The 72,089-nt window shown below is 38.8% G+C and overlaps 2 protein-coding genes across 2 annotated transcripts; both read right to left on the bottom strand.

Moving 5' to 3' along the window:
- Positions 1–42,633: 42,633 nt before the first annotated feature.
- LOC145639006 (sugar transporter ERD6-like 6) lies at positions 42,634–49,422 on the bottom strand. Its single transcript, XM_081690106.1, has 18 exons — positions 48,922–49,422; positions 48,727–48,789; positions 48,536–48,625; positions 48,385–48,444; positions 48,203–48,268; positions 48,060–48,125; positions 47,878–47,953; positions 47,015–47,079; positions 46,836–46,928; positions 46,663–46,743; positions 46,497–46,581; positions 45,858–45,904; positions 45,702–45,764; positions 45,548–45,607; positions 45,383–45,448; positions 45,230–45,289; positions 43,106–43,220; positions 42,634–42,977 (listed from the first exon to the last, which is right to left on the bottom strand). Exons 1-18 carry the CDS (start codon positions 49,120–49,122, stop codon positions 42,865–42,867), a joined length of 1,470 nt encoding a protein of 489 aa, XP_081546232.1. The 5' UTR covers positions 49,123–49,422; the 3' UTR covers positions 42,634–42,864.
- Positions 49,423–56,663: 7,241 nt separating this feature from the next.
- Positions 56,664–57,152, bottom strand: LOC145640188 (uncharacterized). The gene has a single exon (XM_081691491.1). It carries the CDS (start codon positions 57,150–57,152, stop codon positions 56,664–56,666), a length of 489 nt encoding a protein of 162 aa, XP_081547617.1.
- Positions 57,153–72,089: the final 14,937 nt, after the last annotated feature.

The following is a 72,089-nucleotide window of genomic DNA, read 5'->3' as shown; positions in this document are numbered from 1 at the left end:
ATGACTTCTTATGCTAAGCTGGGTATAGATCTTCACCTATTGCTGAAAGAATTCAAAGACATTTTTTGCCTTTGAAGTAGAAGAGACGTCAGACGTCAGCCCGGATCTCGTTGTCCACAAACTCGCCGTTGATCCAAAAAAGAAGCCCATCCGGCAAAAGAAAAGAAATTACGGTAAGGAAAGAAGCCAGGCGGCAGCTGCCGAAGTAAAAAAGCTGCTGGATGCTGGGTTCATTCGGCCATGTAATTTCCCCGACTGGGTGGCGAATGTTGTGGTTGTAAAGAAGCTAAATGGTACCTGGCGTATGTGTGTTGATTACACAAACCTCAACAAGGCATGCCCAAAAGACAACAATCCGCTCCCAAAGATCGATAGTTTGGTCGACTGTACAGCCGGGCATGCCTTCGTCAAGAGAAGACGACCTTCGTCACTGATCAGGGGTTATTCTGTTATATTGTGATGTCGTTTGGCTTGAAGAATGCGATGGCTACATTCCAACGGATGATTAATACAGTCTTCATTAATCAAATTGGGAGGAATGTGGAGGTGTACATTGATGACATGATAGTCAAATCCAAGCAACAGACAAGTCACCTTGCTGACTCCGAGAAACCTTCACCACCCTCAGGCGGCATAAGGTTATGTTAAATCCCAAGAAATGCACCTTTGGTCTTGAGTCTGGGAAGTTTCTCGGATTCCTGATTGATCAAAGGGGGATAGAGGTTAACCTTTAGAAGATACAGACGGTTATTGACATGAAGTCACCCCGCACTATTAAGGAAGTACAGAGACTAACCGGTTGCCTGACAGCGTTGGGGAGGTTCCTCAGCCGGTCAGGTGATGATAAATGCCTTTACTTCTTCCAAGCAATCAGGAAGAAGACTAGATTTAAATAGGGGGATGATGATGAGGCGACCTTTCAAAAGCTAAAAGAACACTTGCACTCTTTGCCAAGTCTTGTTAGCCCTCTGCCCAAAGAGACGTTATACATGTACCTAGTCGTCTCAGACAATGCTCTCAGTGTTGTTCTCCTTGCTGAGAGAGACGGCATCTAGCTCCCGGTCTATTTCATTAGCCATGTACTGAAAAATGCTAAACTCTGGTACCCCATGGTTGAAATTTTTTTGCCTTGATTTATTTACTGGCACATCCGGTTGTAATTTTCACCGATTTACCCCTCAAGGGGACAATGTCTACCTTGGAGTCATCTAGCAGAATGCTTAAATGAGCTATTGAAATGCAAAGTCTTGAAATCAATTTTGAACCCAGAAAGGCAGTGAAAGGTCAGGCGTTTGCCGACTTCATTGTTGAAATGACATGTCGGGTTCCCCCGGATAACATTAATCAGGTTTGGAAAGTGTATGTAGACGGGAGCTCGACAAAGAACGACTATGGTGCAGGAATTATATATGAGTCCCCTGAGAGGGAAAAATTTGAATATGCACTGCAGTTTAAGTTTCAGGCCTCGAATAATGAGGCGGAATACGAAGCCCTGCTAGCCGGAATCCGCATGTGTAAGGCGGCAGGGAAAATAAAAATTGACGACTATTCTGATTCGCAGTTGGTCATAAGCCAGTATCAGGGAAAATATGAGGCAACTCATCCGGCTATGATCAAATATCTTCAGGCAGCCAAAGAGGAGGCTAGGGCACTTGAAGAATTTCGTTTGAGTCAAGTACCTAAGTCAGATAATAACTAGGCGCATGCATTGCCCAAACTGGCATCTTTCGCCTGCTGTGATACTCCTTGGTCAGTCTTTTGGGAAGTTCTGGAAAAAAGAAGTAAATATGAAGAACCCATCGAAATCCTGGACCAAAGCTCTACCTGGATGGATGGCATCCGGACATATTTAACAAACGACACGCTCCCTGATTCATCTAGAGGCAGCCGTCATGAAGAAACAAGCAGAAAACTTCGAGATGAGATATGAAGAGCTCTTCAAGGCGGGTTTTCTTAATTAAGCCTTTATTGAAGTGTGTTACCCCAGAAAAGGGGAAAGAAGTTCTCGAAGAATTGCATGCGGGATACTGCGCCACCCATATAGGCGGCAGGTCCCTAGCCGTTAGAACCAGGCGGCTTTACTTTTGGCCTACTCTTGAGGCAGATGCCAAAGAGTTGGTGAAGAAATGTGACAAATGCCAGAGGTTTTGCAAGATTATTAACCGCCCAGCTATTGATCTGTTGCCATTCCCGTTTGCTAAGTGGGGCATGGACATCTTAGGTCCTTATACTCCTGCACCAAGAGGAAAGCATTATATTCTAGTGGTTGTTGATTACTTTACCAAGTGGGTGGAGGCGGAGGCGGTCAAGAACATCAAGACAAAGGATGTCATCTCTTTCATTTGGTAGAACATCATCACCCAGTTTGGGTTACCTATGTCTATGGCGTTTGATAATGGCCCTCGGTTTGAAACGCCTCTTCTTAATACTTGGTTGGGAGATCAAGGGATCTCACATTGTTTTTCATCAGTCGGACGGCCCCAAGCAAACGGCCAAGTTGAAGCCTTTAACAAACTCATCTCAGACGGCATCCAAAAGAAAATTGAAAGAGTCGGTGGCTTATGGGCAGAAGAATTGATTCATGTCCTATGGGCCATCCGAAAAACCACCAAAGGGGCAACCGGTGAAACCCCATTTCTCATGGTATACGATGCTGGAGCCATCTAGCCTATCGAACGTTACGAGCTGAATCTTAGAGTCATGCTTTACGATGAAGAGGCAAATTGGGAGGCCATGCGGCTGGCATTGGACTCCCTCCCAGAATGTAGGGGTAATGCTTCCCTGTGTCATGAGATATACCGTCTGAGAATGACGAGAGCCTACAACAAGAAAGTACACAAGCGCCCTTTAAAAGTTGGCAACTTTGTGTTACAAAAAATGGAGGCAATCGGTAGGGCAAATGAGCTTGGAAAGCTAACCCCTCATTGGGATGGCCCCTACCGGATCTATGATGAAGTTAGGGATGGCACCAACCACCTGGAAACCCTAGACGAAAGACGCCTGCCTAGAACTTGGAATGTAGGTGACTTAAAAAAGTACTACTTCAGAGAATTGTAAATTTTTTGTAAACAAAAAGTTTATTAATGAGAAGTCAGGCTTTGTTTTTAATTGTGTTATTTTTATAATTACTATTTCGTCTGGGCAATGCTCAAACGGAATATTTGCTTAACCAACTAAGTTCGAAACATAGTGGCTAACTTAACGTCCAAATAACATGCGGCCAATGGCATGATTAACAAAGTAGGCACAAAAACGCTTAGTAGTTATACAATCGGTCTCGTACAAGACCAAAGGCCAATGGCCGGATGGTTGCTTATCTTACAAAGTCGCCTGTCCCAATATGGACAACGACGTTCGGCGACACCCCTTTGGGTGCAATCGTCGCAAAGAATAGACTAGTTTTCAGCTCTATGTATCTATGTAGACGGTAAAGATTGAATGACCAAATTGGTCGACTCATAGCTGTCTAACCAAAATAGTCTACAAAACGATTAAGTTTTAGAAATATCGGATGCCTTAAGGCATCAGTCGGTTCTCGACCGAGGTTCTGACTTAGATTATTTATTCCTAAATTGCACAGACTTTCCCAATTGGGGCAAAAGAGTTTAGTGTAATGGCTATGCAACAATCCCAAACGGAAATTTACCGCCTAGGCATGAGGCTGGGAGCACCCATTTTAATAGCCGGTTGTGCACTTAGTGTAAAGCAATCACCATTGTGATTAATTGGCCTAAAAACATCTCATACTTCTCAAAGTATCAAATGTTTTCAAGCCAATCAATCAATTTGAAATGAAACTAACCATAGAGCCGTCCAGGGGCAAGAACAGCCGAATTACAATATGTCGCATGCTTTTTATAAGTTAGGCAAAATATCAAAGAATTGCAGTATACACGGAAAATTCAATTCAAAAAATTCAAACACAAATGCAAACATGTATAAAAACTGACTGAATCAGAATACCTTATTCATCAAATTAAAAATGGCACAAAGGCCAGAATAATTAATAACCGTAATCACATCCGGTGAAGAAACAAAAGAAGAAATTGTTAACCCAACTCCTTCGTTAGTAAAAGTATAGCATACTCGGCTAACAAGCCGGAAAATAAAATAAATGGCATACTGCAGCAAAATTTGGGGAGGCTGATTCAAGGGTGAGGAGGAGGCTGCTGACCCGGCTTGTTTTGAACGGTAGGCTGATTGAATTTGGGTTGGCTGTCTTGGTTTTGCTCGTCCTCTGACGTCAGCCGGATAGAGGAGCCCCCAGCCTATCTTCACGCGGGTTGCATTGTCCCGTTCATTCTCCTCCATCAGCCGGGTTTGCTCCTTGGCAATCTCATCCGCCTGCTGGTTCCGCAGGTTAACAATCTCCACCCCCAACCGGCCAACGTCTGCTCGGAACTTCGTGTTCTCTGTATCAGCGTCCTCTAATGCCTTGAGATCAGCTTTAGCATCTGATAGTTTTTGCTCAAGGTCATTAGCCTGGTTGTTGGCTTCATCGTTAGCAGCCGTCAGACTCCGGATCACCTCCTCCTGTTTTAACTCTACTGCTTTAATCTTTCATTCACACATATAATTAGCATATTCAACAAAGATGAGGTTTTTCAGTGGCCCTCCGTTTGGCGTCATTTACCTCTTCTTGTTTCCGCCTGAAAGGGCCCAGAGCCCATCCACCCTCAGCATAACCCAAAAAAGCGCAACCAGAATATGAAATAATTGGTAATAATAGAAGAAAAATATTAGAATCAAGTTGGAGAATAATTTACCTCAGCCAGTTGGCCCGTTATCCGGTCAAAGTCCACTACCTGCAGATCAGGTATGAAGTTCTTTTCAGACCGAGTGAGGATCCTCACCATCCGTTTCGAAAACCCATAAAGATCCGGCTCGTCGGATGTAAGATCTGCACCAAAAGAAGTACTTGGTGATAGGGATGCAGCGTAGTTGGCATTCATTCATTACTTGCTGTTGACTGAACCCCCCAAAGGGTCAACTTTGGTCTTGACTCGCATAAAGTCAAGCGGCCAAGGAAGTTCAATCTTGTTCTTACCTTGGGTTGAAGGATGGGGCTTTGAGGCATCACCCTCCCCAGTCGTTGTCGCACCGGCTGCAACATTAGGTGGTTGGCCTCCCTTCGATGCCGTAGAGGCATCCGACGCTTTCTTCCCAAAACATTCTAAGTTTTCACTCAAAACCTTCATGACATAAGGTGATTTGCCACCGGTCGTAGGACCATCCGAATTGGCAGTGGAAGTTGACTGGGAAGGATTCTTCCTTGCGCCCTTGGCAGCCGGAGATTTGTCAAACTCCTCTCCTTGTCTTTTGAAAAGCTTGGAGATGGAGCGTGGAACGCGTTTGCTAGCATCCTGCAAATAAAGAACTAAAAGTTATTAGCCGGAAAAAATACATGGAAGAAATTTAAAGGAAACAAGGCAGATCAGGCGTTCTTACCCCGCCTTTCTTGGTCTCTTTAGCCTCGACGGCTGCTCTCTTGGAGAGCGCGCTATCTTTGCGCAGTTGCGCAGCGGACTTTGCCGAGGTCTTCTCCGGATCAACCATCTTCAAGGTGTCGGATGCAAGGAGAAAATAAGGAGTTAGTAAAACTAATAAAAAGTTGAAGTACAAAAACAAAAAACAACAAAATTGCCGGATGCAAATTTGATCTACCCTTGGGAAACATGGTGCTTACCCACAAGCGGACAGGAATCTTTCATCCTTGAAAAAGTCCGGATGGGGATCCAGTTCTTAGGCACAATAATATGAGTCCCATCCCCCAAGGGCTCAGTTATTGTTTCGAAGAAACCCGGGTCCATTATTTTCTCCCGAGCTCTAGAAGATAGTGCCGAGAGAGAACATTTCCTGCCCAGAAGGGCCGGTTCCTTATTGTACCGACGCAGCGTCCGGTTGTGTCTCAAAGTAGGAAAGGAGACCAAATAAAACTTCTCCTTCCACCCAGACCATTTGGACACCTTGTCCAAAATCATTAGATATTGGGGCAAAGTGGTAAGAGTATACCATGCTCCATGACCGCCTAGGGTTTTGCTCAGATAGTGCATGTGAGTGAAGGCAGAAAAGATGGGGGCAATATTCAGGAGCTCGCAGGTGGCAATGTAACTCAGAATATTCACCCACGAATTTGGGGTGAGCTTCCAGACACCCTGATCATACCCCTTCAGGATTTTACTAATCCTAGTATGGAGGGGGAACGGGAGGCTGGCTTCACCGCCTCATAGCAGACAAAGTAGTTGTCTGCATTTTCAATGTTGTCCTCCCATGCCATGAATGCATCCCCAGACGAGACAATGATTTCCAACCCCTTTTCAAAGGAGTGTTTTTCTTTGAAGGCCTTGAAGCCACTCTTCAGTAGGGCTATGTCACTCGGAAGAATTCTAATCTTCTTTAGGTTAAGGTTAGCTGAAGCTTTAGTTGGCTGTTAATAGTCAGTCGCAAAATTATCTTTATTGGAGCCAGATGCCTCGGGTCCTGATCTTTCGGCGACATCATTGACGCTTGTCTCTTCCTCTGATCCATTATAGGAGGCGGCCTCGTCACCGTCTACCTCTCTCACGCTTGAGCTCCCAGAGGATGAGAGAGCCTCATTGTCAGAAGCACTTCTCTCCTCCAAATCCTCTTGTTCCCCATCCGGAACAACCTTGTCGGCGGGCACTTCCATAGCGCGCCGGCTTTTAGGCTTAGTAGCCATCTGTTTAACTCTAGTCATTATGTCCTGCACAAACACATAGAGGAAGGAATTCAGGGATGAGCACAGCAGATCTAACAATCCAGAAAAGGCACCTCCTATTCTAGATTAAGCCGTTCTGGGAGACTGGCTGAATGTCCTAGGCAGTGCCGAGTGTGTGGATTGAGAGCTCATTTTATTTTTAAAGACTATGTATACAACAGGAAAAAAAATTGTATACAACAGGAAATGAAGGAAAAGCTAAAAAATGGTACAGGCGGTTACCTTACTTTAGCTCTGAAAACTCTAAAAGCTGCTACTAACGGGTGACCCGGTGTTACAAAGTAAGCACTCGGAAATCTTGAGAATCTAATGCAGACGGGATCACAGAATCTCTCTCTAAGAATATCTCTTTCTCACTCTAGAAAGTCAAAGAAAAGGAAATAGTGAGAGAAGAGAGGGGGGTAAACTCCTATTTATAGAGGGGTAAAACAAGGGCATCCCCGTCTGTAGACATCTACTTTTGGCTATACCGACAGGAAGTGCAATGACGATAAATAAAACCATCTTCGTGTTGGATCGAAGTGAAGAATACTTATGGAGAACTGGTTAAGCCACAAAACACAAAATAGCCCAAATTAAAGAATAAAGCAAAAACAATGGTCCAATTAACTAAACCCGATCATAATTAGGCTTAAGCCCGTGCTTAAAACCCAATAATGACGGACTTAGGATTGCCTAGGTTAAATTTAAATGATGTTGCAGGAAAAGCCGCACGCATCTCAAACAGCCGCGCTGGGCACACCCAGCGCAACCTCCAGAGTTGCACTGTGGAAGATTCAGAATTATACAAAAAATATAAAATCGAATCTGACCATAAAACCGCGCACAAGACAATTAGTTGTGCTGCCCGTAGTAACGCAACCTAATGACTTGCGCTAGGGTGCCGTGCGCGACTCATCCTATTGCGCGCGACACCTGATGCGGCGGAATGCTCGTAACCCTAAACCTAATCATTCCCTATAAATAAGAGCTTAAACCGAGGCTTAAAGACACAGAAAAATATCCTAAAACTCTGGCGAAATACTAGTGAACTTGTGCTACCTAAACCCTCTTGTCCTAAACACTCACCCCTTTGATATTTTGTTATTACAGTGGAGGTTCCCTAACAAGAAGGAGTCCATAAGTGATCTAAACAAAGATCTATCAAAGAGAAGTGGTAAATTCTCGAGCACTTAGTTAAATCACATTTATTTTCTTATTTAAAAGAACCCTAATTCATTAATTAGTGTTGTTTGATCACCTTTAAAATAATTAAATAATCAATTCCACATATTATCTTGCGTTAAATAAAGATTAGAATTTAATTAAATAATTGTTGGTTGATCACTTAAGCCAAGGCGAATTTTGTTTATTTTCTTGTCCTTTTCGTGAAATTGATTAAATAAAGAATAACGACATTACGATGTAATTCCTACGTGAATTGGTATGTGTAAATAAAATCAACTAACATAGTTTTAGGTATCGCGTTGTATATATTGTTTTGTGAAGAAATTGTAAAAAAGGAAGAGCCCGTAGAGGCCGCACTAGGGCTAAGATAGTGATTCCCCTCTAAAAGGAACGTTATTTTAGTACCCTCGCTCCCGAACTCATTGCTGGTTTAAAGACAAATTTAGGTATGGGCAAACTTATGATTTGTGTTAATTATTCCATAAACTCCACATGGAAGAAAGGCATGAACGAGATTTATGAGTTTTCCTAAAACTCATTGGCGACTCCCTACTTGTTTCTTACAAAAAAGCGTAAGGATAGAATCAATTCTAATTCAAGGTCCCCCAAACAGTCAGGAATTCAAATCCTACTACACCCTAACAAGTGTAAAGTCCTAGACTTTTAAATGGCCATGGACATTTAAGATGAGGACCCCTTACGATGGGAACACCCTCCTTACAGTGGCGACTCCACTAGGGACTTAGATGTTACATGATTAGTTTGTAGATATGATCCAAGGTTTCTAACACTAGGTTGCCTATGGGTTGTAATGGGAATTAACTTGGATAATCTCTAGTTAGAGAGCGAGACTTGAACGCATAATATCTTCCTTTTGCACAAAAGTAAAAACCAAACAAGCAACATTGCATCATGCATAAGCATAGCACACTTAAACCATTGGGGATTGGCTCATTGGCTAGGGGTCGCCAACAATAGAATTCTATCACAAAATCAATAACAATCATCCCACCCATATCACCAACAAATGTTGGGAGGGCGATGCCATAAGTCAACACGTTGAGTGATTGATTTATGCGTCGTTTCTTACAATATGGTACCTTTGGACACCCAAGCCTTCTTTGACCTTAGAATGGCATTGTGTGAATCTTGACTTATGACATGCTTATGTGTTATGCGACAATATGTAACGTGTTAGGATAGTCTTCTTTTTTATTTTCTATTTGGTTTAGGTTCCCAATTACACAGTTGTCTCTTCGTGATTTAGAGTAATATTTAAAGGATAGCATAAAAAATCAAATAAAAAAAAGATGACAAAAAAAAAACGGTCAAATTAAAAAAAAAACCTACAAGCAGGTGGCGCGCGTAAATCATCCCCTCAGCGCAAGAGATTCCGTTGCGCGCGATAGCCGCGCGCAACTGAAACACTTGCGCGCGCCCACTAAACGAGTCAACATCGATTTCTAAAAAAAAAAATTAACTCGTCCGAACTATATCTTCATCGAAGAATTGTTAATGGTGATGTTATCCGTTTGAATATATTTTGCGTCTTTTCTTTTTTTTTCTCTCCCTTTTTAAACAAGCGTATCGATTTACTTATCCTTTCGTACTCCTTTTACGGCCGGTTTCCAAGCTTGGGGAAGAAGACTCCCGAGCACTCGCATTCTAAGTTTACCACCCAAAGATCAACCCCTTTCAAACCACTTTTCTTCGACAACTAATCCTAGTCAAATAACAATGCCAACCATCGAAGACTTCAACAAGAGATTCTTCGTTTGAGAGAGGAAACGGTTCAAGATTCCGAGGAGAGAAGAATTAAGAAAATGGAAAATGTTGAAACCTTAGCCTTGCAAGAAAATATGGAACAATTATCAATCAAAGAAAATTTGTTGGAGAAGCTAGTTCTTCATTCTACAATGGGGAACAAGTACTTTGACGCAGAAAAGTTTTCTCCTCCCGCAGGACTTGCTTTACCGGAAAAGTTCGTAGCTACGGACTTGCCAATATTTAAGGTGACCAATAATCCACAAAACCATTTAATGTGTTTTACTGGCACCATGGCATTAAAGGGAGTTGATCCTAAGCTTTATGCTTTGACTTTCCCTTTATCTCTAGACTTAACCGCGAGAGAGTGGTACTATGGGATAGATCCAAAATTCAAGGCAACGTGGGAAGATGTAGTTTCGGCTTGCGTTACCCAATATGAGAGTAACGTAGAGTTTAAGTCAACTTTACGTGAACTTGAGATGCTTAAGCAAGGCGACAATGAAGGTTTCCTCTCTTTCTATAGTAGATGACGAGAAAAGGCGGCCCACCTTGCCCAAAGGCCCACCTAAACTCGAGTTAGTACAAAAGTTCATTGACATCTCTCATGAAAAGTACAACAAACCTCTACGCTACCTTGGCTTATACACTTTTCAATTGGTCTATTCAGTGGCTACTAAGATTGAAGATGATCTTGCTAAAGAAAAAGAAAACAAGCCTCATCATCATCATCAACCTAAGAATAACTACAAGAAGGGGAATGATAATGAATCGTCCTTTATTGACGTATTTGCGACTACCACGCAATACAATAACACAAATCGATATGATAATCCTAAAAAGAGATGGACAAAAAAATAAAATGGGTTATTCTACATAGTAACCTTGTTTTTTTCACTTTTCAACGTTGTGCCCCAACATATATCACTTTCTACACTGTAACCCCAACATATTTTTTTGCTTCCACAAGGTAACCTTGCCGTTAAAAAGTTCCGTTAGTGGGCCGCACTCTCCATTATTAATATTTTTTTATCGATTTGTGTGTTGAAAAATACTCCGTCAAAGGTTTAAAGGGCTATTTTGGTCCATAGGGGTCCAAATTGAGCCCAAATTTGGCAAAAAAATAACGTAAATGCCTCGTTTTGTGTGTTAAAATGTGAACACGTAAATCGAGACATTTCTTAATAAGCAAAACGAGGCATTTACGTTATTTATTTTGCCAAATCTGAGCTCAATTTGGACCCATAAGGGCCAAAATAGCCCCTGAAACCTTTGACGGAGTATTTTTTAACGCGCAAATCGATAAAAAAAACTAATAATGGAGAGTGGGCCCCACTAACGGAATTTTTTAATAGCAGGATAACAGCAAGGTTACCGTATGGAAACAAAAAATATATTGGGGTTACAGTGTAGAAAGTGATATATGTTAGGGCACAACGTAGAAAAGTGAAAAAAAACAGGGTTACTATATAGAAAAACCCAAAGAAAATTTACTCCATTTCCTGTAAGCTATAAAGAATTGTTAGAAAAATTAAATGAATAAGGCTTACTTGCGCCAACAGGGCCGACGCCACCCACTCCACCTGAAAGAAGATTTCCTCCATGGGATGGTAATTTATCATAAAGGCATTGGACATGATACTGAACGTTGCTATGTCTTAAAGCACAAAATAAAAAGATTTAGTAGACGATGGGAGAATTCCCACGCCTAAACTTAACAATAATGCATCCCCCTTATGGGTGTTTCACATCGATGAGGACCATATGGAAAGTGATATGTTCAATCCTTTTGACTATATCACACCTATAGGAGAACCTCTATCCACAATACTCATAGGGGCAACTAATGAAGTATGTGGACTATGGGACGACGACTTTCATGACTTATATGTCTCTATGCATGCCGTCATCCCACCTCCATCTTGTTTGCAAAATGAAACAAATGGAGTGCTTGATTGGGATCATTTCTTGGGGAAGTCGCAAGATTTATCGAATCTCTCCTTGGATGAACAATGGCATCAAGCACAACTCATGGATCATCTTGAAAAGGAGGCACATCCAAAGCCTCTAGAATAAAGTTTGTTTGTTGTCCTACAACTAACCCAAACGAGATAGATTATTTAACTCGTTCTGGGCGAGTCTACCAAGCACAACCACCAAATGGATCTTCGACAACACAAAATCAAACTCAAGGTCAAGTACAAAATCTAATCCCACCTCCACTTGAGGTGGAAGATCCATTGGTCAAATAACTTAGCCAATCCAAGGCGAATGTTAGCATTTGGGAACTCCTAAGTACTTCTAAAGAACATAGGAATTCTCTCATGAACGCTCTAATGGATTAATCTGTAAGCACAGACACAACCCCTCAGGATCTCGTTAGCTTTCTTACTAGCGAGAAATCCGACAAATCAATCATTTTCACTAATGGTGATTTACCTTCAAAAGACACTACCCACAACAATGCATTATACTTAACCGTGGGTTGCAAGGGATACAATATCCCTCTAACTTTGGTAGACAATGGGTCAGCCGTAAACGTATGCCCATTGCGAACTGCAAAATAATAAGGCCTTAATTCATAAAAAGAGTTTCAATCAACAACACAAAGCATTAGGGCCTATGACAATTCGAGAAGATCGGTGTGTGGAATTGTTAAGCTACCAATTACCACAGGCCAATTCAAAAGATGGTTGAATTCCATGTTATGGACATAAAACCTACATTCAACCTTCTACTTGGACATCCTTGGATACATGAGCTTGGTGCAATACCATCCTCACTTCATCAAATGATTAAGTTGAACTATCAAGGGCTTCCTATGACTATACATGCTTCTCCACTCAAAATAGCAATAAATGACCAATCATTCTTAGAAATAAACCATGATAATGATGAAGAGGACATGTGGGGATTTTCTGCGGAGCCAATCTGCACAATTAAAATGGAAGAAGACTTTGAAGAACCATTCAAGCTTGATCCATATTCCACCCGGATAGTAAACAACATCTTACTCAAGAGTAGTTACTTTCCTAGGATGCCTTTGGGAATAGGAATGAAGAAATATCTCTTACTTCCTATTCCAAAGAAAAGCTTCACCTTTGGATTGGGATATGAACCAAAAAAAAGAAGAATTAGAGTCTCACGATGCGAAAAACAAAGCACGTAGGGACAATAATAAGAAAGGAATAATCACTTTACTCCCATCCTACCAACAAACCCTTAATGGACAATTCATTAGGGAGGGAGAAGATTACCCATGCTACGACTTTCAAGAACCCTTAGTTCTGGAAGGAATCAAGAAGCCTGGATTTTAAATATTTCATGATTGCTACTTCATGGATGACGATCTTAGTATCGTTAAATCAAAATACCCAACTCTAGGGTGCTATGATGGGAAAGCATTTAATTTGCTATTTAGACTAGAGCAAAATCATGTCGCTACAATGACCAATCAAAATGCCTTTCAAGATGAAGCTTTTGACCCAACCTCGTTGATCACCCCTTCAAATGAAACTTTTGAGCATGGATGGAGGAAATCTTTCAAATGGACCAATCACAAAGGCAATAAGCTAAAAATCGTCACAGGCCAAGGAAATATATTTAAAGAATCGGACGATGAATCTATTATAGACTCTAGGAAAGCTGAAAATCTAGGCCTTGTGGCAATTACTGAGTCATTATTTTCTAGTTCTAAGGACGAATATCCCAAAAAGGATTCTTCTCTTGATGTATTCTCTTTTGATTTTAATAATATGAGCTCTATTTCTGAGTATATGCCTTCTGTTGAATCTTTCGAATGATATAACAATCAATCTAATGAAAATGATAACATTAATAAATTGGTTAAATTAATTAATGAACGAGAACAAAAGAACCCTATCGTTGAAGAAACTGAAATAAAAGAGAAGTCAAAATTGGCTTAACTCTAAATCCGGAAGAGCGATCAACCCTCATATCGACGCTAAAAGAATTCAAAGACCTGTTTACTTGGTCATACAAGGACATGCCTGGAATAGATAGGGAAATTGCGGAACATACCATTCCCTTTAACCCTGCCTCTAAACTAGTTAAACAAAAACTTCGACAAATGAAACCTAATGTCGCATTAAATATAAAAGAAGTACAAAAACAGTAGGACGCAGGTTTTATTCGCGTATGAAATTACCCAGAATGGGTAGCGAACATCGTCCCAGTCCCTTAAAAGGATGGACGAGTTTGCATGTGTGTCCACTTTAGGGACCTTTAATAAAGCTAGCCCTAAAGACGATTTTTCTCTACCACATATTGATATATTGGTAGATAACACGGTGGAACATGCGATGTTATCCTATATGAATGGATACGCAGATTACAACCAAATTCTAATTGCAAAAGTAGACGAAGAAAAGACATGCTTTATTACCCCTTAGGGTACGTATTGCTACACAATCATGCCATTTGGTTTTAAAAATGCAGGAGCTACGTACCAAAGAATGGCTACGACTCTCTTACATGATATGATGCATAAAGAAATAGAAGTGTATGTGGATGATATGATCGTAAAGTCCAAAGATAGAATGGGAGATATAAAAGCTTTACGCAAATTTTTCATTTGCATAAAAGAATACAAAATGCGATTGAATCCACAAAAATGCGCCTTTGGGGTAACTTCTGGCAAGTTACTCGGATACGTAGTAAGCACACATGGCATCGAGATCGATCCCTCTAAAATAAAGGCAATTATTGACATGCCTCCCCCTCAAACAGAAAAAGAAATTAGGGGATTCCTTGGCAAACTACAATACATTAGTCGATTTATCAACAAATTGACTATGACTTGTGAGCCAATATTTAAAATATTGATAAAAGAGGCAAAACATGAAAGGGATGATCAATGCCAAAAGGCCTTTGAGAAAATCAAAGATAATCTCAAAAGTCCACCAATTTTAGCACCACCAGTACCCAAACTACCTCTTAGGCTATACATTACAGTTACAGACACTGCCACAGGCGCCATGTTAGCACAAGAGGTAGAAAAAGTCGGGCGTGCAATATATTACATAAGTAAAAAATTCATTCAATATGAAACAAAATATAGCACCTTGGAAAAGCCAAGCCTAGCATTAGTGTGGGCAACTAAAAAATTATGACATTATATGTTACCACACACTACTCATGTGATTTCTCAACAAAACCCGATAAAGTATTTGTTTGAACAACCACATATACAAGGAAGAATATCTAAGTGTTTGGTGATGTTGGCCGAATTTGAGTTAAAATATATTCCTGAAAAACCAATAAAAGGAAAAGTAATTTCTGACTTTCTGGCCCAACATCCAATTCAAACAAGGCGTGCAAAAACTACTCATCTTCCGAATGAAGAGATTCTCATGACACAAGATGACAAATGGGTAATGTACTTTGACGGTTCGTCCAATCAAAAAGGATTTGGCGTAGTAGTGTTACTCATAAGTTTAGAGGGAGCACATACTCCAATCTCTTTTAAACTAGACTTTGAGGTTACCAATAATGTCGTAGAATGTGAAGCGTGCATTATTGGATTAAAAGAAGTAGCTAGCATAGGTGTGCAAAAATTAGAGGTATATGGAGATTTCAGTTTGATTATAAATCATATACTAAAAAATGGAAAATAAAGAACTCCACAATGATATTATACCAAGCACACCTAGAGCAACTCATCGAGCATTTTGAACGTATTGATTTTAAATATCTCCCGAGGAATGACAATCAGCTTGCCGGTGCGCTAGCAAAATTAGCCTCAATGATCAACATTCCAGATCACTTAAATATGATGCCATTATGCGTTGATAAAAGAGAAGAACAAGTATATTGCAACGCTATAGAGGAAATAAATGACATCGAAGGAGACAGTCCCTGGTATGATCATATCCTCCAATATATTACCCATGGCACATATCCCGAAAATACTTCATCGAAAGACCAACGAGTCTTACGAACACTTGCGGCCCAATATGGTCTATTAAAATGATCAATTATGAAAAAAAGGACCTAATGGTCAAAGTTTATTGTGTATAGACCAACCTGAAGCCACACGCCTTATAGAAAATACTCACAAAGGTGTTTGTGGACCTCACATGAATGGTAAAATGCTTTCAAAAATAATTTCACAACAAGGGTACTATTGGTCCACTATGGAACATGATTGCGTACAATATGTTTAAAAATGTCAGAGTGCCAAATGTTCGCTAATTTAAAACACCTTCCACCATCCGAACTATACAATCTCACTTCCCCTTGGCCTTTTTCAACTTGGGGAATTGACATAATTGAAAAAATCTCTCCAACAGGAGCAGGAGGGGACGAGTACGTATTAGTAGCCATTGATTACTTCACAAAGTGGATTGAGGCTGCTTCTTACGTGAATATCACTTCTAAACATTTCGTAAAGTTTCTCGAACGAAAAATATTTTGTAGATATGGAGTTCCACATGAACTAATTAGTGATCAGGGATCTCAATTCAAATCTGAAGTCGAGACCCCCTTAACTCGTTATAAAGTAAAACATCATCACTCATCCCCATAAAGACCTCAAATGAATGGAGCTGTAGAGTTAGCAAATAAAAATATAACAATTATCTTTAAGAAAATGGCAGAAAATTATAAAGACTGGTCGAATATACTACACTTCGCATTATGTGGTTATAGAACGTCTATAAGAACATTAATAGGAGTAGCTCCATACTCCATAGTTTTTGGAATGAACGCAGTTCAACCAGTTAAACTGGAAATACCATCCCTACGCATCGTACTTGAAAGTAAGCTATCGGAAGCCGAATGGGTAAGAGTGAGGTATGAAGAGCTTTTATTCCTCGATGAACGACGATTAAGAGCTTTGCATCATGTACAAGTCTACCAAAGGCGCATTACGCGTCATTTCAATAAAAGAGTAAAACCCAGGAGGTTAGGGGTCCACCAACCGATCAAAGAGGGAAATTCAAACCTAATTGGATAGGTCCCTACCGCGTAATTGAAATCCTATCAGGAGGAGCCGTCAAATTAATAGATATCGGAGGAAATGAAATTCGCCAATTAATAAACATTGATAGACTTAGGAAATATTACATATGATATCCGGATAAACTCGTTCACTCATACAACCAATTTTAATTAGAATTCAATTGAAAGATTCTATGTGTTATGCATTTATAGAATAACATGGTAAAATTCATTACACTTAGGAGGGGGGGTAATTTAGAAATAATAAACCGTTCTAAGTGTTCAGACTTTTTTCAAACCTCACGAAAAAATCTTCACACATGGGGGGGGGGGGTAATAATATAAAATTAAAAAAAATTCAAGACATTCGTAGCACAGGTGTCGTGCGCAACAGGAATAGTTGTGCGTGGATGTCACGCGCAACAAATTTCGTTGCGCGCTCGACTTGATGACGAACTGCAAACCAGAATTTTTACGTTTGAACGAAGTTGCGACTTCTACTTGCGGCAAAAAGAGGGTGTTTCTTAAATATAATATATACTCGGAAAATAAAATTAAACTTTGATTTAATTCTTTTTAAACAAGGTTTTATTTATTTTTCATTTAATTTCTACCTAAGAAATTAATGAAAAATAAAAAAAAATTATAATAAAAAAAAAAACATTAGAACTACGCAAAGACCTCATTTCGTAATGCGAATACGTAGGCAATATATATGATTTGGTCATATAAAAATATAAAAATATAAAGCTCATTTTATTTCATTCAAATTTCAAATAAAAGAGAGACATTGTTGAACTAGATTGTAAATGAAAAAAAAATAGAAGTGATTACACTTTATTCAGTTTAAAACTAATAGCGAAACTGTGTAACACTCTAAGGTTTTACTATGTCCTCAATTTTCACGGACGATGGAGGAGTAGTTTCCATCGCAGTATTTCCAGAAACCTTAGAGCTTTCTCCTACGCTCTTCTTCTTAATCCATACATTGTTCTTCAATTTAGGAATTGGGGTCTTTTTCATCCCTTTTTCTTTTTTCCGAAGCTTTCATTAGAGTCTTTTTTTTAGTTTGTTGCGAAGGTTCCTTGATTATCACACCTTGTTGTGTGGGTTTGGAAGGAGCTTTCCTTTTTGTTTCCTTTGAACGCGCCTTAGGAGATGAGAAGTCTAATTTTCTTCTCACTCCTTTGTTTTGGCCACTAGGAGGATTAGTGGTGGCCGAATGCGTCAAAGGCTTAGGTGGATTGCGATCCATGGCGGCTTGATATTTAGATCGAGCCTTGTTTAATTCGCCCTTATCCGCCGCATTCATCCAAGCTTTGTCATGCCAGCGTAACTTCGTAACTTGCGCTGATAAACGCAAATAAAAAAATAAAAATAAAATAAAAAAAGTACGTGTAATAGGAGTGGACTTCCCGTGAAACCGTTTTCGTTATGGTCTCCTCTAAGGCGATTTAATCATAGAACGGTTTCCGCCAAAGCCAAAGGAGCGGGTGAATGACATCCCTCAATTTGCTCTACTATGGACACAAAGGAATAATCTCCATATTCTTTGCCTGTCCTAAGTAAACAATTAACAACAAGACAATAACATAAAGCACAAGCGTTGTTTAGTCATGTTATCACGAGGGGCGACAAAATATTCAATAAATTGAATCAAGTTCACTCCTTCTTCATTTCCAATATTGGTCATATCATTGTCGGACAAGCCGGAAAATCTTTGGAATATAGGTTTGGGATCCGACAAGGTAGGCAAATAAGTCACAGGGAGAGTATTTATTGGGAAGCCTAACAAGGCCTCGAACTCTCCGGGTAGGGGACAATTTCGTCCCCTTTAAACAAGAAAAGATGGTGGTTAGAGTCCCAATGGTTGACTGTGGCATGAAGAAAATAAAAATTAATCACTAGTTGCATATAATTCAATAGAGGGTCTAGGTGGTAAACTTTGAAAGCTTGTTTGTCCTCGGTTGAAAGGGAAGTGACCCGTTGCTTCAAACGCTGTTCAAAGGTCTTCACCATTGTTCAAAAAAAAAACCAAAAAAAGAGAGTGAGAATTTAGAGAGATTAATTCTTTTTAGTTTCTTATGATATTACTAAGCGAATGAATGCGAGATGATCAAAAGCCTACACGAAACACGTTTAAATAGACCCAAGAGAGGCAAATTTTCGGCAAATTTGGCTCAAAGGAAAGTTCACCAACAGGTGGCCCGCGCAACTCATGAGTTGCGCGTGACATTCGCGCAACCAATTCACATGCGCGCGACAGCTGCGCGCAACTCATTCAGTTGCGCACGTCTCCCCTGTAACAGCATGCGAATTAGATTTATTTCCGTATTTTGACTTACATAATGACGAAATCTTCACGAAATTTTAAGACAAATCATATGCTTGCCTTTTAACCCTTTGTGTCCTTTTTCTTTCCTACTTTCTTATTTTCTTTTTTTATTATTATTTTCTTATTTTCTCTTTTCTCTTTTTCTTCCTTTTTACTTTCTTTTCTCCTTCTTTTTTCGAGTTTTGGTTATTTTTTTCGAGGGGGGTAAGTCGGAAACCCTTTCCCTCCCTCGAAAATTTTTTGCTATTTTTTTTTAAAAAAAATAATAATAAATACGTACACATGGAAACAAAAATATTAATAATAATAATGACATATATATATATAAATGTGTCATATGTACAACAATGCAGAAAAAATATGTACATCTGTTTCCCAAAATAAATATTAATATGTGTACAAAAGGAATCATGGTGCTCGACGACTACTAGACGGTTGCGGCACATCCTGCAAAATCCAAAACGAAGACTAACACATGAAATGTAATAACTTCGTTGAAAAGAAAAAGAAATAAAACTTACCGCGATCATTCGATGATCACGGCATGACAAAGTCACGAGGGCTCTCCGTTAAGCAGCTCGGAAAGCACGTATAGTCCTCACCATGCCGTTCACGGTTTCCCGTGAAACGTGTTCCAATAATACAAGGACAGTTAGTAAACAAATATATATGAAACAAAAAAATAAATTGAAATGTTTAAGTACATATACATAAAAGACATATTGACTCAACCGTCTTAGGTACAAACGGTATCCCCTCATCATCCTCCGCTGCTAGAAGGATCTCACAAATTACTGATCCGATAGCATCGGTATACGTGATCTCCGCTGTAGGAGGCACCCAACCACCTAGCTCGACCCGCTAAAAAAAATATATGACAAAAAATGATAAAAGGATCAATGTTTCGAAAAATAAATAGAAACAAGGAAAAGAGAGAGTTAGAGTACTAACCGGAACAAAAGCTGGAAAAGGAGTCAGCCTGGATGCAATGAAGCCGGATAAGAAACCTCCGGCAGAACCAAATGCTCCGTTGGATAACCAAGGATCACCTGAGATCGATCCTCAGTAGACTGCAAGTCCAGACGTACCATCCAAGCGTCTGTCCTCTGGAGCACCGGGAGTCCCGGGTAGAGGGCCCGGAAACGGCAACGAACCATGCCAGACCGGATAACCTCAGGGACTCCGACAATCAAACTCCAAGGACGGAAATCGATCTAAAAACTACAATCACATGAAAATCACCAAAACAAAATAACAATAATATATAGTAAAAGATATACATGTTTTGTCAAAATACTCACCCATGCTCGAGTAGCCGAAAGAATCCTCTGGCGAAAGTCGCCGGCTGAAGTTGTTCGCCTATTCCTAATCACGGGCAGTCGATGGCCGATAGGAAAGCAAGCAGCCCCGAGCACCCTGGGGGCTAAAAAAGGTAGGTACGAGTATCCCCAAGCCTAAACAAAAAACGAAGAATAATAAGCTTAAAAGAAGAAAAAATAATAATAAAAGAAATTTGAAAATGTACATACCTCAAAGATACGACCATGCCATGTGAGGGAGATCCAAGGCACCTCATTAGCTGATGCGGAATCCATCATCTAGGTCGCCTTGCCCATAGCTGTAAGCATACGGGCATACGACACCTCCGCTAGTTCAGTTTACCTACCAGCCCCAAGTCACTGAGGCAAACAAGTAACCCGATAGCGAAATTCTCTTCCCGATCACACAAGATAGTGACGGAAAGAACGTGGGCAATGTATATCCATGCCAGCTGCTCAAGTGTACACTTATGGTCAACCTTTTTAGCCGACAACTCATCAACAAGAACTTAGTACGGACAAGACTGAGCATACACATGAAGGACCGCTATAAGACGGTCCCCCACGAGGTCACTCAGCCTCGCGTCTGACCCCACAACGACCCCTACAGCTGCGGGCTCACCTACAAAAGGAAAACCCATAATCATAGAGAATTTGTAAGGGGTAACCTTCATTTCCCCCCACGGAAAGTGAAAAGTGTTGGTGGAATCCCACCAAAACTTCAGCAATCCGCGGAGAAAAGTTGACGAAGCAGGCTGACTCGATAAATCCCGAAGAGCCTCCAGCGCACGGCTGATCCCCAAAAGCTCCACGATCCCCTAAAGCTCCACGATCCCCTTAACCACATCGGGTAAACTCTCAAAACGGGTCTTCAGGTAACTAGAGCCGTATAAACGCATGCTAGACTCACTCTAAGGAAAGGTCAAAGTAATACAAGAAAACGGTTATGGTTTGAGAAAAAAAAGATAAAGAAGAAAAAAAAGGAGAGAAAAAAAGGTGCAAGAAACTCACGATACCGCGCCACCCTCTGACTGAGACATGATGGTCTGGGTCCCACTTAAGGACCGAAGGGTCCCATTTGGGACCAGCCTCCCAAACCACATCCTCCTAGCGACGTCGATCAGCCGTGACATGTCGCTCCCGAACCTCCTCATGAGGACGGGTCACCCTCTTTCGACGGTGAACTGCCTCGTGAAGACCTCCCAGAACCTCCTTAGCATCGACATATGGAGGCGAGTCCATGCTATGATAGATGGAGTTTCTTTATTAGTTTATTTTTCCTAAACTAAACTAATATATCTGTTCTGGATCCATTTTGGCAGCATAACAGCTGCCGATAGGGCAAAACACAAAAATCGAATGCCACCCATACTTGGGGGCTACGATACCTGCAGTTAAACTCAGTAAATGGGGGCTTGTAACACCCACAAAAACCATCCTATACCAGTTTCGACTAAGCATTCAAGGGATTGTTTTTCAAAATCTCAAAGAATCAACTATTCCCAGGCGAATAATAATAGCATTAATACAACTATCGTTTACCAAAAAATCTTGAAGTTCGAATATGGCAAAAATAGGTTAAGTATGCACTTCGAACCAATTTTTTCGGATTCAAAATCAAAATATTAGTTATGGAAGTAAAACTAGTTCTAACACTACAATTACTGCATAATTGACAAGTATAACCAAAATGAGCAAACAAAATAATAGAAAATCAAACCAAATTGGAGTAGAATTGCAAAAAAACGCACTCAAACGAAGAAATGCTCATACAAGGTTCAACACTTAAAAAAAATTCATGAAATTTGTTGCAAAAGACTCCCTTAAACATAGCAGGACAACATAGAGAAAAAAATTTCAAGAATAATGGACTGAATCGAAAACCCCTAAATTCAAAATTTGGGGTTTAACGATTCAAAAATCGTTCAAATTCAGCAAGAAAAGAACAAGTTTTAGCAAAAAAACATACATTGGATTATGGCAAATATGAATTAAGGACAAAATTTGCATCCTTTAGCTTCAAAAATCGCAGGAAACCGAGCTCTTTAAAGAGAGAAAAAGGCGAAAATAGATGAAGGAAGGAGAGAGAAAGCGAAATGAAAATGAAAAATTGCATTTTGCGATTTTCTTATTGCTGAACTTAGTGTCGAGCGCAACTGAATTTGTTACACGTGACTGTAGGGAATAATTTCAAGCCTTTAAAATCCCACTAGCTTGAACCCCACTGTGATCATACACTAAAGTACGGTGGCGTCCAAAAGGGAAGAAGATAGAGCAAAAGAGTCGCCAACAAGTTTTTTTAGGAACTTGTAAACCGTTCACGAGGTGAAGGTTACACCCCTTAACGATCCAAGAGATCGTCAACTCCATAAGGTCATGAACCAAATAAGGGTCCGGGGATGAAGGTATAAATCCAACCTAAAAGAGATTGAACCTGCCCTAATAATAGGCCTCTACTTTATTCTGCTCGTATTCATGTGCGCTTTCTGATTAACATGCAATCAATAGGATTAACCCTAAACCTGTTTAATCTATGTTGGTTGAATTTAATGCACAAATAAAGCTATTATTGGCGATCACTTGAATTATAATCACAATAACCCTAACAAGATTATTAATTCTCTTATTAAGCATGGTTGCAAGTACCAATTCCCTTTAAACATGCAATAAAAGGTGATCAAGCAATAACAAATAAAATATCAAGCAACATAATAATAATCATGATAATAATAATAATCATCATAGATAAAATAATCATCATCAAAATAATAATAATAATAAATTATAACAATTATAATCATAATCATGTTTATGTTAATATTAGAGCATAATAAAAATAGCAAGATCCTAGGCATGATACTAACAAGATTAATAACAAACCCTAGCATGTCACTTAGCGAAAAAAATCAAATCTTTAGCCCTGACATGATACTAACATGAATAAATATTAGGAAGAGAATAAAAAGCAGCATAGCAATCATATTTAATATTAAAAATACCCTAGACATGATACTAGGAATATCATAATAACAATATAAACATGATATCTACATCATAATATCAATTAATCAATTAAAGCACTTACTTGAATGCCTCGTACCTCTTTCTAATAACAAAATACACACGTTAGTAACTTCAAGGAAAATAATAATCAAAATAATTAAATTAAATAATTGAAAAAGATATTTGGGACCAAACCTTCAGAAATTAAAACCTTTCACGTCTAGGGCGAAGGCAACTGCGAATATGGCTAGGTGTATCAAGATCTTGTGAATGCGGAATTTTGTATTAAAAGCAAGGAAGAAGAATGAAGAAAGTTGATGAAAGAAGAAGAGAATTGATGGTTCTTGATGAATCTTGATGAATGAAAACGGAGTTTTTGATACGATATTTATAGAGAAAATCATCCAAAAAAGATAATTTAACAAAACAACGTCTGAAGATCGAAAATCAACCTTAGCGCCAGCCCTGGCTAGTTGGCGCCAGCCCTGGTGGCTAGCGCCTGGCGCCAAGCCTGGTTCCAAGCGCCAAGGCCTGGGGTTGGACGCCAAAGTGGTTTTTAACGCGTTTTCAAAAATCTGATAAATTTCCCGTACTGGAAGATAAAATAATATAATTCCATCGAAAATGCTATTTGATCTTGATTAAAACTCTAAAGAGTCCTAATTGAATTAGGAATGATAAACAACCTTCTAGAATGTTCTAGAAGACTAAAACTATTCCTAATTGCATTAGGAATGATAAATTATATTAGGCCCTCCCCTAGATCATTAGGCCGTACTTAAAGCTCAAACCGGGCCCAGTTAAGTAATTTGGCCATAACTTCCTCAATATTCATCGGAATTGGGCTTATAAAGTTTTCAAAAATATGGAGAAGAGAAAAGAAATAAAACTTTCCGCAACACTAGATCTTTCCACACTTCGTTTCATTCGATTATGATTAGACGTGAAAGGCACTCATCACCGGGTTTGGTTTTGGGGAGACACAAATGGGTGTCTACAGAAGCCCCCACTTTGACTGAGTTTGGAGAAACCCGAGTTTCGAAAACGAAAGTCAAAGTAATGATAGGGACGGAGAATGATTCAGAACGTTCTACGATCCTTAATCAATCTTATAACGGTGATACCTGCAAAACTAACGTTAGTTAAACAGATAAAAGAGTTAAGAAACGCGTATCTTGCACCGTCGAGCACACGTCTCTGAAAGTAACCAATTTGTTGTTGTACTGTTGTTTTGATGACCTCCTACAAGCTAGAGAACGCCATCCCGCTTGAAAACTGCTACGCCTGTAACTGCTTCCAAATAGATGATCGCTTCGCCTAAAACTATCCTCCCCGTAATGATAATATTCTACGTCCAAGGGAACACTATCAAAGATTATTTCTCTTGAAACAATCCTCAGTTGTTTGTGACAACTCTCCATAATTCTGGGAACGCCACCTTGCTGTTTCGATGTTCACTCGTCTCTGAACAAAGAGCTTCTTTGAAATATGTTCACGCGTCTCTGAACGAAGAGCTTGATTGATATGCCCTCGCGCCTCTGAGCAAAGAGCTTGATAATAGGATGCCCACGCGTCACTGAGCAAAAGAGCTTGTAGGAAATGTCCACGCGTCTCTGAACAAAAGAGCTTGAAAATGATTGTCCACGCGTCTCTGAACAAAAGAGCTTGATTGATATGCCCACGCGTCTCTGGAGAAAAAGAGCTTGAAAATGATTGTCCACGCGTCTCCGAACAAAAGAGCTTCAATGAAATGCCGACGCGTCTCTGGAGAAGAAGAGCTTTTGACAGAAATGTTCACGCATCTCTAAACAATAGAGCTTCGGTGCTTGAATGTTTGTTGCGATAGTGTCTTGAAGAAAAAATTTCCGAAGACCAACGTATGTCGATCTCTAAAGCTCACCTAAACTTTATTCCGCTAAAACCGGTATGTTGGTGTCTCGTGATTAGGCGCTTTAAGCTAAGTGAGACGATCTTTCATCAGGTCGATCACTTATTGCAATTGTAATCAAACTGACTACTTAATCATGTAAATTTGCTTATAGGGGCTAACTTGCATACCAAGGAACCCAAAATTGCTGCATGAAGTCGAAATCACCTTTCTGGGAGGCTTCGAGCTCTGTTGTTGTTGAGATATTTCTGGCGCCAAGAATTGATTCTATCGCCGAACGCTGTGATAGGGTCCTCCCTTTTCTGCTGCACCTGTATTTATTTTGACTATAGAACTTTGCCAATTTCTTCAATTATCGTAGGGTTGACCTAAGGCTTAATTATCTTAGGGTTGACCTAAGGTTTAATGTTGCTTGACTCATCAACTTGACACGACTCAAGGTATAAACTTGACTCGATATGATTGACTGACTCGATGTTGAATCGACTCGAAGTAACATGACACGTGTGACTCATGACTCGTGTGTGCATTGTAATGTGATCGTGCGACTCGAAAATGCAAAAATCAAAAATTTTCCGACAATTTTGTGGAGGGTACCGACTTTCTCCCGGAAAAGAAAGACGTGAAAAAGAAAATCAAAAGTTTGAAGATGCATGTTGAATGAGCTTAGTCAAATGTTATTTGATACTATCTCTCAAGGTTCAAGGATTAATTCATCCTAGGCTATCTCAACTGTTGACTCAATAATGAAAGCATTTGGGTAACTTAGGCACGGAGGCTAAGCACTTCATACTTCGTGATGCAATGACAATTATGATTGATTTTGACGAAGCATGCTTCAGCGTTAAGATTTCATTACAAAAGGTTCCTAAGGGAAAGTATATTTGGTCATGTATGTGTGCAGTGTGTGATAGTGACACTAAAGTTAGGCCGCAAGAGCTAAGTGTGTGGGAAAATATATTATTAAAAAGAGTCAAATGGTGGCTCTTAGGCTAAGTAAGCTAATGATGCAGGGATCAACCCCCAAGTCTAGCTCTAAATGAAAAGGGATGAGCATAGGGAATTCCTTGATATGATTATGGTGTAAGTGTGTGAATGTGAATATGAATGCATGTTTATTACGGCCGCACCTCGTTGTGAGGTTGCCTATGTATCCGTTAGGAATCAGGCCGAACGTAGCTCTAGCCAAACCTCGCACAAGTGTGTATAGCTCAAAAAGGTCTTTTTAAGGGTTGTAACGTGGTTAGGCTAAAGGCTGAAGAAGAAAGGGATAAAGGCTCAAGACCCTAGATAAGCCCCCAAGGTGTGCAACCTCGCTTTTGAATCTTTATATTTTTATGCTTGAGTTTCTGCTCTTTTTTAGCTCTCTTTTATCTTTTGCTTTAGCATTTATTTTATTTTTTTAAGTGTGGGCAATCCCGATCATGTTGTCTATCACTCACTTGGCATTCATGTTTCTCAGGCACGGTACCGAGCACTCGATAAGAGACGCAATCTGAGACGTGTTCTTATCGAAGATATTTTCATATCAAAGACATTGGAACACTTACCCTTTTGTACACTTGTTTTCGTTTTTTTATTATTGCTTATTTTTTGCTATTGCTTTCTTTAGAATTTGCTCTAGCTTTCTTTAGAATTGCATAAGTTATATACCATCCCATCCCAAGGTTAGGTAGATGTAGGTTGAAAAAAGAAAGGTCTATCGTTAGACGAGGCTCAAAGTGGTTTATGAAGAAAGGATTGTATAATTAAAGGGCGAAAGGAGATATGATGTGGCTACAAGGGGTGCCTCAAATCATAGGTATACCTTGTGCTTAATTCGACATAGATTATTTTTTTTTTTTTTTAATGCAATGTAATGAAATGATCATATGCATGGAAATAAATGCTCATTTTTATTACAAGAAAAGGAAAAAAGACTACAAAACTAATCTAAAGAAAAAGAAAAGGTGCCTATGCTACACTTATTGAGGAAAGGAAAAAATGAAAAAGAAATAGAAAAAAGAGGTCATAAAATCTTGTCGTTGAAGCTCGCCTCTTGTCTTGTGTTGTTTCCTTTATCATCACTCGTTCTTTGTTTGTCAATCATATGACTCAAACTCGATTCAACACACATGGATGGAAGAAGTGAAGAAAGATGGAAGAATGTGAAGAAGATTTAGGTGGAGGGATGTAAAGAATTAGGAATAGAATGTACCCCCCAACTCAAATGACGGAAAGAAACCGACTCATGCATGAACCTAAGACATGGTCATGGTGATGTGTACTCAAAGTGTGTGCTAAGACTAGTGAGTGTAGGTGACATGTTAAGACTCGTGTCATGACCATGTGGCTAGACTATGTGACCAAGACTCGATTAATGACTTGACAAGGTGTTATTGACAGCAAAAATTAATTGAGTTAATTAGTTAAATGGTTAATTATACCCTAGGTGATGACTCGACAAATAATCCGAACTGTCGGCCAAGCGACAGAACTGGCGTCACAACATAGTGATTGGCGCCAGACTTTTTAGTAAATGTCTGGCGCTACACACCATACAGTGGCGCTACAGCTCAAACTTTGGCGCCAACATTGGAGCTTTGGTCTGGGACTGTTTTCGGTATTATTAGTCAACTGGGTATGCCTAAAGTTGTACTAGGTCAATTCCGATTAAAAAGAAACTTTATTGACTCAAATTAATTAATTACTTAATTAATTAGGCAAAGTTCTTTAAGTCATTAATTTTAATCTCAACACAAATCAACAAACGGTTAAGAGAAACATAGGATATATATGCACAACAAATAATGCACAATTAGTCAAGTAGGCACAATATGATGCAATGAGTTAGAACGCATATGGGTTTCAGAAAAGTGAGAAAAAATTCAATCAGGAAGTAGGATCAAGCAAACAATACGAATTATCGGTCGAAATTAGAATGCATATTTCTGGCTCGGTATTGGGGAAAATTGGCGCCAGCAAACAGAGACTGGCGCCAACTTTTAACTGTAGCGCCTGGAGCCAATACTGGCGTCTGGTGCTATGGCTAAAAGTGTGGCGCCAATCTCTGGCCCCTAACGCTACTTCCCACATGCCTCAACAGCTTTCTTTGCTCGATAAAATCTTCCAGTTTCGCGGGGTGTTATTTCAGTCCTAGTTTTGAAAGACATTTCTCAAATTTCCTACGTGTAAAGTCCTGTGTTTTTGACCCATTACGGATGGTCTTTCCAATGAGAACCTTTTTATGCATATGACAATAATGTTAATAAAAATTACGCACATGAAATACTTTAAACTTTTCGAGTCTCATCCACTCATTCTAAATCATTGCCGAAACAAATTCAGAAATTAAAATAGAAATCCTCCCTAGTTGAGTCGCCAAAAACTGTAGGGAATAATTTCAAGCCTTTAAAATCCCACTAGCTTGAACCCCACTGTGATCATACACTAAAGTACGGTGGCGTCCAAAAGGGAAGAAGATAGAGCAAAAGAGTCGCCAACAAGTTTTTTTAGGAACTTGTAAACCGTTCACGAGGTGAAGGTTACACCCCTTAACGATCCAAGAGATCGTCAACTCCATAAGGTCATGAACCAAATAAGGGTCCGGGGATGAAGGTATAAATCCAACCTAAAAGAGATTGAACCTGCCCTAATAATAGGCCTCTACTTTATTCTGCTCGTATTCATGTGCGCTTTCTGATTAACATGCAATCAATAGGATTAACCCTAAACCTGTTTAATCTATGTTGGTTGAATTTAATGCACAAATAAAGCTATTATTGGCGATCACTTGAATTATAATCACAATAACCCTAACAAGATTATTAATTCTCTTATTAAGCATGGTTGCAAGTACCAATTCCCTTTAAACATGCAATAAAAGGTGATCAAGCAATAACAAATAAAATATCAAGCAACATAATAATAATCATGATAATAATAATAATCATCATAGATAAAATAATCATCATCAAAATAATAATAATAATAATAATAAATTATAACAATTATAATCATAATCATGTTCATGTTAATATTAAAGCATAAAAAAAAAGCAAGATCCTAGGCATGATACTATAAAGATTAATAACAAACCCTAGCATGTCATTAAGCGATAAAAATCAAATCTTTAGCCCTAACATGATACTAACATGAATAAATATTAGGAAGAGAATAAAAGGCATCATAGCAATCATATTTAATATTAAAAATACCCTAGACATGATACTAGGAATATCATAATAACAATATAAACATGATATCTACATCATAATATCAATTAATAAATTAAAGCACTTACTTGAATGCCTCGTACCTCTTTCTAATAACAAAATACACACGTTAGTAACTTCAAGGAAAATAATAATCAAAATAATTAAATTAAATAATTGAAAAAGATATTTGGGACAAAACCCTCAGAAATTAAAACCTTTCACGTCTATGGCGAAGGCAACTTCGAATATGGCTAGGTGTATCAAGATCTTGTGAATGCGGAATTTTGTATTAAAAAGCAAGAAAGAAGAATGAAGAGAGTTGATGAATGAAGAAGAGAATTGATGGTTCTTGATGAATCTTGATGAATGAAAACGGAGTTTTTGATACGATATTTATAGTAAAAATCATCCAAAAAAGATAATTTAACAAAACAGAGTCTGAAGATCGAAAATCAACCTTGGCGCCAGCCCTGGCTAGTTGGCGCCAGCACCAGTGGCTAGCGCCAGGCACCAATGGCTAGCGCCTAGCGCCAAGCCTGGTTCCAGGCGCCAAGGCCTTAGGTTGGACGCCAAAGTGGTTTTCAACGCGTTTTTGAAAATCTGATAAATTTCCCGTATTGGAAGATAAAATAATATAATTCCATTGAAAATGCTACTTGATCTTTATTAAAACTCTGAAGAGTCCTAATTGAATTAGGAATGATAAAAAAACCTTCTAGAATGTTCTAGAAGACTAAAACCATTCCTAATTGCATTAGGAATGATAAATTATATTAGGCCCTCCCCTAGATCATTAGGCCGTAGTTAAAGCTCAAACCGGGCCCAGTTTAGTAAATTGGCCATAACTTTCTCAATATTCATCGGAATTGGGCTTATAATATATCGTTGGAAAGGTCTTTGCAAGCCCCATCCAACTACACCACTATCGGACCCATATCATGGACCAACTAAACTGGATTGGTTGTTTTCTTAAAATAAAGTTTTCAAAAATAGGGAGAAGAGAAAAGAAATAAAACTTTCCGCAACACTAGACCTTTCCACACTTCATTTCATTCGATTATGATTCGACGTGAAAGGCACTCATCATCGGGTTTGGTTTTGGGGAGACACAAATGGGTGTCTACAGTGACAGACCAGCGCAACTCAGAAAGATGCGCGCGCCTGGCCAGCGCGACCTATTGAGTTGCGCGCGGATACTGGTCACTAACATGACCGGTATCCGAATTTTGATCCGTTTGATCATTTTTTAACGGTTTTTTCTCGTCATTAGACGTAATGGCGTGCAAGTTATCAAAAACTTTTAAATTTCTTTGCATTCTTTAGTTTATTTCCTTCTTTGTTATTTTTTTGCATCATATTGTATGCACATCGTGCTTTGTGCCTTCCCCAAGCATACGCTTTGTGGTGCTTTACCTAAAAGCACCCATAGACAGGTTTGTCATTTTACTGTAGTGACGTTACAAATGTCTAGGTTTTCTTCTTTTTTCACGTCCGAAGCAAAAAGGAAGGCGTTTTCATGCAGCGTAAAAATGCAAACGGCGTATTATACGGCGCAAAATTGTACGGCGTAAGTGTTGCGTAAAATTTTACTTCAACCCAAGCTTTGCGAGATCTACCTCTCGGAACTAAAAGGTAGAGAATTATTGTAGGCGTTAGCTCACGAGACGACAGGGGCGCCGAACCATCAGGAACAGGCACTTCTTGAATGGAAGAAAATACGGTAGTTAGTGCGCTTACTAACTTACCGGACATTTAGGGTGTCCGACCATCCCATGTATAAAAAAGCGATGAGACGATGTCGCACCTACGTAGTCACGTGCCCCCAGTACTGAGACACATGTACTCATCTTGTTGACAAAACTGTTGAGAGAGTTACTGACTTTCTTTCCTCTCAATGGATTTGGATATATGCCTCCAGTCCTGAGAAATGTATCTCTATCTTGTGGACGTCTTGCTCAAACGCCGGACCCGGCTCAAATACCGGTTTTCATCTTTTTTACTTTGTTAAAGTCAGGCTAAAGTTTTAATGACATATCGAGGGACTTTAGACCAGCGATGACATGAGTGAGAGGAAATCATCCCCTTTTATCCTTTTAAAATTGATCTCTTCTCATGACTTGACATCACCCAGAACACCTTTACTTGTAAAAGCGTTCTACAATTGCAAAGGATCAATCTAGATTCTTTAGCGTGTCAAGACTAGGAAAAACATTTTCTACCATAATAGATACTTGTTTCAAACACTTAGCGAACCAAGGATTGTTTCGACATCCTTAAACATTACTGAAAGACTCTCTACCCTTAGAGAACTTCACAGAATGAGTCTCGGATTTATTTCCTTGACTACTTTGATCATCATCTATTCTAGACTCGATCAAAGTGGGGGCTAACTGTCGACATCTACTTTGGCTTTCTATCCCAACAGGAAGTGCAATGATGAAGCTCTTGACCCGGCTACCAGGTGCTCCTAGACCTATAGCATATGAATCTCGTGATGGATTCGCTTAATCCCCTTTTGTGGAGGAAATTGCTAGAGTGCGTATTCCCACAAAATTGAGTATTCCTTCTTTCCCAAAGCTGTATGGTGGAACCACCGACCCTCAAGATCACGTGGCCCAGTACAAACAGAAAATGTTGCAATTATCAATCCCGTGGGAACTCTCTGAGCCCACTATGAGCAAGTCCTTTGGCGCTACTCTTTCGTGTACTCCAGTGGTTGATAACCCTAAAGCCGGGAACCATCAGCAGCTTCTCAAGTTTGGTGAATAAATTTTACTAGCAGTTCGCTACCAGCAGAGAGTTGCAAAGCAAAGAAGTGACCAGTATCGGATCGTCTAGAGGCAGAACGAAACAACTCGACAATATTGGATAGTTTCAATCGGGAAATGGTCAGCATCAAGAATTGTGATCATTCAACTGCTATTGAGGCCTTCCACAAGGGACTTAGTTATAGATCTAGATTATATTATGAGCTGACCAAATATACATGTGCCTCATTTGAAGAAGTTAGAACTAGTGCAATGGCCAAATTTCGTGTCGAAAAAGATGAACATGCCAGGAACTGGGTCGAAAGAAGGCCGACTAGGTATTAAGGAAATCAATCCTTCGAAAATAAAACCTCCAGAACCCGGCAAAGTAGCTGGCAACCAAGGCACAACAATGTACACATCTGTAGATATCCACTTTTGGTCTCTTGTCCCTACTTGAAGTGCAATGACGATAAATAAAACTATCTTCGTAATGGATCGAAGTGAAGAATACTTATGGAAAACTTGTTAAGCCACAAAACACAAAAGACTGGACCGAATTAAAGAATAAAGCCAAAATAATGGTCCAATTAACTAAACCCGGTCATAATTAGGCTTAAGCCCGTGCTTAAAACCCAATAATGACGGACTTAGGAGCGCCTAGATTAAATTTTAATGCTGTCGCAGGAAAAGCCACACGCATCTCAAACAGTCGCGCTGGGCTGCCGCGCGCAACTAATTTAGTTGCACGCAACACCCAGCGCAACTTCAAGAGTTGAGCTGCGGATGATTCAGAAATATACAAAAAATATAAAATCGAATCTTACCATAAAGCCGCGCGCAAGACAATTAGTTGCGCTGCCCGTAGCAGCGCAACCTAATCACTTACGCTGGGGTGCCGCGAGCACCTCATCCTGTTGCGCGCGACACCTGCTGCGACAGAATGCTCGTAACCTTAAACCTAATCATTCCCTATAAAAAAGAGCTTAAACTGAGGCTTAAAGACAAAAAAAAATTACCTAAAACTCTTACAAAATACTTGTGAACTTGTGCTACCTAAACCCTCTTCTCCTAAAAACTCACCCCTTTGATATTTTGTTACTATAGTGGAGGATCCCCAACAAGAAGGAGTCCATAAGTGTTCTAAACAGAGATCTAGAAAGAGAAGTGGTAAATTCCCGAGCACTTAGTTAAATCACATTTATTTTCTTGTTTAAAAGAACTCTAATTAATTAATTAGTGTTGGTTGATCACCTTTAAAATGATTAATTAATCAATTCCACATAGTATCTTGCGTTAAATAAAGATTAGGATTGAATTAAATAATTGTTGTTTAATCACTTAAGCCAAGGCGTAAATTGTTTATCTTCTTGTCCTTTTCACGAATTTGATTAAATAAAGAATAATGGAATTACGATGTAATTCCTACGTGAATTGGTAAGTGTAAATAAAATCAACTGACATAGTTTTAGGTATCGCATTGCATATATTGTTTGGTGATGAAATTGTAAAAAAAGAAGAGCTAGTAGAGGTCGCACTAGGGCTAGGAAAGCGATTCCCCTCTAAAGGGAACGTTATTTTAGTACTCTCGCTCCCGAACTCATTTCTGGTTTATAGACCAATTTGGGCATGGGTAAACTTATGATTTGTGCTAATTATTCCATGAACTCCACATGGAAGAAAGGCATGAACGAGGTTTTTGAGTTTTCCTAAAACTCATTGGCGACTCCCTACTTGTTTCTAACAGAAAAGCGTAATGATAGAATCAATTCTAATTGAAGGTCCCTAACAAGTCAGAAATTCAAATCCTACTACACCCTAACAAGTGTAAAGTCCTAGGCTTTTAAATGGCCATGGGCATCTAAGGAAGGACCCTCTACGATGGGATCACCCTCCTTACACCGTCACACCCTAGATTTTACTAGCCGTTTTTACTGTTAACCTCTCATAGGTGGACACGTGTCACAGGCGTCACGTGGCAGCCAGGTGACCCCTGTGAAGGGAAAATGTTTAGGGTAAAAATACCCTAGACATGTGGACCAATAAGAGAAGGCCACATGTCAAACCCAGGCTGGTCTAAGTGGCCCAATAGCCATCTGACACGTGCCCCCTTCAGATATCTTCTTAAATGACGGCCTTCAAGGGCCCAAATCCCAAGAAGCTTCGTAAAACAGCGCAGCCCACTAAAATCTAGGTCAAGTGACCTAGATAGGGGCACACCTTCCAACGACCCTATAAATAGGGAGATATTTACCCATTTTGGGGACACAATCAATCATTTCAGAGGCGAAGCTCCTACAACCGGAGTCTCTATTGTTTTGCAGGTGCAGCTCGAGTCGGACCAATCTTTGTGACGTAACTCTCCCGAGGGACAAAACACCCAAAACATTAAGCACCAACAAAAGTAACCTAAGAGAGAAAATACAAGAGAAAATGAGAATATAAAAGGGAAACACGAAGAAAGCCGCATAAAGGAAAGTAAAACACGAAGAAAGAAGAAATAGAGAAACTAAAGGAGAAAAGAACAAAATGATAAAAGAAAACCATGAAAAATTGGGTGAAAACATCCTAAATGACTACCCTATGAGTGCCATAAATGACACTCATCATATCTACACCAAAATAAGTAATTGGTGAGAAAGGCGATACCCGACTCATGCCGGCTGCTCATCAAACCTTTAGATGGGATGACTCGAGTCTTTACTCGCATATAGTCAACCGGCCAGGGGAGTTCGATTCGTGTCTTACCTTGGACTCGGCGCTAAGAAGACTCCACTTTAGCCGCTATAGAGCCGACTTCAAGAGTGAGTGGATCGCCACTCTTCAATGCTTCAGAAGCATCCGTCTTTTTCCCTTGCTCTGAGCTTTCACTTAGAGCCTTCATCACAGCTAGGCTTTTACCTTAGGTTGTGGGTCTGTTAGGGGTCAGCTGAAAATGATGAGCAAGGAGGGTCCTTTCTTGCCGTTTTAGAATGGGTCTTTGCTAGCTCATCCCCCGAACGCTTGAATAACTTCGTGATGGAGCGGGGAATTGACTTGTTGCTGCCTTGTAAATGAGAATAAAGTTATTTTCGGTCAATTTTAAGACTATGAGAAAGGGGTACAGCCGCTGAAAACTTAGGTTGATACAAAAACGCTGAAAGCATGTCAGGCGGGCTTACCCCTCCTTTCTTGGCCTCCTTGACCTCCAAGGCGGCTCTCCTCTCAATCAGCTGCTCTTTCCTTAGTTAAGCAGCTGATTTAGGAAGCGTCTTCTCAAGAGCCACTCTGTTTTTCGTGTCTTCTGCAAAAAGAAAGGAAATAGTTGGTTACAAAGTTCAACAAAAACAACAAAGGCATTAATATAGACGGCAAATTGTCGGATGTGTAGTAAGTCTACCCTGTGGGAACATGGTGCTAAGCCCACAGGCAGAAAGGAATACATCATCCTTCAAAAAATCCGGATGGGGTATCCAGTTCTTTGGGAATATTATTAAGGTCACATCCTCCAAGTATTCAGTCATGGTTTCAAAGAAGTCGGGCTACATTATTAGCTTGTAGGCCCTGGACGAAATTCGGGGAAGGGCGTATTTTTCCCCGAGCAGCGCTGGGTCATGATTGTACCGGCGTAGAAACCGGTTGTGTCCCAGCATTGGAGAGGAGATCAAGTAAAACTTCTCCTTCTACCGGACCACTTGGACGGCTTGTCCAAAAACATCAGATATTGCAGGTGTGTGGTCAGAGTGTAGCACACCCCATGCCCGCCTGGAGCCCGACTCATGTAATGCATATGAGCAAACACTGCGAAACTTGGTTCTAAGTTTTGAAACTCGCAGGCGGTGATGTAGCACAATATGTTAATCCACGAGTTAAGGGTAAGTTGCAAGACTCCCATGTCATACCCTGTCAAAATTTTCTTAATTCCTTTTATGAAGGGGAAAGTGGAGGCCGACTTTGATCACGACTTCGTAGCAGCCAAAACAGTTGTCGGCATTTTCAAGATCATCCTCCCAGACAATTGATGCCTCAGGCGGTGGAACCTGTATTCTCCAGCCTTCCCCAAACGGATGTGCTTCCGCAAAAGCTCGAAAGCTGCTTCTCATAATCGCCAAGTCTCTTGGAAGCATCATAGTTTTTAAGGGATTAGGCAGATCTGGCCCCTCAAGCGGCTGCTGGTAGTCGACCGCCATGTTCTCTTGGCCAGAGCTCGATGCTTCTAACCCGGACCTCTAGGCAGCTTCCTCACCGCCTGACTCCTCTTCATCAGAGCCTAGGGAAGTGGCATCATCCTCGTCGTCTGCCACTTCAAGGATTGTATCACTTAGGGTTGAGGGGGTGCCATCCAGGGAAGAACCCGTTTGCTCCTGCTCCTCCTCCGAACCCTCGTATTCCTCATCAAGAATAATTTCATTAGCAGGCACTCTCCTAGCGTGCCGCTTCCTAGGCTTGACAGTCGTTTGTTTAACTCTGGTCATTGTGTCTTGCATAGACACAGAGACGGAGGAGTTAGGGGATGAGCAAAGCAAGTCCAAATGTTCAGAAAAGGCACCTCAGGCTCTAGATTTAGCCGTACCAGGAGACTGGCTGAATGACCTAGGCGGTGTCGTGTGTGTCGATGGAGAGTCCATTTTATTTTTGAACCTTAACTACACAAGCGGAAAAGTATAAAAAGCTTGAAGGGAGTAGAGGCGGTTACTATAGACACCTAAAAATGTCTCCCCAAAACCAAACCCGATTGTTTGGGGTAATTTTACCCTAACACGTGGTCCAGTCAGAAGGTGACACGTGTCACCTTAGGGTTAGTCCAAACTGGACTAATCCCTGTTTAACACATATCATCCCAAAGGAATGGGAAAAAAGGCGGTCTTCATGGCCCAAATCCCGAGAAAGCCGCAATGCGGCGCAGCCCACCAATGATTAAGGCTTGATGGCCTAATCAGGGGCACAATTCCCGAGTACCCTACAAATAGGGAGATTTCCTCCATTTGGAGCCACGTTTTTCCATTTATTACACATTTTTACTCTTTGATAGAGACATCCTGAGCTTGGAATCCGAGCAGATACCAACCTAAATTTCCTCACCTTTTTACTCCTATTCAAGTTACTAGCTTGATCGTCGGAGGTGGAGCTCCAACCACCCGGAGTCTCGGTTGTTTTGCAGGTACATCTCACGCCGGACCAGACTTTGTGACGTAACTCTCCCGAGGGACAAAAACACCCAAAACGCCGATGATGAACACCTTTCACCGCCATTATTGTTTGGGTTGAGTATATAATCTTTCGAGTGCTTAAATCCATGTTCTATCCAATACATTTCATAAAACAATCCATTTCCTAGGTCATTTCCCTAAACCATAACTTGTTATCCACTTTTTGTGTCCACGTCGCAAAATCGAGAGAAACTGATTTTATAGATATATAATTTTGATCCAAATATTATATGGTTGGATAGTTCTTGAAATACTCTTTCCAAACATATATCATAAGCCCAATTCCGAGTTATAACGAAAAAGATATGAGCAAAACATTAAACCTGGTCCAAAACCGACACTCTTCCACTAAAACGGCCATATCATAAAACAAAAATATTATTTTGACCTGATTTAAATTGTCTTGGAAATTAGACTTGATAAGATTTCCAATGATATATTATATGCCTTATTCCGAGTTACGGATCAAAAGTTATGATGATTTTAAAAACGGGTAAAAAACTGGAACTACAGCGCAAACAATATAACTGCCGCGTCGCGGGAGAGAGTGACGTGGCACAGGGCTTTGTACCGTGTCACGGCGGTCTGTACCGTGTTGCGGTACACATACCGTGACATGGTGCTTTTCCGCGCCATTTCCGCATGCTTATTCCACCAGTGACACGGTGTATTTTACCGAGCCGCGGTGGACTTTGCCATGTCGCGGTATTCTTTGCTGTGTCGCGGTACACGGGATTTTCTCGTGTCTTTTCTGCGTAAACCCTTCACGCGTTGTTACATCCCGTAGGTCAAATATGTCCCGCATCACACTAATTTCCCCCGTGACACGGTAGAATCTGTCGTGTCGCGGTAAAATCTACCGTGTACCGGTAACCTTTTTAGGGTTTTTATCCTCTTTTTAGGGTTCCGTATTTCCCGTGTTTTATCCGCGTTATGTTTTTCACGCGCAAACCCCCCGCATCACACAACAGTTCCCCGCGTCACATAAGTTTCCCCAGTGTCACGGTAGGTTTTATCGTGTCACGATAGGATTTTTAGGGTTTTTATCCATTTTTTTAGGGTTATGTGTGTTCCCTACTCATCTTCCCTATAAATACCCCCTCCTCTCTACAGTTTAGGGCACCAATAATCATTCTCTCTCACCTTACACCAAAAATCATTCTCTTCTCCCTCTTTAACCTAATTTCTAGCCTCCTTATTCTTCCATAATAATTCCCCTAAGCGCTCCAAGGAGTCCATACTTAACCCGAGGTTTCGTCCTTAAACCAAGGCGTGAAACGTACAAATAATTGAGGGTTTGGACCAAATCAACTCTACTTTTAATTTAATTTAATTTATTTTTCATTTGATTTATATTTTTTTATTGAAGTTACTAACAGTTTATTCATGATTGTAGCAATTTAAAGAAACGCGCAAAATGTGAGTAATTAGTTAATTCAATTACTCTTATTTTATTTTAATATTGCTAGTATCGTGATTAGGTCATTTTATATTTTATTTGACTAACAATTTATTGTTGAATTGCTTCCAATATTAATGATAATTCTATTATTATTATGATCACCATAATGCATGTTAAAGGGAATATGTAATTGAAAATCACGCCTAATAAGATAATTTGGACAACCGGCTTAGGTTCCTTTTTAATCTTGTTGTTAATTAAAGTGATCACGATTTTTTAGAATTCTGTGTTGCATTAATATTCAACCAAATTAGCTTAATAATAGTGTGGAGAAAATTGAATATTTTGTTTGTATGCCTTTGAGATCGCAGGAACCACTTTTCATTATAAGAATCGAGTAGAGGTCAATACGGGCGAATGTGACTCTATGACTCACTTCGTACCATCATCCCCGATCCTCCTTTCGTGGTTCCAAACCATATGGAGTTAGTAATCTCATGGATTATGAATGGGGTGTAACCTTCACGGGTCAATCGTTGTTGCCTTCATTGTCCCTTTATCGTGGTTGCCTTTTATGATCCGTGAACGGTTTACAAGTTCCTTAAAAACTTGTTGGCAGCTCCCTACTTTTCTTGTCCTTAATCGTATACGTCAATTCCCACTTCCTAAGAGTGTCAAGCATATTTACACATGCTTTAACGTAGTCGCACTTCGAGTGATGCCTACAGTTACCTTTCAACTTAGCTCTGAAAATCTGAAAAATGCTGTACGCGGTGACTGGATGTGCTCCTCAAATTCGCAGCAGATGGATGCAGAGTCTCTCTCTCTAGAAATTCTCTCTTTCTCTCCCTAAAAAGTCAAAAGTTTAATATGAGGAGAGAGAGGGGTAAAAATCTCTATTTATAGAGGGGTAAAACGGGGGCATCCCCGTCATACCCTATAAGGTGAACAGGTTTTACTGTTCACCACTCCCAAAACACCGCGTGTCACAAGCACCACGTGGTGTGGACCAATCAGAGAGGGCCACGTGTCAAGCCTTGGCAAGTCCATTTGGGCTAATTGCCATCTAACACGTGTAAGCCTCAAATACCTTCTCGAATTGCGGCCTTCAAGGCCCAATTCCCAAGAATGCCGCAAAACGGCGCAGCCCACCAAATCTAGGTCAAGTGACCTAAGAGAGGGCACGTTCCCCAACGACCTTATAAATAGGGAGATATCCCCCATTTTTGGGACATATTCAATTATTTATTGTACCTACCCTACATTCTTTTACATCAGGGAACACCTGATCTCGGAATCCGATAAGATCTCATTTCATTTTCGCACCTTCTCCTACTCACATTCAAATATTAACTTGATCGTCGGAGGCGAAACTCCAAACACCCGGAGTCTCCGTTGTTTTGCAAGTACAGACCGTGTGCAACTAGTCTTCGAGTTGTAACTCTCCCGAGGGACGAAAACACCTAAAACAGTTTTGATGTCTGGGTTTGGATGGTGGTGGGATGGTGGTGGCTGTGGTGTGGCGTAGGTGGTGTTGGTTTTTTTTTATAAGAAAAAGTTTTTCAAAATTGAAAACAATTTTTGTAATTGTAAATCAATAAAAAAAAAATGACGTGTAAATTAAACTAAAAAAATAACCTTTTCTACCGGTTACTGGTCACCCAGGACCATTGGAAGCGGATTGAGAATAAAGGTGGGATTATTTTAAAATATCCCAAAAGTGGGATTATTTTTCGCAGCCGACCCATAGATGGCATTATTCTCAACAATTTTTTCATGTTCTTATTCGTTGTTATAAGTATTTTTAATATATAACTTTTGTGAAAATATGTGTCATTTTTGTTAAAATAAGAGTCACCTTTGTAAAAGTATGAGTTACTTTTGAAAAAAATAAACAAAAACTGGTGAGACTATGAATAATTTTTTTGTGAAAATACGGGTTACTTTTGAATAAATATGGGTCACTACACTTTTGTGAAAAATAAGGGATACTTTTGAGAAGAAAAAAAAAACTAATATTATTGTCTACATGTGTGAAATGGTCGATGTACAGTAAATTATTGTAAATCGGGAGCATGTAAAAAATTTTTATCTCCAAAACTGATATGTCACAACTTATTTTGGAATGATATCTTATAAAGGCCGACTTATTTTTAGTAAAAAAAAAAAGTTGGCTTATTATTAACTAACCGTGTAAAAATTGGCTTATTCTTGATACTTTTTTAAACTTTATAGCTTAATCTGTTTATTTTCCTTTTCTAATCAATCTAATCTAATCTAATCATATATATATATATATATATATATATATATATATATATATATATATATATATATATATATATATATATATATATATATATATGGGAGTTTTTTCCCAAGTGTTTAGAGAGCCACGTAAGATTTAATTTTCTTAGCGCGCCATGTAGGATTATTAATTTTAGTTGTAGCCAATTAAATAAGAGATTATTGATTTCTTTTAGAATTAATTAATTCAAATGCCACGCAAGCAAAATTGGCGGATGATATTTTTAAGTTAAAATTAATTAAATATAAAATATTATCTTTTGATAGTAGGAATTTTGTCAAAATATTTAACAAATTTTTTGTACAAAAAAAAATTAAAATAAAAAAAAATCAAACAAGCCGTGCATTGCATAGGTTTGATCTAATTCTTCAAATAGCGGGATAAAAAAAAACGTGTTGTAAATAGAAAAGGACAAAGAAAGTATGCACTAACGAAGTACTCCATATTTTTTAGGAAAAATACACTTTAATAATCTCAACTATTAGGTCAGTTTTCCTCCAGCAGTCCCAAAAACCGGTTACCTGCTGAAAAGGTATACTTTTTTTTTTTTAAATGCCACGTGTCAACACATGTTTGGCTTAATTTAAAAAATAAATAAATAAATAAACAAAAGAAAAAAAAAAAAAAAAAAAAAAGAAATCGATCCCCATATTCAACCAACCCAGCCGACCGCCGCCAACCGCCGTCGTTCCCAACCACCCACAGCTGATCGGCACCGGCCGACCACCTCCCTAATCTAGCGAAAATGGCTGACCAGCTCTCCCTCCCCTCGAAACACACACCCCCAATCGACCCCAACCCCCTAAACTACTCTCCTCCCTTCCCTCCGCTTCGCCGGAAAATCGATTCAAACAAAAACACATAACACCACCCATGATTTAAGTAGGGGGCAGGTTTCGAGGGTTGTTGTAGCTTAGGTTGGTGGTTTTCGGGGTTGGTGTGAGCTAGGTTGGTGGTTTCGAAGGTCGGGGGTAGGTTAGATGGGTGGTAGAGGGTTTCACGGGCAAGGGTTTCGAGGGTGCTGCTGGTGCGATTTGGGTGGTTTGGCCGGATTCGGGGGTGCAGCTGGTCGTGGGAGACGTTTCCGGCTTGGGTGGCAGGAGAAAGGTGGTGTTTTAGGGTTGGGTGGCAGGAGCTGGAGGTGGTGGTTAGGGCTGGAGGTGGTGGTTGGGCGGCTGGAGGTGGAGGTGGTGGTTAGAGTTGGCTGCCATATTTTTTTTTCCTTTTTTTTAAATTTTTTTTTTTGGAACCGCTCACACACTGACACGTATCAAACAACCTACAATAATAGGTTGTTGACTTTTGTTGACCAATTAGGGACTGCTGGTGGAAAACTGACCTAATAGTTGGGATTATTGTAGAATAAACGTTAGTTGGGATTATTGTAGGTAAATCACCCATAGTTGGGATTATTAAAGTGTAGTTTTCCGATTTTTTATCGTCCACAACTACCCACCATATGACGACAACACCCTTACGGCCAAACCAATTACTAGTTGAATATTAAAACCCATAATAATTTGTTAATTTTCAGCAAGAATCATGGTGTAGATGGCTGAGCTGAAGACAAAACAATTATTGTCAAAATCTTAAAGAGGTAGGAAGAGAGGAAAAGGTGAAAATAGAAAGGGAAAAAAAAAAAAAGAAAAAATGGCAGGGAAGTTCTGTTGAATTACACAACTCTTCCATAAGTGACTTCAATATTCGACTAGATGATAGAAGTTACAAGTGCATATACAAGTATATACCCAGCATAGCTAGATCCACCAAGCTGAAAATGTTAACTTGGACTGCATCGAGCCTAATGCCAGACGCCCATCGAAATATCTATCATAAAATCCGGCTTATCATCTCAGTGAATACTGAATCTCCTCCAATGTTCTCCCCTTTGTCTCGGGGACCCAAAGGTAAACGAAGGCCACAGTGAAGGCACAGACAAACATATATATAGAGAATGTACCTAAAGTGGAACAACAAAGTAATTAGCGAAAACATATTTCATGGCATGACTTACTGCTTAGCTGGTCTAAATTTTAAACACAGCGAACTGAAAGGAGTCCTGCTATGAGAAAAAGAGCAGAAATGCACCTCCACTATTCCAAGACAACATTATGTTTGCAGTCATAGTGACAACCCATGCTATGAACCAATTGGCAAGCGTAGCAATACTTCCAGCTAGCCCTTTGATGTTAATTGGAAGGATCTGCAAGTTTCCGGCAAGTTAAAGTTTCCAGCAACCGATTTAATATACATGCAACAAAAGTCTTTTATGTACGAGTTCTGACGGAAAACATGAAGTTTATGGCACAAAAAGTGCCTAACAAAGCCAGAGTTGGCCCAGAGTAAGACATGTTTTTGCAAGCAATACAAGTAAAAGATTCCTTATCCTACTACCAGCATCCAAAAATTATGTTTGTCATGCAGCAGTGCTTTTCTCAACAAATAACTAGTGCTCTTGGTCAATATAGCACAAGATCTTATAAAAAATCATGCTCCCAGTTTTTGAAACTCAAAATGGCAAGAAAATTCAAGGTGAAACCTTTTTAAAGACCACCTCCCAACTAAAGGATCTTTAAAGTCCCAAAAATATCCTTATTACTTCCTCCGTTTTTTTAAGTTGATACCGTTTGACTTTTAAACTATTCACACAACACGCTTTGACTGCTTTTGTGGTTTACATACACGATAGAACATATTCATGTGGGATCTTGTTTGAATCGTTTCAATGTATATTTTTATTAATATCCAGTTTTATAATTTTACAATATTAATAATTAGAGATATTAATCGTTAAAAATATGCGTTGGCAAGCGTGATAATAGAAATGTGTCAACTAAAAAAACAACAGAGGAAGTATTAACTAAAATCTCTGTAATTAAACCTAGCAAACTTTCTATGTTCTCTATGTTTAATAGATGCACAAAGGTGATTTAATCAAACCTTCTATCATCACAACTCCAAATCCATCAGTTACATCTCTTCTGCTGCATTAAACCCTTTGTCCTATAACATCTTACTCTTTTAGACTCTGTGCACTATTCATATACTTTGACCATATATTTAAACTACATAATAAAAATTAATTTTTTTTCTACAAAAATATATAGTTGGATTACTCTGAATGCATATTTGCAAATATCAATAATTTCAATATTTTAGTAATTTTGCTCCTAGATAATCAAAGATATTGATTGTCAAAGTTATGTGAAATGTGTCCAAAAGATAAGGGTAAGGTATTAACGGACAGAGGGAGTATGTATTTCTCAATATTAATGCGGTGATTAAAAACCTAATTGTAATGAGGTTTCTATAATCTTAGCGACCAGTAGCACTCAGTAGTGGTTTGTTTTATAAGTACATATCATCCATGGTAGATAGTCGTAAAAACATTAAAATATGTATGGTAAGAAAGTAACAGTTGTGAGTCTTGTCATTGATGTTAGACACATTAAATTTTTCCATGCCATTAAATGGACTCTTAGATCTAAATATATCACAAAGGTAGTTTTTAAAATTTAGTAGACCTTGGACAACCCAACGTGCTACCAATGCCACATTCTAGTGGATAGGATAGGTTTACCACTTTACCTGGTTTTGGGTATATTTTGGGACGAATTGTTTGCTAGAGCTATTGCTATACCAAATCACAATTCACTTGATAAAAAAATTGCGAGGAAACTCTACTGCTCCGGGTTGCAAGTCATATATTTAACCACTACTGGTTTTTTGTTTTTTTTTTGTTGGTGAACTACTACTGTTTAACCACTGCTGTTTTAGTTTATGAAGTCAATAGAAGAAAGTAAGCAATGAAGTTGTAGTCTTCTCTTGGGTTTTAAATTACTTAATACATTTCTAACACCATTCATATTTAGGTAGTTCCTAAAGATGAAATTGGCATTGTGACTTGCTTTTGAAAGTAATTTCTGCATAAAAGTAGTTGCTAAATGCTAACAAAAGCTAAAGAGTTAGCAGTGAATTTGATTTAACAAACAGGATACTTTCTTCTTTAATACTTTCATAATTAATGTCATCGATTCTTTCTTTTGGTTGAGTTTCCATGCCTCAACAGCATGCTTACTATAACAATCCAGAATAATATTCCAAAATAACAAAGCATAGCGGACTTCATCATGGAATATTTTTTTTAAAAAAATAAATAAATAATACATGCAAAGAAAAAATGCAAATTATAGTTCAGAAAGAAATATATACCTCTGACATTATAATCCATGGAATGGCCCCGATTCCTAGTGAGAAACAAATAACCATAGCCTGGAAGAATGATTAGGTAAGGACCGCATGACAAATGTTCAAAAGGTGGCAAATTGCTACAATGGTGTACCAAGAGTAGACTTATCAACATACCACAACGCCTACAACTGAAATGATGGAGAATGCATTGTGCCATGAAGATTCAATTCCTACAATATCCTGAAATCAAACACAACATTCAGCAAAACCCTCTACGAAGCTAAAAATTATTTAGGAGTGAGCAGTGCTCAACAGGTACAAAGTTGCATTCATTATCACCTTTAAGAAAAAGGATGCTGCAACCACTAGAAGGCAAAGTGTCATCCCTGCAGAAGAAAGCTATTGCAACCACGAACAATGAGTAAAGAAACATAGTCAAATTTTCTTTTCTACCACTCACTAATGCAAAAACATTAATACTTTATTTACTTACAATTAGAAGAAACCTGCGTCCTGATTTATCCACAAGCCACGTAGTTACCACAGTTGCAATAACCTAATAGGATGAAAATACATGGAAACAAAACTTTTTAAAAATTGCTATTGAAGTTGATTAGTGAATTGTTTTTAACAGACACAGTAAACACACCTGAACAGCACCGAGGCCAACTGTTGCAGCATTGCTTGATGACACCCCTATTTAAAACAAATTTAAAACATGAAATTTTATAAGCTTATAAAAGCTATACCGAGTACTAAAATAAAGATAAAACATCTGGCTCCACCCCCCCCCCTCTCCCTCCCTCTCTCTCTCTCTCTCTCTCCCCCTCCCAACCTCCCTCCCTCCCTCTCTCTCTCTCTCTCTCTCTCCCCCTCCCAACCTCCCTCCCTCCCTCCCTCTCTCTCTCTCTCTCTCTCTCTCTCTCTCTCTCTCTCTCTCTCCTCCCAACCTCCCTCCCTCCCTCTCTCTCTCTCCCTCCCTCCCTCTCTCTCTCTCTCTCTCTCTCTCTCTCTCTCTCTCTCTCTCTCTCCCTCTCTCTCTCTCTCTCTCTCTCTCTCTCTCGGCATATGCTAAAAATATGAAATTCTATAAGCTTATAAAAGCTATACCGAGTACTTAAGTTAAGATAACACATCTGCCCTCCAAGTAAATACAGAAAGCTTGCAGACACCATATAAGCCAGAACTGAATCATGCTATTACAGTTTAGAGGCTTCTAGGATTGGACTCTCACTTTAGACATCCAATTGAGAAAATAACAAACATAGCAAAACAAATTTAAGCTTACCAGCCTCTTTGAATATGGTACTGGAATAGAACAGAACACCATTGATTCCACTCAGTTGCTGCAAGATAAGTAACCCATTTCCTACCTGCAGAGGAGGTAAGCATGTAAACTCTAAAGATTGACTATCTAATAATCGAAATCAAGGACAGCAGACATTAAGTATTACCATCAAAGGATACCAATATCTTCTTTGTCTTAGTTCTGCAAATCTTATGGTGGTTCTTTTGCTACTTGAAGCAACAGATCTCTAAAACACACAACACAGTCAACAGATAAAACAAAGCACTTTATAACCACTCCATAAGCATCAGAAAGGAGAAGGCATCTGACAATTGTTACCTTTATTTCATTGACCTCAAGAGATATATCATTGTCGAAGCCACGAAGAACTTGCAAGGAAACCTCAAAATCTTCCATCAAGCCCATTTTTGCCTGAAAGTGATATTAATAATAAATTTTAATACCATTAGTCAGAAGTACACCAATTAGGCAGAAGCAAGGAGCTTGAGATAACATACCAACCACCTAGGAGATTCCGGTATGAAGAATAAACCAGGGATCAATATAGTACATGGCAATATTCCTGGTAAATAGATGCACAACATTTCATCAGTTCAATAAATAGGAGTCACCCTCATGAAAAGGAGGCTCCATTAAGGCATTTTTGTAATTATTTTGACATGTGCATTGATTTGAGTAATGGTTGGTTCCATATATTATTTTGTGAGAAGTGTGAACAAATGTAAACTTGAGTTATTAGCACTGAGTGATAATAATTGAAAGACCCAATGATTAGCCCGGCTTTGTTACTCGGACTTTTCATCTCACCTCAAGTACCCGTGTCAAACCCTCGACACTCGGATATGGCTAGGACAATTAGACACTTCATTTTAGTTCAAAATCATGGACACTTTTCATAAAATAGTTGAGTCAGACACTAGGACATGTACATGTGTCGGACATGGGAAACCGAGTTCAAGTAACATAGATTAGGCAAGTGAGACCTAAAAAAAAGCTAGATTAATTTAGTTAGTTGAGTGAAGCCTTTCTAAGTAATCTAAAACCCTCTCAAGTTGAGAATTATGTAAAATAATGATAATTTACAAATCTAAAACCCTGTATAGTTGTCAATGAAATTATCTTATATGTGATTTAATTATTTTTATGATGAATGATTGAATGTCATTGGGTGCTATTAGAATGCACTTTCCAAAATCCAAACCACTTTTCTCAAAACACAGAGTTGAAATTTTATTGCAAAACAGCATTGACATAACGGAAAAACCTTGATTCAATTTAATGTTATAACCAACCATAGTGGCAAATACAAAGTCAGAAAGCACCACATATACACATGCAAAGAGATTAACCAAAGAATTACCTAACACAGCAAGTATTCTCCACGGAACAAAAAGCCCAAGCAAATAAGCCAGCATTATGCCTATTGTAACAGATAGCTATTGCCAAAGAACAAAATATGACAAAATCAAAACCAAAAAGTTTGCGGTTACAGGATCACTAAATAGCTACAACATCGAAGAGAAATATCAAACACCCACAAACCTGATTTACTGAGCCCAATGCTCCTCTCAAATTCTGAGGTGCTATTTCAGAAATGTACACAGGAACCTATACCCCAAAGTAGCTCATATATTAGGATTCATTTGATTTTCACATAATTCTCCAAAATCAACCACAGAAATTACCGTGTATGAAATTATTCCCACGCCAAATCCTGCCAACATCCTTCCCATATACAGAAATGAAGAATCCTAATTGCACAAGAAATTGAGCAGCTTAAAGCAGTGCAATACAAGACACCCAAAATCAAATTCGTGGTCACGTTAAAACTTCAATGCGCAATTAAACAACAGTAACAACAACTTACTTTGGCAAATGATATAGCAAGCCATCCAATTATGTTAGGAATAGCAGCAATCATCAAAGACTGTCATTACAAAAAAAAATATAAATCTTAATTATTACATAAAATGTGGTAATCATTCACAATGATGAAACAAAATCAATTGGTTTATTACCCCTTTTCTTCCAATATACTCCGAAATTTGACCACTTGCAATAGCACCAACCATAGCACCCACATTCGACAAAGAACCAAACCAAGAGTACTACACAAATATTGTTCATCCAACAAAAACAAAATCAACAACATTAAAATCACAAATAAATAATTTCAAATTAACCCCTTAATCAATGATCAATCAAATACCTCAGCAACAGAAAGACCAAGCTCTTCAGTAATTGCAGATTGAGTAGGAGATGAATAACCACACTAAAAAAAATAAATAAATAAATAAACAAACAAACAAACCAAAAGCAAAATTCAACAAAAACCCAACAAAATTCAGCAAAAACCCAACCAAATAAAACCCAAAAAAACCAAACAAAAAGTCAAAATTCTTACAGTAAAGCCAAATTGAATAGGACCAAGAGCAACAATAAGAACACAAGCAAGAACAGAAATTGAACTCTCTCTAATAACTTGAGAAGAACCCATTAAACTGGATTGTCTAGAACCCATTCGATACCAACTTCCAGTATGAAGAAAGGGTTTTCGAAGATCATTTCCAGCTCCTCCTAAACCTGCTTCAGAATCAGAACTCATTGTTGCTTTTTCTGCAAAAATGGCAGCAGAAAAAAGCGTCAGCAATGAATTCTGAGCAATATAAAGTCGTGTGTGTTTTCTAACACAGCTAATAATGCAGCTGTAATGTTGTTAGTTGGGTGATGATTGTTTTGTTTAATATGGGATTTTGTTTTGGTTTGGTCAAGACAATGAGGTTGAGGGTGAGCACTTCGTCGTATATCTTAATTCTGAATTTTATTCTGATATGGTGGATTTCTTATCGTTTATTGATTACCATTTTTTCGTGTTGTTGTGAATAACGTGGTTATCCATTCTACTCTAATGATTGATGATTGATGATTGATGATTGATTGAGTAGGCTATTTGCCTTAAAATTAAAACTGTGGGGTTATAGTGTTATATAAACAAAGGTAAATTCAAGTTGATCTTTGAGATAAATGATGTGAATAAATCTCCTCTCACAATTTATTCATTTTCTTTTATTTTTTAAATTGATAAAAGTAAAATAATAATTTGTCACAGATTTCAACACATAAAGTTGTGAGATGAGATAAATTAAATTGTTAATCTCTGAAATCAATTGGGGCTCCCTCTATAAACAAAATGAGGAAAGTGGAAAATCATGGGATTTAAAAAATGCATGTAGTTGATTATAAAAAGTGTAAATGAGGGTGTTAATGCCAAAAATCGTCAAGGGACGACGTTAGGCTGGGACGTCGACGACTAGACAGATTGAGCTAATAATAATCAAATGTGAGGAACACAACGATATTTTGTTGACGCAGAAAACCCAATGTGATGGGAAAAACTGTGGGTGGGAGAAGTCCACCGATTACACTAAGAATGGTTGAATGTTACAATGTAATTTTGTGGCTTAGAGACTGCTAAGTAATGAACTGTGTGTTTTCTAGGTTACAAGAGTATCTATTTATAAGCAATTACTATCCTAAGATCCATAGTTATCCGTTGAAGCTCAATGATTATCCTCCGTTATTCTAGGAAGTCGATTAATTGACTCGTTCATGCTGACTTAAACAATGGCTCTTTTTTAATGATCAAATCAACGACTGTGCATTCTTAGTCAAACGGACCCCTAGATTATAGGGACGTCAGTTGTTACCTTTGAATTATGCTACTGATTGACACATGAGTTCCAAGACGCGTCACGAAAATTTCGCACTAACAATTTGCCCCGGATTGTTGCTTTGGATTCCTCGAGATTCGAAGAAATAATCTTACAATGCCAACATAGCGCACTAACCTTGAATTTTCTGACTGTTACTCTAGCTTGTCCAGATTTTTCAACTTCCATGTCGTTGCACGTTTTCCCACTTCCTTTGATGAGATAACTGCCAACTACTCGTTATAAATGCTAATTAATTGAGAAGTTTATTTTCCCAATTTGCTTCTGAACTTTTTCAAAAAATTTCAAATACTCTAAATCGAAGGATTCCGGTTGAGCTCTTTGAATTTTTCCGGTGCGATCTTCTCTTCCGTGTTCAGGTAATTTCTTTGACTTTAACTTTTAATTTCTTCAATTTTTGCTTCAAAATGAAGGGGGGTAGTTCTAGATCTAGGTTTTCACTTAGAATTTTGGAGAAATCTAGGGATTTACCTGTTGATATTATGGCGATGAACGAGAACCCTGCAAGTATAATCACTGAGGAGGAACTTCCGTCCTTTTCTTGCATGGCGGGCTTCCCCAAGAGTGCTCTGATGATAGTCCCTTCTAATGACCAACGTCCTGAAGATTTCCCTGAAGGTCACGTTGTCTTCTATGAGTATCCCTTTAAGTTGGGGTTCAATTTCCAGTTTAACGCTCTGACCCGCTCTTTCATGGAAGTGCTTGATCTAAGCCCAGGGCAAGTGATGCCTCCAGTCTGGAGAGTTGCGCAAGTAATTGCGAAGGTTATTGAAGGTTGGGAAGATCCGTTCGATCTTTCCGATTTGGCTCATGTGTACAAGATCCATGTCGAGGCTTCTAACAAGTGTACCCTCCATGTGCGACGTGGTCGTTCTCCTTTGGTTGGGAAAGTGAACGCTAATGATCGTGGATGGAAGACGCGTTATGTATTCGTTGACAAGGAAACTCTTGGGGAGGACGATCAATGGATAAGGACTGGATGGCGCGGCGGAGGTATATTTTGTTTTGTCTCCGTCGTTTACTAATGTTTGTTGTTGACACCTTTTCTTATATGCTTCGTTTTGCAGTGATTGACGTGAACACTGTTGTTGCTGGGGACAAGAGTGACGGCAAAGTGAGAGCTTTTTTTGAAGTTTCCTTTGAAGGACAGAACATTTCCTAGTACTGGCGCTGAGACTTCAGAACGATCCGACTCGGATTCAGAGGAAGACGTGAGATTTCTTGACGAGACTACAACTATGGTTTCAGGTAGCGTCTTACTTCGTGAGACTTCTTTGAAGGATCCCGTGCACTTTTTCTAATATTTGGCTTTCCTGTTGTTAAACGCCGCTCACTCTTCTAAGAGCAAAGTATTCTCTATTTCTCATAATGAGATGTTGGAAAGGGCTATGAAAAAGAAAAGGAAGTTGACGCCTTCTGCCGACGTCATTTTAGACACCAAGCCTATTGACTTCAAAGTTCCTGATCAGAAACCTGAGAAAAAACCGGCTGAGAAAAAACATGTGGTCAAGAAATCTGTGGATAAGAAGATCTCCACTGTTCGCTCAAGCTCTGCTGCCAAAGAGAAACAAGTTAAAGAGGAAGAATATGAGGTCAGGATTCCTGCCAGCTTCTTGTCTGGGGAACCTAATGCTGCGTCGTTGTGGCCTACCACAGAGAAGTTGTTCTTCCCTGGTTCTGCGAAGCGTCTGAGTTAGTTTTCTGCTCCTGAGATAGTGAGTGAGGCTATTAACCTGCAATTGAATGTAAGAACGCCGTTCTTTTCTTTTTGTCGTTTCTTGATGTATAACTTCTGACAATTTCTGACGTCATCTTATTTTTACATTCTTTTCAGGATATGCTGGCCATCAGAGGCCATTTTATCTCTAGCGAAAAAGAGATGCGTAGTGTTAAAGCAGCGCTTACCACTGAGACTCGTGCTAGCAACGAGGAATTAGCCAAAGCTAAACGCTCGCTGGAGGCTGCGAAGAAAGTTCTGGGAGAGAAAAACCAAGAGGTCACCAAATTAAAAGATGATGTCAAGGAATTAAATCAAAAAGTAGCTGACCTGACCAAGAGCACAACTAATTTGGAGAAGGAGCTAATTGAAGTCCAGGAGGATGCTAAGGACTTCAAGTGTCTGGACCAGCTGACCGGTCCTGCCAAGGTGCTGAGGCGTTTCTTGGCTGGTCGTCTGACGAAGGAAGACGTTCAGAAGGAGGTGGACATCTTTCTCGCGCAACTGGGTACTGAAGCTGATCTTGCGTCTGAGACGGAGAAAGATGCTGAGGATTCCAAGTCTACAACTGAGTCTATGCCAACCGTTGTGGACACGTCTGATGTCTTAACTGAAGCTCCAGTTTGCACCACTGGGCCAGATCAAGGTGTTAAGGAGGCTGCTCATGACGCTTGACTGTTGGTGTCTTTCTCTTTTGATATTATGCTTGACTTGTGTTTTTTGAACTAGCAAACTTTCGGTATTTTGTGTCTTGGACGCCTTTTTTGGCGCTTCGTATTCTTAACAATTTGCTTTTGTTTTTCTTCCTGCAATATTTTATTGACATGCATTCTAGAAAAATATTTACGCTTTTACTTTTATGATATTGTCGTGAACCAGATGTGTTTACATCTTGGTAGAAATTGCAAGAGGAGGTGTAAAAGAAAATTTTCTTTCCAATCATAGGAGGATGTTTTAAATGATTACAACAATTTTTGCTAAGGACTTGATGACGTTAAATCCACTTATACATTTGGCGTCAAGGCCACTGGTGTCTAAGGCCGAATCTGGCGTCAAGGCCACTGGCGTCTAAGGCCGAATATGACGTCAAGGCCACTGGCATCTAAGGCCGAATCTAGCATCAAGGCCACTAGCGTCTAAGGTCGAATCTGGCATCAAGGCCATTGGCGTCTAAGGCCGAATCTGGCGTTATGTTTGCCCCCAATGTTTGATGGTGATGCCGATACCCTGGGGTTCTTATGCGTTCAACGTCGAATGTTCTATGTGCTCTAGCGTCTATCTTGAGGTGTTCTACAAAACAGACGTTAGACTTGGCCGTTGGCGTTTTTGCCAACGGCCCTCTGATGCCAAAGTCAGTACTCGTAATGAAAGAAAACATGGTGATTTAATTTAAGAACTAAAAGGGAATTGAAATTTTAGAGATAATATTGAATTTCAAATATGATAACTTTTTAAGTATGTAGCATTCCAACTACGTGGAACAATTTTACCTTCCTTAGACACGAGCCAATACGCTCCCTTACATGCGACGTCAACGATATGGTAGGGACCTTCCCACGTTGGACCGAGCTTGCCGTCTGTGGGATTTTTGGTGTTTTGGAAGACTCTCCTTAACACCCAGTCGCCGATTCTGAACACTTTTGCCTTGACTTTTTTATTGAAGCATCTTGCTACTACCTGTTGTTGTGCTGCCATTCTTATGAATGCTGCTTCTCGTAGCTCTTCACTAGAATCCAAGTTGGTGACCATCTCTTCATCCTTTTGCTCTGACGTCATGAGGCCATATCTTGCTGTTGGAATACGGACTTCTGACGGGAGTACTGACTCGCACCCATATACCAAGGAGAAGGGTGTTTGCCTTGTTGAAGTCCTTGGGATTGTTCTATTTGCCCATAAAATAGAGGGAAACTCTTCTGCCCACTTTCCTTTAGCTTCCTTTAGCCTTTTCTTTAACTATGCAATGATGGTTTTGTTACTTGATTTCGCCTGTCCATTAGCTTGCGGATATCTGGGAGTGGACGTGCATAGCTTGATACTCCATCTTTTGCAAAATCTTCTCGTCTTGTCACTAATGAATTGCGATCCATTCGCAAACAATTTCTGATGGGATGTCAAACCTGCATATAATGTTGCGCCATATAAAAGATATAACTTCTTTGTTGCGTACCTGAGTGAATGAATCGGCCTCAATCCATTTTAAAAATTAATCCGTCATGGCTAGCATGAAGACTTTTTTCCCTGGAGCTTGAGGTAGCTTGCCCACGATGTCCATTCCCCATTTCATGAACGACCAGGGACACAGCGTGGGGTGTAATTCTTCCGGGGGTTGATGTGACACTCCTGCATGACGTTGGCAGCTATCGCATTTTGCAACGTATTTTTCTGCGTCTTTTCTCAGGGTTGGCCAAAAATAGCCTATCCTGAGCAGCTTGGTTGCTAATCCTCTTGCTCTGGCGTGGCTTCCGCATTCACCATCATGGTGCTCTCGCAATGCTTCCCACTGTTCGTCGCCCACTACACATCTTTGGAGGAGACCTGTTGAAGACACTTTAAACAATACGTTATGTAAAATGGTGTATCGGGACGCTTTGTACCTTATTTTCCTTGCTTCAAGGGGATTGTCAGGGAGGACGTCGTCTCTTAAATATTTTAGGATAGGCGTCGTCCAATTGTCTTCGGCTGTTATCTCCATGATGTCTAGTGTTGATGCAGTGTCAATTGATGGTGTCGTTAAGTGGACGAGGGGTATACTGGAGAAGGGTGACAATCTAAGGGCCGACCCTAGGTTAGTTAAGGCGTCAGCCTGGGTATTTTTGTCTCTAGGGTTTTGTTTGATAGTGAATGGATTGAATGTCTTTGCTAAGGTTTTTGCTGTTTCGAGGTATGCCATCATCTTGGAATCTTTTGTGGCGAATTCTCCGTTTAATTGACTGGCGATTAGTAACGAATTTCTGAAGACGTTGAGCCCTGTAGCTTGCAAGTCTTGCGCTATCTTCATCCCTGTTATTAAGGCTTCGTATTCTGCTTCGTTATTCGTTGCCTTGAAGTCACAGCTGATGGATTGCACTATTAACTCCCCCTGTGGCGACTTTAGCACGACTCCTAGTCCTGCTCCTCGCTAGTTAGACGATCCGTCGCAGAACATAGTCCAAATGGATTGCCTGTTAACGTTGTTGATTTCTTCCAATTCCTTGCATGATGACGTCTCGAGTTCCGGGCTGAAGTCTGCCACAAAATCGGCAAGTGCCTTGGATTTGATAACAGGTCTGGGTTGGTAGGTGATGTTGTATGTGCTGAGGTATATGCTCCATTTTTCGAGTCTACCTGTTAATTCCGGCCTACACAACACAGACTTAATTGGAAAGTTAGTCCTCACCACCACTGGGTGAGCTTCAAAATAATGACACAATTTTTTGACGGCTGTATTTAAAGCAAGTATGAGTTTTTCAAGAGAAGAATACCTGGTCTCTGCGTCGAGCAGAGACTTACTTATGTAATAAATGGGCAACTGTTGCCCTTGGTCTTCTCTTGCAAGGACGGCACTAACGGCTACCGTGCTGACGGCTAGGTACAATTCCAACGTCTCGTTCAGTTTTGGCTTTGATAGCAACGGAGGAGTCATCATGTAGGACTTTAAGTCTTGCAAAGCCTTTTCATGCTGCTCAGTCCATTCAAACCCTTTATTTTTTCTAAGGACGTCGTAAAACAAGTGGCATTTGTCTGAAGATTTGGAAATGAAGCGGCTCAGCGCGGTGACGCGTCTTGTTAATTTTTATGTTTCTTTGACATTCCTCGGAGATTGAATGTTGATTATTGCTTTTGATTTGGTCAGGGCTTGCTTCGATTCCTCGTTGCGTCACTATGTACCCTAAAAATTTTCCTGCGGACACTCCAAAGGAACATTTAGTAGGGTTGAGTTTCATACCGTATTGACACAGGACGTCGAAGGACTGTCTAAGGTGGGAGATGTGTCTAACGCCTTTTTGGATTTGATGTATACTTCCATTGTGTCCCCTAGTTGGTCCTTGAACATCTTGTTCACGAGTCTTTGGTATGTTGCACCTGCAATTTTTGGTCCAAAGGGCATAACTTTATAACAATATATACCTTTATCCGTCATGAACGTCGTCTTTTCCTGATCTTTCGGATGCATCAGTATTTGGTTATATCCAGAGTAGGAATCCATGAACGTAAGCAGCTCATGTCCTGCTGTGGCGTTGACCATCGCATCGATGTGAGGCAAAGAGAAAGGGTCTTTGGGACATGCTTTGTTGAGATCGGTGAAGTCGATGCATACCCTCCACTTGCCCTTTTTCTTGCTCACCACGACGACGTTTGCTAACCAGTCAGGGTATTTCACTTCCCTTATTTTCCCTTTTCAATTAACTTCTGCACCTCTTCGTTGATAATCCGGTTTCTTTCTGGTGCAAACTTCATGCGCTTCTGCTTTACTGGACGATGGTTTGGATCGACGTTTAATTTGTGCGAAATGACTTCGAGGCTTATACCTGTCATATCTTCATGCGTCCAAGCAAAACAATCTACATTAGCTTTAAGAAATGAAATGAGATCTTCTCTCATACCTGGATCCAAGGAAGCTCCAATTCTAACGGTTTGCTCGGGTTTGCTAGGATCCAACGCTATTTCGTCGATGGATTGATCATCTGGTTCGTCTTACGCTGGTCCATGCTGTAATTGCTACGCCGTCCTCTTGCTTGGTTTTAATGTAGAGCTGTAGCAAATTATGGCTTCTTTGGGCTTTCTTTTGATCTCTTGGACTCCCCACCTCGTAGGGAACTTTAAACTCTGATGATAGGTTGATGGGACAGCTCTCATCTTGTGAATCCAAGGGCATCCTATGATGGCGTTGTACGCTGACGGACAATCCACTACGTTGAACTTGGTTTGAAGGTTGATTCCTCCTGCAAAAGTAGGCAAGACAATTTCTCCACTAGTATTAAGTGCCTCACCACTGAAACCTACCAGTACTGTGGATCTTTTGATCACGTCTCTTGCATCTATGCCCATGTCTTCTAGCGTATCTTTGAAGAGGAAATTTGCTGAGCTTCCTCCATCCATTAGGACCCTTTTGATCAAGCAGTTGCCTATAGTTAAAGAAATGACCATCCCATCATGATGCTCTTTGCGGCGCTCTCCGAGGTCACAGTCGTCAAAGGAGATTGTCATGGCTTCCAAGGCTTTGTCTTGGTTTGATCTGACGTCTTCTGGAATGGAGTCTTCTGACACGTCTCTCCTGGCCGCTTTTTTGGCTGCAGAATACGTTAGTCCACATTTATCTGATCCTCTAGAGAATACGTGAATTACCTTGGTAACGGTCGGCCCCTTTGGGGGTTGCTGGTCGGTTGCTTCCTTTTTGGTCTATTTGCCCTTTCCCAGCAGCTCCTTCAGGTAGCCTTTCTTCAACAGATACGCCACCTTGCGCCTTAAACCATTACATTCTTCGGTCTTGTGACCATGATCGCTGTGGTAATCAACCACTTGGACTTGTCCTTTTCTTCATCATGCTTGTCACTCTTCATGGGCCATCTGGCTGCGGACCCCGATGAATGAAGGGCATTCACCACTCCCCCAATGTCGACACAGAAGCCATACTCTTCTACGTCGGGATATGATTCGACGTCTGACCTGTCATCCGCATCTAATGGCATAGGGTTAGCATCATTAATATTATCGACATTGTTTACCTGACTAGGCCTGTCGTAGGGCTTTCGATGCCAACTTTTCTTGGGGTTAGAAGGTCGTCTGTCGACTTTGTCGCTGCTGGACGGTTTGAGGCTATTGAGGCTGTTGACTCCTTTCCTGGCTGCCAGATCATCTTCTAACCGCATCTGAGCTAGAGCCCTTGTCCTGACCACTTCAAATGACATGCATGGATATTTGGTCAATTCCTTATAAAGCTCTGATTCAGGGAATAATCCCCTCTTGAAGGCTTCAATGGCTGTACGGACGTCATAATTCTTGATCCCGATCATTTCTTTGTTGAAGCGTCCGAAGTAGGATTTAATTATTTCTCCATTGCGCTGTACGACGCGGTATAGGTCACTAGTTTGCTTTTCTACTTTGCAATCGTTGTTAAATTTTGAATAAAACCTGTTGCACAAAGTTTGAAAGTTAGTAATAGACCCTCTTTTCAGGTCGCACATCCATTCTAATGCAGGGCCAGTAAGAGTTGCTCCGAAAGATTTGCAGAGGACAGGCTCGAGCATATCGCGCGGGATGGAATATTGCCACATCCGCTGCTTGTAATGGTTGACATGCTCCAATGGACAAGTGCTTCCGTCATAGAGCTTTGCCGGCGGAGGGATATTGAGTCTTCGAGGGATGCCTGCCATAGAGATCTCGTCCACGAACGGCGACGCAACATAACCATCGGGCTCCTCCATCACGGTTGTGACCGGCGCTCCTGGCAGCTTCTTCAACAGGCGCAGCAGCTTAGCGTTCTGGGCTTCAATATGCTTCAGCTTTTGGGCTGTTGGGTAGACTTCCTCTCCGTCGTTGAAGGCGTGGTCGTCCTCTCCTCCTTCTTCGTCGTCATCCTTGTCGCCGCTGTCATCTTCCGAGTCCAGGTTCATCATGGATGAGATGTCATGAGTGTTGCGGCGTTTTTTCGGGGCCTTGCTTTTGACGGACTCTAACTCTTTCCGCAAGGAATCCACAATCTTTTGGCTTTCGGACGCCAGACGTTCGTTCTCAGCCTTTTGCTTTGCGAGGTCTTCCTAAGTCCTGCGGACTTCTTGCATCAACTGCTCCAACGTCACATCTCCTGAAGAAACCATGTTGGCGGAAAGGATTTTTCATTGAAAGGGAAGTGTTTATTGAGGTTTTACGAATGAAATCTAGTCGTCGGCCCCACGGTGGGCGCCAAATTGTTAATGCCAAAAATCGTCAAGGGACGACGTTAGGCTGGGACGTCGACGACTAGACAGATTGATCTAGTAATAATCAAATGTGAGGAACAAAAGATGAACACAATGATATTTTGTTGACGCAGAAAACCCAATGTGATGGGAAAAACTGCGGGTGGGAGAAGTCCACCGATTACATTAAGAATGGTTAAATGTTACAATGTAATTTTGTGGCTTAGAGACTGCTAAGTAATGAACTGTGTGTTTTCTAGGTTACAAGAGTATCTATTTATAAGCAATTACTATCCTAAGATCCATAGTTATCCGTTGAAGCTCAATGATTATCCTCTGTTATTCTAGGAAGTCGGTTAATTGACTCGTTCATGCTGACTTAAACAACGGCTCTTTTTGAATGATCAAATCAACATGTGTGCATTCTTAGTCAAACGGACCCCTAGATTATAGGGACGTCAGTTGTTGCTTGTGAATTATTCTACTGATTGACACATGAGTTCCAAGATGCGTCACGAAAATTCCGCACTAACAGAGGGAATTGTGAATTCATTGGAATTGTGACTTCTCATAAAACCTGGGAAGTTAATTACCTAACCCCCTTAGGTAAGTCAAACTTCCCATGATTTGTACAAGTATACTAACTCACGAGTATTTAATTTATTTCTTATATTGATAAAGTGTTGACTTTTTCATTATTTACACAATCTAAGTGACACACAAAAATTCGTGTGTTTGAATATATCAGGCTCGATTCTCTGTTTTTTCTTTTCAAATGGATGGGTTTTTAAAAAAAAATAAAAAAATTGTAGCTTTTTTTTATAAAAAAAAAAAGACAAAATTGAGAAGGGTATTTTGGAAGAGTGAAATTTATCACTCCAAACCCCCTTTCACTTTATATATAGGATATAGATAACATGTTGACCTTTTCATTATTTACATATAAGTATTATTTATGATTTGTATTTTTTGTAAGATACATGCGGGACATTTGATATGTGGGATATTGGAAAGGAGAGTTCGGGGATTAGTGGGTGGAAATTGCATATGTTTGATTAGCGGCATTGTACTCTACAAAACGAGAATTACATTTGTTTGATTATCGGTATTGTACTCTACAAAACGAGAATTATTTATTACCTTTTTATAGTCACTGGTTTAGTTGAGAATCAATAGTCTGTATGAGCCTATGAGGCACATGTTGTAACACCCTGTCTAAAATAGAAGGCGAGACGTTAGCGAAAATAACGTCAAGACGGAATGTCACTCTAAGGGTTACTAAAAACTAAACAAAATAAATAAATAACTGAAACAAAAATTATAAAGAGAAAGAAATCTTAAATGATCAAAGAAAACTTTTAACGAGGCAGAACAACCTCAAATTCGACTATCTCATAAAGAGAGGTAAAGACATCAAAGAATAATCGATAAAAGTACTTGGGAACAACCTAAACACTCTGCTCTCAGCCCAGACTCAACAAACGCTACTCTTCACCTGCAAATAACATTTAGGTTCCACAATTAGTTGGGAGTAACTAGCAGTTCTCCCAAAACTTGTAGAAACACAAAGCTAAGCATAGCGTAAATCATAGAAGCATACATAAAAATAATACAACATATAGAAAATATAAACGACTACTTCACATTACACTCAAGATAAACATGATAAGATACATAGATAGGAATACAAGTCAAAACATGCAATATGATTACAATACAATACAAAACAAACATGTATTTTAAACAAAATGAATATATTACCACATGATTATAGAGTAAGAATAAATAGCACCCAAAGCATAAGCAATAAACTCATAAAAACAATAATTAACACTTATAAAGGTTCTTCAAAGAGATTTAGAAAATGCTTGACTTGACTTAAGAAGACCTTCTCAAAAGCGTAATAATATTAAAATAGAGAATTTTAACTTTTCGAAAACTGATCCATAGTGAGGCAAGCATATAAAATATGAACGCCGGTGAATTCCGCAGCCCACCATCAAAGGTTTGTCGGGGCGAACCTACAGACGATTTCGCAGCCGTCTGCGTCTGAGAATGGCCAAACTCCCAGTTTTCCTACTCGAATTCCTCAGCCCGAGTAGTTCCGGACGACAACAATTAACCTAGAAAATTACATCTCAAATTCCGCAGCCCAAGATGTTGGCATGTTCCAACCATTGAATTCCGCAGCCCAATGGTTGTCTTACACTCACGAATCAAATAAAACAATAAAAATAATTCTTCAAAATCATCCAAACACATTTTAGGGATCATCAACCCTAATTTAAAATACTGCTGGTCTTTACTTCTAAGACCAAAATTCATCAAAAATCCTTTAAGAGAGTTTAACTTCAAAATTCTTCAAAGTATACAAAATCATTTATAAATCATAACAAGGTGCCACTCATATTGTCTGGATTTGGGTACGAAGCTAATTATAATAAAATATCACAATACACTCCGTACACAACCCTTGGCTAGTGCTAAAAACAGTGTTATTCTACTTTAAAGCACAACGACGTCGACAACTCACTTAACACCCAAAAATGGCAGCCAATATACGACATCTTAAATGCTTCATGAACACGCCCAAAGCATGCCAAAATGATAAAATAAAACTAGGACATATTAATCCACATATTAAGCAATATATACACACAAGATAGGATTAAATTCATGCTTTTAACATACTAAAAACTACATGACAATGCAGCAGCCCCTAATTAGAATTACAGCAGTACAATGCACAACAATTTCACCCAAAACCAACCTTAAACACCCAATTAACCTTAGCCCATAAACATACATAATATAAAAACATAATAGCTCAGTATAGGTACAATATTAGGCATAAAAATTAGGCAATGCATCACTTAAACACACTCAAATCATACTTCCCTCAAGTTGAATGGCAGCAGCACCTCTACTCACGTTCAGGCAAATATTCACACCCAAACTTACCCAAAAACATGATAAATAATCTTAGGGATAAACCTAACATGATGCTATAACATTTTAGGCATAAAAACAAACTTAATCAAGACCAAATGAGGCTGTAAACACACTGAACAATTACAGCAATTAGAGCAGCAAATTCGTGAACATTAGAGTAAAATTAACGCTTGAAAACCACCACAAAACACAACAATAATCTATGGTACCAAACCTATATATATACAGTACTCCTAGGCATGATTAAACAAAATATAAACCAGGAATAAACATGAATATAATACCCTCATTCCTCACACACAAAACAACAAACAACCTTGAGATAAACTACAACAATTTCTAATCTAATCAACTCTAATTTGCACCTAGCCTTAACCTATCCTAGCCATGATTTCTAAAGCTTGGAATAGTGCTAGTTACATTGAATGGAGAGCATGAAAAATCAGATTAGAATAGAGGAAAAGATCGTAATTTGAATCCGCCTGAGCCGCTCTAAAGTTACGCCTCTTGCTAGCCTTGATCGATGAGATTCTATGGTGTTTGAGTGCTTAAATAAGAGGGTAAAATACAGCATCAATGACCCACGAATATCCTTTGATAATTACCAGAAGATTTGAGGGAAATTGAGAGGAGAAAAGTGTTGTGATGGTGCAGCAACCTCACACACAAGAAGCGTTGTTTTTGTAAGTGAATGGTAGGGAATATCAAGTGGTTTTGGACAGCATTTAATTGGTGATTGAATGGGATTGATTGTGGGTGTAAATGGGGGGTTACTATGGTGGAAAAATGGACTGTAACATGCCCTTGTATAGCCATTAGAAATAGGAGAAGTTGGGCTCAAGCAACACATGTGATTAGAAAGCTAATCCCTATATAAAGAATGTTAATTGGATTAGTTTAAGAGGGTTAACTAAGAAGTAACATGGGCTTAAGGAGGGAAAATAAAGAAGGGTATACAACTATACAATCCCTATTGAACGGTTCATTACTAGTTTAAATTCTATTCCGAGCTAATCCTAGTTGGCCCAAAACTAGACTAGGGAACGAATGTAACATGAGACGATTTGAAACGCGTTTGAAAACGATAATAAAGATTATATCATTGATATCACAATAATAATATCAATAATAATAATGAAAATAATAACTTAAATCACAATACAAAAGATATATATATAAAAGATAATAATGAAAGTTCATAAGTACCGGAAAGCGACATAAAAGACGAAATGTGAAATCAGTAATATTATTCATTTATAATGACCTGATTAATAAAAAGACATTATAATGAGTTTTATAAATAAAAAAATTAAACAATACTTTATAAACAATACCAATTTGATAAACGAGTTGACAGAAATCACCCAATACAACTTTATTTATCTTTATTGATACGATTGCACGTAAAACGTTTTTAAAACTCCCAAAAATCATTTTATACCTATTAGATCGGTACTTCAGTCAAGGAATCACCCATGATGACCCGTATCAATCGCAATAGGTTAAATATCAAAATTATATATAATTTAGTATCACTTACTGAATTAATGCTTAAGCTAAAGGAATCACCCTTTAAGGCTAATATCAATTCAAACAAGTCAAATATAGTTGAAATGATTAAAATTTAAATATAGAACCTTTTTAAATAAATTTCAATCGTTTTGTTAAAACATTTTAATAAGGGTTTTCAAAAGCTTGGGATGACCCTTAAATCAAATAATAATTTTAATAATTAAATTAACATTTCAATTTAGAAATTGATATTTAAATTAGAAATTAGGATTTATAGGTTGAAACACACATAAAATAATGGTTTGAAAATACGGGGCGTTACACATGTACTTTCTTCTAGGCTAATGTTACCCACTATATGACCCATGTATTTAAAGCAAATTAAGAAAGATAACTCCTCTTATTTCTAAATTTGCATGTTTGTTTCATTCTTTACTGTGACAATAGCTAGTAGTTTAATTACTATGATGTCTTGTTGTTCTAATTTATTTTTGTCAATCCTATTCAGAGACTAAATTACTATACTAGCAGAGTTGGGAAATTTGGAACCTTGAACCTGCCTATCATATACTTAAGTTCATTAACCCATTATTATGTAAAACAACCTTCATGAACCCATAAATGCTCTGCTCCACCTACAATATTCATTCCCTTTGTCTTCTACTCTTCTTTAATTAAAATGAGGTTGACACAAGTTAAGACCAATTAGAAAACACTATGCTTGAGTTGATGTGGTTACAATCTAAATGTACCTCATTAAACTTAGTAATGGAACGACTTAGGTAACCTTAACCATTTTGAAGAATTTTTATCTACCAATTACAGTGCAACATCCAAGCATTCTTGGAATGTTACAAAGGTGATTAAGTGAAAAGAGGTTTGAAATGAACAAATGGAAGACAAAATGAACAGGAAGTAAGGCTTCAACTCTAAATGATGACAAGAAGCAAACGCATTTTGTTAAGCATCCATTACATAACTATGATACTCCTATAACCAAACTATAAGATCAGACTACTGATTACAAGCTTTTGCTACAACATAAGCTAATCGATTTCCAAACGAATTTAAAGAAAAATGACACAAACGATGGAGGGTCGGGATATCATTGACAATTCTGACACAAACCTTCTCCAAATAGAAGCTTTGAACATATTCAAACAAAACTACGTTGCTTCCATTTAGATATGATTTCTCTAAAACTAATCAAAAACATCCTGTATGCTTTTTCTCTAAAACTAATCAAAACTATCCTCTATGCTTTTTCTCTAAAACTAATTTATGTAACCTCAATATTAATTGCCATGAAGGATTTGTTTTCCTCTATGGCAATAAACACAAAAACATCCACAGTCATGCAATTCATTCAACAACCAAAACATATCGTATGTAGATAAATAGCGTACATAACTAGCATGATTGAGAATTATAATTATCAACTAAGGATAACTCACATACATTTGGGAAAGAAGAAATAAACATCACTGACCATAACTTATGCTAAATTTAGAACTACTTATATCCATCACACACTAATATGACTAATTAGTTTAATTACATCCAGCAACAGCTACTTTCCTGCCCAAATCAAATGAATTGAAACGATGACAAAACACATCATCATAGCAATCGTTTGATTTGTCAAACGCCATTAATTATCCAGTCATATAGAGCTAATACTCCTAAAAACTAAACTTCTAAACTACTATGATAGGAATGGTGTCCTTCGAAAAAGTGTATTATTCCGGTAGAGGGTTCGGAATTATTAGAAAGCTAATTATTACGTGAGGTCAAGTGATCGGGATGCCTAGGTGGAGGCCACTTCCGATCAGTAATATTAATAATTTATATTACAGATTAATCTTGACTGAACCCTTCAGGTCACACCCAAGCAACTAACGATCCAACGCGACGAAATAATCCGAGAGGAATTAATAAGTCACTCGAGTATTATGAACAAAGACTTCGGATTCCGAGCTTAGAGTGTAGGAACCGAATCTTAAAAGTCAATCCAAAATTTAGGAATTAGAGAGATGAGAAAATGCTTTAAGTAACAAGTAAAATCCATAGCCACACGAAAGGCTAGGGAAGCGCACCATGTGTCGGCCACCAAGTGGCAGCGTGCCACATGGCAGCCACCAAGGGAAAGTGCCATGTGGCAAGGGGTGCGGACCCGGGTGACAGGTCATGGACGCGGGCCAAAAGGTGGCGGCCCAACCGAACCCAACTTGGGTCTCAAGGTTGGATGCCACATGGTCAGCTCACAATGCATGTGAGTTGCCTTGGGGAGCAAGTGAGGAAGTGGTCCTCACCTAACCATGTGACACTTGTTACTTAGTTATTCCTTGGTTTATTTAATTAAGGATTGAATTCAACATTCTTTCCATGTTGGATCTTTTTGTGAAAAAGTCCCACATTGAAAGGTAAGTGGAATTCACAAGGAATCACTCCTTATAAATAGCCAAGACATACCTTGGGATTGTTCACTTGAGTAAGAGTTAGAAAAGCCATCTCAATTGAGAAAACCTTAAAACTCATAATTACTCAAGTAGTTTGGTCGGGCTTGGCTAATCTCCAAGCAATAGACCTAGTCGGGGTCGTGTTGTGGGTGGATACCGTATGAGGTTTTCACCCGTTACGAGATTAAGCTTTCTCAATTAAGAGCTCGGGGTACGAGAAAAGCACGCTTCAAAGGTATTTTCGTCTTTCCTTAATTCTTTTTAATTATGTCTTTTGATTATATTAATTGTGAGTGTGATCTTAGCTCGGGTTTTATTTTCTAGCAATGAGTCGGTCTCATCAAAACCCAACAGCGGTATCGGAGGCTTGCTCATTTATTTTTATAAACATAATTTTCAAGGTGTTTTTATGGCTTTATTTTTCTTGTTTTATGTTGCTAATTAGATTAGTAGCTTCATTTTATTAATTTTCATCCCGTTTTAAATGTGATTATGGCCCCAAACCCCGATTTTTGCCCAAAAATAGTGAATTTTTGGTGGAAAAGGCGTTCTTGAAATGTTTTCAAACTTTAAGGGAAGTGTTTTAGGCCAAAATCTGACCAGAAATGCATTTTTCAAGGGATTTTTCATTTTGAAGAAAAATTTTAAGTCTTTCTAACCTTGAATCTTAATGGCGTATTTATGGTGATTATGTATTTGGTTCTTTCCTTAATGTTTTTGCAATTTTGAACCTATTTAAGCATGGTTACATGGTAGTAATTAGTGCTTGAAAGATTGGTAATTGCAAATCCATTGCATTAAGTGTGAAAAATTTATTCTTTAAGGCTTCTATATACTAAAGATCCAATCTTTAATTGTTTTAAGTGGTTGGAACTTTGAGTTAGTAAATTCCATGAATTTTTTGGTTGAACTGTTGATTTAATCATGTATTAAGTTGTTTGGAATAATAAAGTTTTAATCTTGTGATAGAAATTTCATTTATATTCATATTGGAAAATATAATTTTTCAAGGATTCACAAGTTAAAATTGGAATTTTTATGTGAATTTTATGTTCATAAATCCAACTCCCTTTTATTTTTCCAAGTCTCATGATTTATTTAAATTAATTAAAATAATAGTGAGTATTGCCTTATTCATTTTATTGCATCAAGTTGAACCAATTTTATTAAAGAATAGTTCTTGGAAATAATTTTGGTTTTGTGCACTTGGATGGATTTATTAAGTTGGACTAATTTTAATTTCATTTTGCTCAAAGTATTGATTCAAAAATTAATTTAGAATTGATTAGAAATGTCACACAAAATAGGGAAATAATCCCGAGGCACTAGCACACAAACCGAGGCTTAATAGCCACGAATTTCCCTTCGCCAGCTAGGCTGCTTGCGCATCCCACATGTGGCTAACGAGGGATAAGGGCTATGTGCTTGGTGCGTGCGAGGATTGGTGCTCATGTGTGAGTGTATGTAATGCGAGCAAGTGTAGTGTATTGATGCATGGTAGAGTGCGTGTAGGGTGTGATGCATGCTTGCGACACGATGCACACAACCTCACTCTTGCATTGGCACTTCAGCCTCGGGTTTTAAGGCAATGCTATTTTGCGAATTTTGTCGTTTTAATTATTCTAATTAATTTAATTATATTTAGTTTTAATTATTTTAATTAAATTTTGAGGCTAGGCCTCGGTTTTGAGCGGTATTGACAAAATTTTATTTTGTTAAAAAATTTGGGTTTACCGGCTTAATTAATTGGAGCAATTAAGATGGATGTGGAATTTAGTGGGAGCTTCAATTTTAATTGCGCTAAATTACATAATCGGTTAAACAACTTTGACTAGTTTTAATTAGGCGCGTTAATTGGATTAACAACCTAAATTAGTTACTAATTTTCGCGTGTTTGTGCAAGGTTACTTGTTTATTGTTGTAAAATGCATGGGCCATTCACAAATAGGGAACGAATGAATAAAATGTATATTCTCTCGCAGGTTCTATAAAAATAGCAACTAGTGGGGCCCGAATATACGGACTGCATTCTGTGATGTATTTTTGTAAATCTAAATACGGTCTGTGAATCGTTGAGTATTTTTGTACCTTAATATTTAGATTAATCCTGATCGTAGATACTAGGGTTTGCATAATTTTGGTCATGTCTTAAAGATGGAGGTTCCTGGAAGACGAAGCCATGAAATTGCAAAAGGCGTCCCTTGAAGACTTGAAGACTCAAGGGGTCATGCTAGTTGTCAAATGCATCATTATTTATGTTTTTGATACATATTTATGATTATATATATGAATTATTTTGATGCATGTTTAGGATTTCGAATGTTGCGTGCGATGATTAATTAAGTTCACTTAAATCAACCAACATAGAAACCCTAGGTCCCTAAAATATTGAGTAAAATTTTCCATTCCAAAACAACACTTATCAATCTATTGAGAGTAGTGATGGGCTACGCCAAAGCGAGGCATCACTATTACTCCCTAGGATACGTAAAGCATACCGGGTATGCAAGTTGGTTTTGATTATACTCAACGATATGAGTGACGGAGTCCTAACATGTCGTGGAAAAGTGGATAAGTTGTTGAGAGAGCATTAGATGTGACAATTTATCTAACCAAGAGTGGCTTGCAGCCATTAGCAAACAATTGCTTACCATTAAATATTGAGTGTTAAGATAAGCCAAAGGCTTAATCACTCATTGATTCTTTGGATCTTGGAATCGCCTTATTCTCGCCATATTGGGACAAATTTAATGCGTGGATAAGACGCTTAATAAGATTGAAAATTTGCATGAATGATTTTAAATTTCAAACTTATTATGTTATTTTCTTGATAAATGGTTATACTTTGCATTTATATTTGTAGAATTACAAATCAAACTATATTAAAGGAAATCTTTGAGAATAGTTGTCAAAGAAAGGAAAGGCATTTCTAAAATACAGTTCTCATAAATGACTTTAATTATAAGTCCAAAAGGATGGTTGGACATCATGTGTTAAAAATACTAGGTAGTTTTGATAAACATGAAGTATTGAGTTGGAAACTCAAAATTGTTAATGCTTGACAACCAACATATCTTTTCGCTTTATACACTAGTGAGTAAAACTCATTGATGTATTACTTCAAGTTCGAATTAAAGGAAAATATGGAATTTTGTCATATGGCGTACTAAATGCTTAATTATACCTAACAAAGTATAAAAGTCAAAGACTCTTACAGAAATGATTCTGAAAGATTATTAGATAAAGTATGATAATGATTATAGGAAATGAGGAACAAAGAAAAGGAATAAGATTCCATTTCTACTAAAGAGTTCATGTTATTCTAATTAATTTAGCAAGTCATTATCTTCACAAGTATTGGATACTGCTTGAGTCTTCCACTTTGAAAGTGACCTCAAACTATTGAAGATAAGCTAAGTTATTGACTTACAAGCTTAGAATTAAGCAAGAAGTGCTACATCAGGTGTAAGGTCGTATGCTTTGTTTAAAGACCTTTTAAGCTAAGGCTAGAACAAATAAATGGTTATTATGTTCCATAATCCCCAAACAATCCGTTAACACACGGAAAGATTCACATTCAAAGTAAAAAGCAAAAGTTGCAAATTTATTTGAATGGCATGGTTGTCTAAACCATGAGTCAAGAATGCTTGATTATAAACAAACATTTCCTTAACATGAAAACTCAAAAAGTTCAAATCATAGGCATGATTTGTGTTCCGAACATCTTTAGCAATGTCATATTAAAAAGAACGTACTCAAGGCAATATAGGCTCTTGACAATTGATAGATTTAGAATCGTTCTAAGACAAGTAAGTCTTACTTGTTATAAACCGACAAATTAAAGAGCTATTGCTCTTGGTATAGACAATTTAGTGCGAAAGCTAAAGAGGATTCAATTACTTCAACGTTTCACGAAGAATTTGAAAGAATATGGCTATATTCATCAAATGTGAACAAACTAGACCTTAAATAGCTCAAGAGTTCAACAAAGTACAAAATCGACTAGGCAAGATATCAAAATGTGTAGATTAGATTGAGCGATGTTTGCTTGAGCCAAGCGTGACCATCACAAAGTTATGAAATTGAGATTTTCATAAATAACTCCATAAAGAACATAGTGTGTCTTCACAGAGACCTCGATGTCATTTGAAAATGATTCGAACAATGATGGATCACATCTCTTCCTATAAAGTTCTTAATGATTTGCACAGATGACTAATTTTACACTAAAAAAAATGTCGAAGCTAAGAAAAGACACCATATTCAGTTATGGATAGAAATAACTTCTAAACGTCTTTTCAAGTATATGTCTAAACTCTTAGCCACAGTGAGAGCTCACTGGCGCAGTGGAAGCTAATTGACTTAGTGGGAGCTCACCGGCTTGGTGGCCTGGCTTAGTAAGAGCTAGGTGGCTCAGTGGGAGGTTAATGGCTCATTAAAGGCTAAGATAGCTCAATGTGGGAGCTAACTGTTTGTTTTATAATGAATTTTTACCCAAAGACAATATACATGTCTCTTTGTAAGCATTCAAGGGAGATCGCAGGCCTTATTTCCACAACCTAATTGAGAACATAATGTTTGTTTCTCTTGAAGAAATTATGTCTTTGATAAGTGCAATTACTAGATATATCAAGGATTACTATTATGGAGATAATAAGTTTGTTCTTTTGGGTCGTCATTTTTTGGTGCTAGATATGGCAAATGATCTTTGGACTAGTTACATAGTCCAAAGCCCAATAGAATGGATCCTATAAGGTCAAACAACAAGGGTATTGGGTTAAACAAGTAGGCTTCCTGAGATTATGACATACCACATGGAGTGTTGGGCTAGAGTAGTTTGATTAGGCTTAGGAGTTTGGGCTTGACATGGGCTCTTATTTAGAGATATGATCTATAAATAAAATCCATGCCTCGAGTTGAAAAATAAGTCACAATTAAAAATCAGTCAATTGTGAAACAAGGAAACTAGTATTCCAAACCCTAATCCATCTCTCTCTCCTCACATACACGACTCTCTTTCCTCCCCCTTCCCGTCCGTATGGGCGGCCACCCTAGGTGGTTCGTGGTGTTGGTTCATGTCTCTCTTCTCTGTTGAAGGTTGATTAAAGTGTTCAATCACGACTAACTAGCATTAGGGGAGGTTTAACTTGTGCCCGTGGACTGAGTAGAGGAATCACGCTCGGGGTTCTTTATCTCCCATTGTTCTTGCTCTATCGTACGTGGAATCACGCTTCAAAGGTATAATTATTTGTTTTTTATGTGTTATGCAATGAGATCTTGGGATTAAGTGCTTTATAAATATGATTCATGTTTTTCGCAATTAGTACCTATAAACTCCTACAGTGGCATCAATTATCTTATTGCATTTACGCATATTGACAATAAATCTTTGATGTCCACAAATTTTAAATAAATTAAGAGGGAGAATAATTTAATTATGGTTCAATTATTATATTAAATGTGAATTAACTCTTGGAATTGATTAAATGTGATTTAATAATGCTCAAAATAGCCATGAAGAGGACTAAATTATGTCTTACAATTTTCGGAATTTTCGAACACCTTAACCCTAATTTTCGGATTTTCGAAAATTCAAAGCCCTAAATTTTGATTTTTTGTGCTTGTTTTTTAATTAATCCGAATTGTTTTATGTTTCATAATTTTAATTAAATTGACTTATGCATAAAAATGTTTTGTGTATGATCATCAGTTTATTTTAAGCGTTAGAATTAAATTGAGATTAATTTTATGATGAACCCTAATTTTAAAATTGAAGAGTGATTTAATTTTAATTTTTTGACTAGTTTAATTTATTTTAAACAAAGGTTTTTTTTTAATTAAATTAAAAAGCAATAAAACGGAAGGATTTATAGGCGGCAAGCAAGGCTAGGTGGCGCAGCCAAGGGGGATGCCGCAGCTACTGGTCCAAGTGGGAGGGGAAAGGGAGGGCGAAGGTCCAGAGGTGGCTGGGCAGTAGCTGTGGAAGCATTGCACGTTGTTGCCGCGGCTGCTAATGTGTTGTTGCTGCTGCTTCTCGCGGCAATGGCTGATAACTGTAGCTAGCCATAGTGGCTAGCCTAGGCGAGCCGCGCACGGTGGCCTGTAGTAATAGCAGGTGCTGCCACACTACTTCCCTTGCGACAGTGGTTGCTAAAAAGGTAGCCAACCACCATGGCTAGCCTCGGTTAGCCAATCACGATGGGCGGTGTGATGGTGTACGGTTTTTTAAAAAAAAAAAAAATTGTTTTAAAAATATTTCAAGCTAAAATCAGTTTTATTTTAGACAAAATCAAATTTTCAAAAGTTGATTAATTTTATATTAT

This window comes from Chenopodium album, chromosome 7, assembly GCF_948465745.1.
Source record: "Chenopodium album chromosome 7, dcCheAlbu1.1, whole genome shotgun sequence".
NCBI lineage: Eukaryota > Viridiplantae > Streptophyta > Magnoliopsida > Caryophyllales > Amaranthaceae > Chenopodium > Chenopodium album.
The sequence above is the reverse complement of the archived record's forward strand: the minus strand, read 5'-3'. Positions and strand labels throughout refer to the sequence as shown.

Bases quoted from the DNA above. Each gene is read 5' to 3' on its own strand.
- LOC145639006 (XM_081690106.1), bottom strand. From the start codon at position 49,122: ATGAGTTCTGATTCTGAAGCAGGTTTAGGAGGAGCTGGAAATGATCTT. The intron at 45,608-45,701 runs GTAAGTAAATAA...TGGTTGCAATAG, and splicing joins GACGCAGGTTTCTTCTAATT to CTTTCTTCTGCAGGGATGAC. The intron at 45,290-45,382 runs GTATGTTGATAA...TCATTCTTCCAG, and splicing joins TTTCAGTTGTAGGCGTTGTG to GCTATGGTTATTTGTTTCTC.
- LOC145640188 (XM_081691491.1), bottom strand. From the start codon at position 57,152: ATGACAATCTCCTTTGACGACTGTGACCTCGGAGAGCGCCGCAAAGAG.